Genomic DNA, 72,089 nt, shown 5'->3' on the forward strand with positions numbered 1-72,089 from the left:
GCATCCATGCATCCATGCATCCATCCATCCCCATGTCCATTTAACTTTGGCACTTGCAGGGCAAGGTTGCTCTGGTATATATTGTGAGTATTTAATCCTCTCTTCTTAGTTCATTGATGTCTGTGCATAGTTATTACATCTCCTATATCTCTTGTAAATTTCTTTTTGTTTGTCGGCCCATTTTTCTTCTTTTACCCACTGAATCCTCCAAGTATTAAGAACCATACCCTGTTTTATTTACCCTGAATGCCAATGAGTACAAAGCAGCTTCACAGGCAGTGATAACTATTTTCTTCAAGAAAGATGTCAAACAGCCCTTTCTAAAAGAGAAAGGTTAAGGGTCTGCCTAGCTCAGCTGAGCATATTAGATCTCAGTTCAGTGTAAATTTTAAATAAAGATGGGAAATACAGCTGGCAGGGTGAGAGCTGTATGTTTCCTTCTGCCCATAGATGCTGGGCCTGACCAGATGTTCTGTAGTTGTGGTAGGGCTACAGGTACAGGGAAGGCTCGGAGATCCTTTTGATCTGGGCTACAGGCAGTGATTCTGTCTGAATGATTCATCTTCACTCCATTTCTATTTTCCTCCAGGCAACACAATCAATCCTCTGAAACAGTGGTTCTCAGATTCATTACCCCAGGAGTTCATAAGACTGAAAACATAAATAGGGTCAAGAAAAGTTTAGATAAATTAATGAAAGGCAGGCTCGTGGATTTGTGTTTTTGAAGGGAAAGGGAACGTAAGGATGTGAGTTATCTCTGTCTCTGAGATTACCACCCAGCCTAGCCATCTCTTAACAAATGCCTGCTTGGCCCTATTTTCAGAGATGGCCCAACTGCATTTCTTACATGTTTCAGGAGTACAGATGTACAGTGAGGTCACTGATTCTACATATATCTGGGAAAATTGCAACTCGAGACACTCAAGTGTGACTAACTGATGCTGTCCTGCATGCCATCACAAATCCCTAATAAGAAATGAAAGCTTCAGAAAATCCTGGATGTATCTCCTATGCTAATGATCCTTAAATAATTGTTGGTGTTTTTTAAAATTTTGTTTCTGGCTTAAGACAACAGAAATGTGTTCTCAGAGTCTTGTAGGCCAGAAGTCTGAGATCAGTCTCCCGGGACTGAAATCAAGGTGTCAGCAGGCCACACTCCCTCAGAAGGCTCCAGGACAGAATCCGTGCCTTGTGCCCTCCAGCTCCTGGTAGCTGCTGGCATTCCTCAGCCACATCACTCCAGTCTCTGCTCCTGTCTCCACACTGCCTCAGCCTCTGTGTGTCTAATCTCCCTCCACCTCTCTCTTATAAACACTTTAGGATCCACCCAGGTAATTCAGAATAATATTTTCATTTCCAGACCCTTAAGTTAATCACACCTGCAGAAACTTTGTTACCCAAGGTAACAGTCCCTGGTTTTAGGAATTAGGAGACCTTAATCCAGGTATTAGGATAGAAATTTATTTCTCTCATGAAAGAAGTCTGGAGATAGGCAGATGAGGCCTGGTAAGGCAGCTGTGTAATGTCAGCAGAGTGACGGTTCTTACATAACTGGCCAAATCCTAGTACATCATAAGCAAATACTAAAACGGAGTTGTACACATGCCTAATGAACTGCTGAGCAAGGAACCTGTGGTTGATTCTATTAAGACCAATAAGAAAACCACACAGGAGAACCTAAGAGAATATTCTGAAGAAGATGCCTAAGTTTCTGTCCCTAAGACACTCATCCAAAGGAACTCTTTCTTTAAGAAGAGTGGGAACAGTTTGCTATCAAATCACTTCAATACTGCCTTTCTGGTACACTGGAGAGGAGAATTTAGAATTTCTCTTAAAAAGTGTTGACTTTAGGCCTCATTATTTTACTTTTCAGAAATGTTCCCAACATTGCAAATAACTTATGCAGAGTGAAGGATGACAGGCCAATTAGCTGCCAAATCAAGAATGAGAAGACTGGGGGACGTTTGGACTGGAAAATTCCACTTACCTGAGCAGCCAGAGGCCAGGGGAAGCTGACATTTAGGAAAGGATAAATACAAACAGTGTTTTTCTGGTGCCTTTAATAATGTGGCAACAGAAAGAACAAACTAAAGAAACTCAACCAAAACCAGATAATAACAACTTCCTGTTGCTTTAAAAATATAATAATAGCTGCAACAAACTATGGGACGAAGCTCCAGGAGTAACAGTAAACAGAAGAGAGGAAATACGCCTTTGACTCTTGGGGTTCCAAATGGCAATAATCACTTGCCAAGGATTATGGTGTGACCACTGACCACTGACCACAAACCATTTCCTTCACCATCCAACGAGAACTGAACTTAAGGGGATCAGGGACTCTTCTTGTGTGGAAGGTGGGGTTGCAACACTCAGATGCTAATGAGGCCTGAGCTCCATCATTAAGCTGAAAAGCATGGTTTTCTTTTCTTAGGAACTGAATTGTCAAATAGCTGGAGGGGCACAAGGCCTGTTTTGTTAGGAGGAAGCATTCATAACCCTGGCTTTAGTTAAGTAGAGAACAGTTCCTAATATTCTCTGAAATTAGACCAACAAAACGCTAATTCTTTAAGGAAATCACCACAAAACCAGGAATGGCAAATATCATTAGAATAATCAATTTATTGGTCATGAATGCTAATATGACTGAACAGATGTAGATAGACTACAAAATTACACATTTCCTCTAAGTTTTTATGGCCTGGTTCATTGTTTTATTTGAGTGAGTCAGGGTGCTGTATGAGTTTCATGCATCCTAAGCCCTCCTAAAGCAGGGGTGTGACCCCTAGCAGGCAAGGCCTGTGGCAGCATTAAAATGAGTTACTAAGCTGTTCTTGGGCCAAATCTGAGATGATTTTTCCATAGATGTGGGATAAGCAGTGATAAAACTGCCCAGTCTGAGCCTTTTATTGTAAATAAAAAGTGAAAACTACTTCATCATGAGGTAACACAGCATCTTAATAGTGGGTCCAGACAATTTTTATAAAATAGAGCGCCTATAGCATAATGGAAAAGTGAAAACCTGACATTTTTGCTGGTTATCATGGTCCAGGGGGAGAAGTAGTAAGTAGGCTGGAAGATGCTAAATGTAAATGTTAGGGATAATACTTACTCTTTTGGATCATGTTTACTTTTAAGGCTTTTCCCTTTGAGATTTTTTTTTTTAAGCTCATAATATCAATTTGAGTTCTAGACATTCAAGTAAAATTTTATGAAGTTCAGCTTTGATAAAACTCCCCATAGTTTTTCTTATGTGTGCTAGGAAGGGATAGGGTCAAGAAGGAAGGTTGCTTATAGATCCCATGTTCAGCAAGATATTTACTTGAAGTCAGTTAAAGTTGTACAAGTTCACATGAATTTTCTGATTCATTTTTTGTTTTGAAAACTTCTTTGAGGTTGTCATACAATAACTGCATATATTACAATTCTGTTACATTTTGACACATTCATATACCCATGAAACTATCACCATAATCAAGAGAGTGCATATAGCCATCACCCTTAAAAGTCTGGGTCCCTTTATAATCTCTTTCCTCTCTCCTCCCTACACTACCCTTCATCCCCTGACAACCACTGGTTTGTCATTATAGATTAGTTTGTATTTTCTAGAATTTTATATAAATGGAATCATACAGTATACTAGTGTATTCCACTTTGCCTGGCTTATTTCCCTCAGCATAATAGTTTTGAAATTTACCCATATTGTTATGTGTATCAACAGTTCATTTATTTCTATTCCAGGTAATATATTATACGAACATACCAAAATTTATTTATCTGTTCAACTATTGATAGACATTTGTGTTATTTCCAGTTTTGGGAAATTAATGAGTATTTTAAGGAAGTCCCTGTAAAAGTCATTGTATGGACATGGTTTTCTTTTAACAAACTTTTTTTCCTCCTCATGAGCAAATGCCTGAATGGAATGGCTGGATTGTGTGGTTGGTGTATGTTTAATTTTCAGAGTTTGGTGTTACATATTTCTTTCATTGAGTTCAGAATATTTTAAAATTTCCCATGAGACTTATTTGACTCATCAGTTATTTAGAAGTATGTTGTTTAATTTCCAAATATTTGTGAATTTTTCAGATATTCTGTCTTTGATTTTCAGTTTAATGTCGCTGTGTTAAAAGAATTATGTTGTATAATTTTTATTTTAAATTTGTTAAAGGTTTATTTTTTATTATTTTTAAAAAATATATTTTATTGATTTTTTACAGAGAGGAAGAGGGATAGAGAGCTAGAAACATCGATGAGAGAGAAACATCCACCAGCTGCCTCCTGCACACCCCCTACCAGGCATGTGCCCGCAACCAATGTACATGCCCTTGACCGGAATCAAACCCGGGACCCTTCAGTCCGCAGACCGACGCTCTATCCACTGAGCCAAACCGGTTTCGGCTAAAGGTTTATTTTATGTCACAGAATATGTTCTAGCTTGATGAATAGTCCATGTGTTCTTGAGAAGAATGCGCATTTTGCTGTTTTTGGATGGAGTGGCCTATAATGTCAGTTAGGTCAAGTTGGTTGGATGTGTTAATAGGCTCCTCTATATCCTTACTTATTTTCTGTCCACTTCTCCTATCAATTACTGAAAGGTAAGTGTTGAAACTTCAAAGGTAATTGTAGATTTGTCTATTTGTTCTTTATGTATCTTAAAATCCTATTGTTAAGTAGATAAATGGTTAGAATTGTTATGTTTTTGTGGAGAATTGGCTCCTTGCTCATTATTTATTGTCCCACTTTATCCCCTGTAATATTTCTCATTCTTAAGTCTATTTTTCCTGATATGAATATAGTTTCTTTGGCTTTCTTTTTATTAGTTTTTGCATGCCATATATATTTCATTTCGTTTACTTTTACTGGTAACCTAGCTATTACTTTATATTTAAAGTTGATTTTTTGTAGACAGCACATAGTTGGGTCTTATTTTGATTTATATCTAACTGGATAATCTTTGTTTTTTCATTAATTATGTTTAGGTAATTTAAATTTAATGTACTTATTGATATAGTTAGTTTTAAACATAATATCTTTCTAAATGTTTCCTATTGGCATCATTTATTTATTTTCTTCTTTCAGATTGACTATTTTTTATTATTCCATTTTATCTCCACTATCAATTATGTCTATCAATTAAAAACAACCTTTTTAGTTTCCCCTAAGATTTACAATATATATTTAATTGATCAGAATTCAAATAATGTTAACCATTTTTCCTGTCATATAAGAACCTTGTAATAATATATTCCCAGTTTCTCCCTCTCATTTGTTGTGTCATTGTTGTTATTTGCATTTTATAATTTCATTACTGTTTATTGCTTTTAGAGCAATTAAAAATAAAAAAATAAATTTCATATTTGCTTCCATTTATTTCATTTCCATTGCTCTTCATTTTCTTAGGAGATCCACCCTTTTTCTGGTAATTCACATCTTCAACCTGAAAAACTTCCTTTATCATTTCTTGTAGTTGAAGATCTAAAGGTAATGAATTAGCTGAGCTTTTATTCCTATAAGAAAGCCTCTATTTCTTCCTTCCTCTTCAAAAGCTCTTTTCTTTGGGTTTATAATCCTGAATTGAGGTTTTAAAAACTACTTTAAAGACATTACTGCATTGTCTTTGCGTGTATGGCTTCTGATGAAAGTGTGCTCTATTCTTATCTTTGTTTCTCTATACTTAATATGGCTTTTTCCCTCCCTCTAAGCTGCCTTCAAGATTTTCTCTTTGTCATTGTTTCTCAGTAGTTTAAATATCCTGCGTTGTGTTTTCTGAACTTCTTGGATTTGTGGCTTAGAGTATGTCATTAATTTTATTAGACCACTTGACATTATTTTATAGCTCTTGGATGCTCTTTTTTAAAAAGTGTTTTTCTTTGTATTTTTGTTTGAGTTATTTCTATTGACTTATCTTGAAGGTCACTGACTTTTTTCAGCTATGTCAGGTCTACTGATGAGCACGTGGAAGGCATTTTTTATGTCTGAGAGTGTTTTTATTTCTTGCTTTTCTACTTGCTTTTTTTTTTTTTTACAGTTTTCATCTCTTCATTAAAATTACCCATGTGACCTTGTATTGTCCCCTTTCATTATTGCCATTGACATTTTAACCAGTGTTTTATATTTTATTGCTATTTGTTTTCTGTTTGTCTCACTTGTTCTTTTTCCATTTCTCCTTCTTACTGCTTTCTTTTGAAAGTATTTTTTATGATTCTATTTCATTTTCTTTATTAGTATATTAACTACAACTCTTTGCCTTGTTATGTTAGCAGCTGCTTTAGGATTTATAGTTCACTTAAGTACTTAACTTAGTTAACTTAGCACTGTCTGCCTTCAAGTAACATTACACTGAGTGGCCAGATTATTATGATCTCTGAACGCATAATAATCTGGCCACTCAGTGTATGTGTGTGTGTATGTGTGTGTGTATGTGTGTGTGTGTGTGTGTGTGTGTGTGTGTGTATATATATATATATATATATATATATATATATATATATATTAGAGGCCCGGTGCATGAATTCGTGCATGGGTGGGGTCCGACCAGCCTGGCCAGGGGGAGAGGACATGGGCAGTTGGCTGGCCTGCCTGCTAATTGAACTCCTGGTCGTGGGGACAATTTGCATATTAGCCTTTTATTATAGAGGCTATACACTGAGTGGCCAGATTGTTATGCGTTCAGAGATCATAATAATCTGGCCACTCAGTGTATAATGCTTATAGTATACTAGAGGCCCGATGCATAAAATTTTTGCAAGAGTAGGCCTTCCTTCCCCTGGCTGCTGGCAACAGCTTCCCTCTGGCACCGGGGACCCAGGCTTCCCTTGCAGCCCCGGCTTCATCCAGAAGGTGATTCGGAAGGATGTCCCGTCTAATTATCATATTACCCTTTTATTATTATAAATGAACTTTACACTACTGTATTTCCAGATCTCACATTCTGGCCTTTATGCTTAGTTGTCATATCTTTTACTTTTATATGTATTATAAATCCCATACTACAGTATTATTATTTTTGCATTAAATCAGGGATTGGCAAACTAAGGCCTAATAGGCAAACAAGCTTTCCACCTGTTTGGGTAAATGAAGTTTTACCGTAACACAGCCATACAAGCACTTTGCATTCTTTTTAATGGCTGCCTTCACCATAGAGCAGCAGAGCTGAGTAGTTGCCACAGAGACTGTATAGCACACAATACCCAAAATAGTTACTCTCTGACCCTTTGTAGAAAAAAGTTTACCAACCATTATTCTAGATGGCCAGTTATCTTTTAAAGATGCTCTAATGATAAGAAATTGATCATAATTATTAACCCACATAGTTAACATTTCTGATGTGTTTCATTCCTTTGTGTAGATACATGTTTCTACCTGTTATCATTTTCCTGTGACTGAAAGATTTCTTTTAATATTTTTTGAAGTGCAGGTTTGATAGTGATGGATTCTTTCAGCTGCTGTATTTTCTAAAAGACCCTTCATTTTAAAAATATTTTTACTGGTTGTAGAATTCTATGTTGACAATTATTTTTTCACTACTTTAAAGATGTTGCTCCACTATCTCCTCATTTGAATTGTGTTTTTTTCATTTGTATTGTCTTGATGAGAAATACGCTTTCATCCTTATCTTCGTTCTTCTATATATATCATGACTTCTGGGGGCCTGCTTTTAAGATTTTTGTTTAATTACTGGTTTTGAGCAATTTGATTATGATGTGTCTTCATGTAGCTTTCTTTATATTTCTTGTGCACGGGGTTGGTTGAGCTTCTTAGGTCTGTGGGTTTATATTTATCAACAAGTTTTTCAGCAATTATTTCTTATGTTGTTTCTGTCTCTCCTTTCTTTCCCAGTTTTCTTTAAAATATATTTTTATTGATTTCAAAGAGGAAGGGAGAAGGAGAGAGAGATAGAAACATCAATGATGAGAGAGAATCATTGATTGGCTGCCTCCTGCACACCCCCTATTGGGGATCAAGCCCACAACCTAGGCATGTGCCCTTGACCGGAATTGTACTTGGAACCCTTCAGTCTGCAGGCTGACGCTCTATCCACTGAGCCAAACCAGCTCTGGCTTTCCCAGTTTTATTAAAAAATTATATACAACACTGTATAAATTTAATGTATACAGCATGATGGTTTGATGTACATATATTGTGAATTTATTACTACAGTAGGTTCAGGTAACATCCCTCTTCTCATATAGATACAATAAAAAGAATATAAAAAATGAAGGGGAAAAAATCCTTCTTATGATGAGAACTCTTAGGATTTATTCTCTTTGTTTTTTGTTAATTCTCACCTGAGGATATTTTTTTCCATTGATTTTTAGAGAGAGTGGAAGGAAGGGGGAGAGGCACACAGAGAGAAACATGGATGTGAGAGAGACACAGCCATTGATTGCCTCCCCCCCCCCCCCCCACCCCCCAGGACCAGGGATCAAGCCTGCAACTGAGATAGGTGCCATTGACTGGAATTAAACCTGGGGCCCTTTAGTCTGTGGGCCGACGCTCTATCCACTGAGCCAAGCTGGCTAGGGCAGGATTTAATCTCTTAACAACTATCCTATATGTCATATATGAGTGCTAGTTTCTATACCCCTTTGAAGATTTTAATTATACATATGTTAGGCACTTGAAGTTGCCCACATCTCATGAATGTTTTGTTTATTTGTTTGTTTATTTCTTCTTGTGTTTTATTTGGGATAATTTTACTGCTATGTCTTCCAGTTTACTAATATTTTCTTCTGCAATGTATAATCTGACATCAATTCCACCTGTGTATTTTTCATCTCTAAGAGACCTTTGTGTGTCTTTTTCAAATACATATCTATATATTCCATATTTCTACTTAACATGGTCAATCTTTTCTGTAGTTTGTTGACCATATAGTAGATGGATGTAATAACTCTGTTAGCAACTTTGTTCTTATCATTGCTGTGAATTCTGAGTTGGTTTTGATTGTTTGATTTGATTTATCTCTTTATTCCTACTACTTTTCATGCTTGGTAAATTTTTTATAGCTGTCAGACATTGTGATTTTTATCTTTTTGGCTGCTAGATATTTTGTGTTTCTATAAGTATTCTAGAATTTTGTTCTGAAATTTGGTTAAGTAACTTGAAAACAGTTTGATCCTTTTGGTTCTTGTTTTTAGACTTCGTTAATATGGATCAGGGAAGCATTTAGTATAGAGCTATTTTTATCCCACTATTGAGACAAGACTTTCTAAGTTCTTTTGTTTGGCAGTTGGTAACACTGGCTTATGTGATACTGGTTGAGGGAGTCAGGACTCAAGCTGATTGTCAGGTATGGAAGGATTCACTGGGGTGGGGCACTCAATGCTGTGGCCACACAAACAAGATTCTTTTTTTTTCTCTGTGGAGGCCAGAAGTCAGGGACTCTTTGAATCCATTTGGAGAGGAAGCCTTACTTGACTTTATGAAAAGTTCATAGTGGTTAAATAATTTGGTCAGGTTTTCATAGATCAGGATTCAAGATCCAGGTACCTCCCCTGTGAATGAACATATTCCAGTAGAAATAATTACAGCACCTGCAGCATAGAGATGTGAGGATTAAATGACTTAATACATGTAAAAAAACACAAAACAGTGACTGGCGCATAGAAAGGACTAATATTAGATTTTATAATACAAGTTGAAAAGTAAGAAAAGTCATAAAAGGAGGTTAGATAAAACATGGAGTACATCCCAGCCAGTTGTCAGTTACCATTTCTTTCTAATCCCACATCTGGATATGAGAGTTCTTTTTACCAATGCCAGGCAGATAGAGCAAGAAACTATTGGGCAATCCCTGCTACACAGGAAAAGCTAGAAGGGAATTTGAGAACAAAGTTTTGAAAAAGTTGTCATCTCAGTGTTTCTTTGTATTTCAAATTTTCCTTCTTTTCTTCCATACACCCAGAAGAATTTGGGTTGAACCTTGAATCTGCTTATTACCTAAAACAATGATACATTCTTAATCTGTCTTTGCTTCAGTAGCTTTATAAAGCATCCGTAGAATAGAGATAACAATGTCTGTCCGATGGTGTAATTGTGAAAATTAAAAGAAAAATTGTGGTAGGTTAAATAATGGCCCCCAAAATATATTCTGGTCATAATTCCTGGAAACTGAGAATGTTGCTGTATATGGTAAAAGAGGTCAATGTTATTAAGGATGTTGAGATAAGTTATCCTGGGTTGTCTGGGTGCACCCAGTACAATGACAAGTGTCCTTATAAGATGGAGGCAGAGCAACAGAAAAAGAGGCAGTGTGAACACTGAAGCAAGATGCCATGATGCTGGCTTTGAAGGTGAACAGAGGCCATGAGCCAAGGAATGCAAGAAATACAGCTCTAGAAAGTGGGAACATCAAAGAAACAGGTTCTCCTCCAGAGCCTCCAGGAGTGTGGCCCTGCCAACACCTTGATTTTGGCTGGTGAAACTAAGACTTCTGACTTCTGGAACTATAAATGTGCACTGCTTTAAGAATTAATAGGAAACAGAAAAAAATTATGAAAAGCATCCATGAAGTACTTCATAAATCTTAGTTTTCATCCTTTCTCTAAGTTGAGCCCTCACTAAGCATGAAAGATCTTTGAGGCCACTGTAACAATCCTAGTTTTCCATGAAGCAGCCTAAAGCCATGAAGTATTCTTTCCTTGCCCCTATGATTGAGATGTAAACGAAGCATTCTTCATGGTTCTCCAAAAGGATATTAAGAAAATTGGGGACTATACTGCTCTTATAACAAAGTCATAAGACTAGGTGACCAGAAGTCCCAGGTGAAAACGTTTCTGGTTTCCCTTTGCCCCAGCTGGGTTTTTGTCCTGTGGTCCAAATCAAGTCTTTTAGATCCTGCCAGCACCCTCAGAAGCTTCAGAACACAAGGATATAGTTATTTAAGAAGAGAGCTTCAGAAGGGAGGAAAATGGGAGGGATAACAATCTGCCAAGTGATTGAAAAGTATTGTCTATGTTTAGAATTTCATATCATTTCAAGTTTCAACTTGAGGTCTAAAACACATTTTGTTTAGCTCAGTTTCTCTAAGTTGATATTGACAAACCTTTGGTGTTTGGGTCAAGGAAGAGAAAGGATTTGTGAAAAATATAATTTTTAATATTCTTGATGTAAATTATTGATGAAAAAAACACACACAACTCATGGGCCTTTAAATCTCCAAGAAAAATGTTCAGAAAAGGTTACCTAACCCATTAATTATAAAATGAAAGGATCTTTTTCTTCCTCCCTGCACATTTCTTCTCCACCTTCCCCCTTAGTGACAGGAGTACACCCAGACCAATCTGACACTTAAAGAGAATAAACAGAGGCAGGTTAGCTTAAGACCAGCCTTTGTGTCTTCCCACACTACCTGCTCTCTTTAATCTTTCTTACTCCACTAGCTGATTTTCCTAAAGAGATTATCTGAGTTCCTAGCACAAAGGTTTGTGATTATTCATTCATTTAAGCATTTTTGAGACTCTATCATGTTGCTATGTTAATTTTAAGTGACACCTAATTAGACATTAGTTTTGCCAACAGTTAATGGAGTTTAAAGTCTCCATAAGAACATGGTATATGATAACTATTTTGTTAGCTTAGCAAGTAGCCTGGGCTCCCTTTGATACCTCTATCCTTTCATTTGGAAGGCCTAGAATTTGGTACTCAAATGACATTTATGGCAATATTTGAGAAACAATTAAGTGCTATGTAAATATTAGATAATCATCATAATAATTGCACCAACCACATTCCACGAGAAAATATTTGGAGAGCAATATGTACAGTGGAGCTTCATAAAGTCAAGGAAGGCTTCCTCTCCAAATGGATTCAGAGAGTTCCTGACTTCTGGCCTCCACATGGGAAAAAGGAATCTTGTTTGTGTGGCCACAGCACTGAGTGGCCCATCCCAATGAATCCTTCCATAGCTGACGATCAGCTTGAGTCCTGACTCCCACATCCAGTAGCCCATAAGCCAGGTGTTACCAACTGCAGGTTTTACCTCTTTTCATTCTCATTGCAAGTTTTCCTCTTGTATTCTTTTTGGCCAGTTCTTTACTTTCTCAGGCCACCAACTCCCAAATTCTAATCTCTAATTTTAAGGACCACAGCTATATTACTCTTAATATGGCCATTATGCAGGAAGGGGGAAGAAAGCCTTGAATATTATAAATAGGTGTTGTGAAGTTCTTGCATGAAGGTACATCTCATGCAGTTCAGATTAGAGAGGGAAACTGGGCCAGACTATAGAGAGAGAGAGCCATGTGTGTAAAGTGAAGGTATTTCAACTTCAGCCTGAAATTGGAGGTTGTTTCTGAATAGATTTTAAGCAGATCTATGACTAGATGTGCATTTTAGACAGATTATTCTGAGAGAAGAGCAGAGGATAGGCGAACCTTATGTGAGGCTGTAAATGGTTGGGGTGGGCAATATGGGCGGAGCAGGATTGGGGTAAATAGACTAGCAAGGAAGGTATTGCAGTAGTACAAGCAAATGTGATGACTCAGGGAACTAAATGATTACTCAGGGAATGGAGAAAAAGGAATTAGATAAATAATTAATGGCATTAAGGCATCTATAGGATACGGTGAGAGTTAAGGAATCAAATTGAAGAATAAGAAAACAGATGAGAGATTTGGGTAACACACACACACACACACACACACACATACACACACACACACACACACCCCTTCCTGATCCCTCCAGGTGGAAATAATAGATTGTTCCTAGACTAAATTGTCATCCTTTATACTTCCTCATGGCTCGTATGACTTTCTACTTCGTATTTTTAAAAAAATGAATGTGTTTTATTATGCTACTCAGTGGTAAATTCCTAGCTCACAGAGACTGTTTATATTACACTCCTGAAATGAAGGACTTTCTTGAATATAAATAACTTCATACTAGTAACATCTTTGGGAAAGGTAGGTATGACAGTTGTTATTGCATTTTATCAGATGAGAAAAACCTATGGTCAGAAATATTAATATAACAATGCTAGTAATTGGCAGAGCTGGACTTCATACATGTGGTCCAGCATCTACTACTCAACTAAACTGTTTTTCATAATAAAGGTCTCAGTGTCCTCACTCAAGACTGTTTATTTTTAGTAAATTAGGTATCAGATTCTCTAGCCATTACCATGTTAAGTGCCACAAAATAAAAGATGGAAAGGAGTAGAATGCAATTACTAAGACAAACCCACCCAGTCAGTGGTAGAGGGCTCAGCAACAGACAAAGAAGCAGGAAAACCATAAGTGCCAATAATGTCTGTTGATACTCAACGTCATTTTCTCCCCTTCCACACCCTCTCCTAGGTGCAGGCACTGGAAGTCTGGAAACCACATTCCCTTTTCCTAGGAGGGTTCAGGTTTTGATTTTACCAAGGAGAGGTGCTTGTATAAGATGTAGAATGTGGAAAAGGAGCTGTGGGCAACAGCATACAGCATACATGGGTTTTCCAAGAACGTCCAGATAACCACCTGAGAATCACCTACTCTTATACCACAGTTAGCTAAGGCCATCGGTAGCAGTCTTCTATAAAACCTCCATTTCCTGGATTATTGTGCTAGCAGTGCTATCCCTGGTTTGCACACCACTCAGCTTTCCAATGATTGCATAAGCTGCTAAATCCCTATATTAAATCACCTCATGCTTTAAATACCTAGAGTGGTTCTATTTTCCTGACTCATCCACCATACAGAGAAAATAGAAGTATCAAAAAAGTGTTATAAGCTGAGATCATGGAGTTTAGAGGCAAATAGCCTATTGGCCTCAAGCAATACAACATAGCCCTTTCTTTAAGAATACAGAGAAGTGGGTCATAGATTGACAACTATTTCTACTCCACATGGTTTAAATACAAACCTCCAGTTTGTATGATGCTAGAGGTTGACACTTAGAATATTTAGTTGCCCAACAAAGCTTGGCTCTTTAGATGGCCCCATTCCCCCCAAAATACTGGCTGAAAGCACAAGTTTTACATGGATAGAATGGAGTTTCACAATGGCTGTGTGCAGGAATGAAAGATTGCTAAATTTGAAATTTCATGTATAGTCATGTTCAGATGGGTTGCTGATAAATGGATTTAAAAAATATTTTCCAGTAACCCATGGGTTGATGGAAAGATATTCAAATGGATTGGCATTAGAGTGCCAAAAATTTCCATGCATTCCTTTGGAAGGCTTTTTTTCCCCCTTTCTTCTCCAGATAAGTAAAATGAAGTTTTTAATGCCTGGAAAAAAATTCCAAACAATATGACCTCACCTTTCATCAATACTTTTATTGTCCTTTGCTTTTCTAAATTCTGTCAATGCAGATAATAAAAACCCCCTGCCAGCCAAGCCAGTGATAATTTTTCTCTTAAATGAGCATATCCTATTCCTTTGCTGCTTTGCGCTAATTTTCTAGGCTAGACAGCATAGTTGCAAACACAGAGTACACTGGCTTTGATTCAGTTCTTAACATCCTGGTGGGGGAGGAGGAGGGCAGCTCACCTTTTTCTCAGGTCAGTGGATTGCTGCCTTTTATGGTGCTGGCCAGGCTGAGTTATTCAATAACTAATGGGCATTTCCACTGCACTCCTAAGGCACGTAGGCAATTTTGGTGTTTCAGAAACTTATTTCCCCACAAATATACTTCACACTGAATCAAAAATGATGAGCCAAATATCATTTTTCCAAACTCCTGGGATGGGTCAACCTGGCTTTGTGTTCAGTTCACTGAATATCTCAAAACTATTTTTCAAACGTCCTGGGTTTGTCCAAAACCAGATCTACTTTGCCAAACATTTTACTTAGCTTAATAATAATAAAAAAATACCCATCTGTATTTTAATGAAAATTTAATCCACATGTTCGATTCACTCTTTGCACTCAATTCATCAAAATATTTTGTAAGAGTTATCTGAAGTCCAAGTGGCCTTCTATGCCGGTTTTTTTTTTTTTTTTTAAAGCCAGTGTAAGCCTTTCTCCCCCCACATTTCTCCCCCTGCTCATAGGGGCGTTCTGTTTTCCCAATCCCTGTCTGACTCAAGCCTTATCTGTACTTTTTCTCTGACTCCCCTTCCACACCAATCCCACTCTGGTGTGATCACTAATTGAAGTGGCTCATAAAGACGTTATCTATTTGCTTTCCTGCCTGAGGAAGGAAATAAAAGAGAGGAAAGAAGGAAAACAACACAAAAACTCCTGGCTTTTCCTTTGGGGAGGAACCTAGTTACCTAAACCTACGCGATAACAACATGTCTTCTATGTCGGTGGGGTTGAATGAAGAGCCGTATTCCCACGTTTTTGTGGGTGCATTCAATGTTGAAGGGGATAATAGAGATGATTTCAAGTTCCCCCTAACTATGACCTATAGAGGTAGTGCCAATGGAGAGTCTTTGGGGGGGGGGGGGGGGCGTGGGGAGGATCAGCCATTTGAAAGCTGCTGGCTAATTTCTATTGGTTTAAAGTTTGAGATTGTTTTGAACAGGCACACACTTGGTTGATTGGAAAAAGACTGTAGGTTCAATACATTGACTTATTTACTGTGCAGACTAGCTCTGCTTCACTGGGCAGTTGGCGATTCAGTGGTGGCTGGGGAGAGGGAGGGCAGGCTCCCAGAGCGGGGAGGGTCAGAAAGGGAGGTTGGTCCCCTTGGCTGCTCTGTCCAGTGAGGTAATCCTTCCTCAATGTGCACTGCTCTCCCTGTGCCTGCTGCCGGTGCCCAAAGAGCTCCAGATGCAATTGATCTCATTATAGATCAGAACAGAATTGGCTTGGACAGCCTGTTCTTTCCTAGTGATTAGGACATAGCATATTTTTCTCCCCCTTCCCCCTCAGCCCTATCTTAGTCTCTTGGCTGAAGATTCTTTTGTTTTTTGATTAATCTAGGGTTAATCTAAGTTTACTTACTTGTTGCCAGCCTTAAACTGGCAAGGACAGACACAATTCTTCAAATGACTCTGAAAACCCTGCTCCCATCATATGCATGTGCTCTAGTTTGTTTAACCTCTGTCTGTATTGGACTCAAACTAACCCAAAGACACTGGGTACATGGTTTAGTAGGATTGAATCAAAGATTAGTTCTGCATTTTGTCTAACATGAGGTTTTCATTTTAATGTTGATTTGCTAAGAGGGTTCCCGATACCTTTATTTTTCTCATAGAAATAGTAGAACAGAAGAATCATGAAACATGAAAGGAATTTCAGGAGACTGCTATTCTGTGTCTCTGTCTCTAGGAAACTGCATTTAGAATATTCACTTATATCTTTATAAATTAATATTTTCAAATATTTCAGGTAGATACTCAGGAGATGGGTTGCTGGATCATATGCTAACTCCACTTTTAATTTTTTGAGGAATCTTAATACTATTTTTTATACCCATGAATTAAAAAATATATTTTTTTATTGATTTTTTTTTTAGAGGGAAAGAAATATCAATTGGCTGCCTCCTACATGCCCCCTACTGGAGATTGAGCTCACAGCCGGGGCATATGCCCTGATCAGGAATTGAACTGGCAACCTCTCCGTGCATGGAACAATTCTCAACCAACTGAGCCACACAAGCCAGGGCTGTACCCATAAATTTTTTATTCACGGTGGCCAAGACATGGAAACAACTGACGTATTCTTTGATAGATGATTGGATAAGGAAGCTGTAGTACACATATACAGTAGAATATCACTCAGCCATAAGAAAAGATAAAATACTGCCATTTGCAACAACATGATGCATCTTGAGAATATCATGCTAAGCAAAATAAGTCAGATGGAAAAAGTCATGAACCATATAATTTCACTCACATGTGGGACATAAAATTGAAAGCAACAAATAAACAAAAAGACAGAAAAGCAAAAACTCATAGACACAGACAATAGTATGGTGGTTGCCAAAAGGAAAGGGAGGTGGAGTGGAGGAAGTAAAGGGTGAAGGGGGGTCAAATATATGGTGAGGGAAAGAGATTTGACTTTGGGTGGTAAGCACACAATGTAATATACAGATGATGCATTAGAGAATTGTACACTTGAAACCTATATAATTTTATTAACCAGTGTCACCCCAATGAATTTTAAAAAATATTCACTTAATAGAGAGTTCCTTCTCCTTTAAACTCTCTAGAGAGAGACCCATAAATTTTTTGCTAATGTGTTCTGTTATCTCTCTAATGTGAGGCCATTCTTTAATGAAACTGATTATGAGGTTTTGGGAGTGAAGGTGGGTAGGTAGTGAGATGCCTCTGTCTTCTAAGGGAAAACTATGAAGTAAAAATGAGAGCTGAAAACAATGTTGTGGTCTGCGAGTTAGGAGAACTATGGACTTACTTGGGCTCCAAAGCAAACTCTAGTTTGATTCTGTGTGATCTCACCGGTTTTGGCCCTAGTTTCCTCATCTGTATAATGAAGATCTCTCAAGTCCTCTATAGCTCTAAGATTCTTCTAGTTTGTAATTTAATTCACTTGGGAAATAAGTTGCCAGGCTCAGAAGAAAATGTAATCAGTGCCCACCCGTTATTTCACATCTGTCTCAGACCCTTCCTTACTCACACACCCAGCAATATACTCACCAAGTCAGGAAATAGACTTTCTTTTTTTTTGGGAACATACCAAAATTTCATGCTTTGAGTTACCAAAAGAGTTTCCTAAGCTTGCTGCCAATACCAAAGACAGATATTGGCCGTTGGGAAACCAGGGTATGGAGCCTGAGAATCTGTGTGTCCTTGTGAGAGGCAGCTGTTATGACAGGTGAGCACTGAAGGCAAGTTAGGTCCACAAACTTCTGGGTTTCTTATAATGGACCTTCATTATCGAGGTGGGTAGGCACTCTCTGTTCTTTCTAACTGCATTCCCCATCCTAAGTTTTTGTTTCTTTATAGACAAGGAACTTCTAATAGACTCTGGATTCCACAGGAAAAGATAATAACAAAACAAAACAAAAAAAGACCCGCTTTTTTAAGTCAAGAAAATCCCCGATGTTTCAGGATTATTGATTTTAATGTTCTAGTGATATGATTGCTTGGCAGTGTTTACTCAGGGAAACACAGAGTTCCCACTTGGGCCTGGGTAATGCTGAGCAAGCCACTCACAGAGCAATTTTGAAGTTAAGAACGGAAAGTATAGGCCTGGTGTAATTCAAAGCAGAGAAATAAGCCTTAGTAAGACAGCATTCTATAAAACACAGTTTTTAAAAAGTTTGATGGGCTGAAACCACTTAAAGAAGAGATTACTGATGTCAAAAGATAAAAAAATTCATCATGATGTTTTAAAAATAAAACCTATCTTAAAATTATTAAGAATAAGAATAACCTTATCTCAATATCAGGTTGTTTGAGCTTTAGGCCAGATTCCATATCCAGGTGGCTTATGTTTCACCTTTTTTATGTATGCAAAATCATAATTCAAAATTATAGATCCCTGGAAATGACAGCAAGTTCTTGGCATTTAGATTAAAAAATTCTGACCCTATCCGGGTTGGCTCAGTGGATAGAGCGTCAGCCTGTGGACTGTAGGGTCCCGGCTCGATTCTGGTCAGGGGCCCATGCCTGGTTGCGGCCTCAATCCCCAGTAAGGGTGGTGCAGGAGGCAGTCTATCAGTGATTCCTCTCATCATTGATGTTTCTATCTCCCTCTCCCTTCCTCTCTGAAATAAATAAAAAATACATTTAAAATTTATGGAAGAATTTATCACTGAAGACTACTTTGAGTTTTCCATCACATTGAGTCCATTAGTCTATTACACTCAAAAGTGGGACATTTGAATGATGAGTGACTCAACTTGGAAGATGGGGGTGAATGGTTCCAAATTCACTGTTTGGTAGTATTGACCTCTGTATTTTTCCATGTTCTATGTTAGAATTTGGGTGTGATTTTTGAAAAATATACTAAATTATATACTTACAGATTTCTTCTTTTGCTGGGTGAAGAAAATCATGAAATGCTGAAAAGAGTCAAGCCTAGAGATTGAACCCTTTAAGTCATAGTTTGTTCTTAAGAAATTCTAGTATTTTATACCGAGCATTAGAAACTGCAAAAGTCTTACCCCAAAGTAACAGGTTCAACCAATTTAACATGCTGCGTTTGTCACTATTATACACCACTCAAGATCAGTGCTGTGAAGAAATATTTTCAGTTTATCTTTCATCTCAAAAATTACTGCAAGCACCCTTATCATTCATGGAAAGAACACTTCAGGTGCAAAGACAAAATCTTGACCTTCTTAAGTCATGACTTGGTTCTATTAACAATTTTCACTAGTTCACTCCTCAACACTGACTCAAGAGCCAGAGGCATATAACTGACCGCTAGCTGCTCTCTGTAAATGAGCTAATGTATGGACTTACATTAAAGTGCAGTGTCTTTTATTCATGGAACAAAACCATCCCTTGCTGTCTAACTGCACTCTTAACCCAACCACACTTTTGTCTACCCTATTTAACTCCCCAAATAATCAGTAATGAAAACCCAAGCAAACAAATATCTTCTCCTGTAGCATGTGTTTTCAAGGATAAACAAATTTATCAAGTATTTCTAGCTCACAAATATACTGCATATATGCCAAGAAGTGATTTGTTTTAGGTTAATCCACAGTTTTATTTCACAAAATATCTTAAGTATATATGAAAGAATCACAAGTTCACATTTAAAAAAATCTTCACCTAAGGACATATAATATTGATTTGAGAGAGAGAGAGAGAGACAGAGAGAGAGAGAGAGAGAGAGAGAGAGAGAGAGAGAGAGAGAGGGGGAGGAAGCGGAGGTGAGGAGAGAGAGACAGAGAGAGAAAGATCAATGTGAGAAACATTGATTAGTTGCCTCCCATACGCACCCCTACCGGGGATCAAACCCTCAACCTAGGTATGTGCCCTTGGAAATATTGTGATTTTAAACCTCTTTTTGTTCAGAGGAGCACAACCTTTGAATAATATGCCTGTAATTTTGATCTTTTCTCTGCCTTTGGCAATAAAATTAATCCATTTTGTTTGAAAACATAATTTTTAACTCATCATAGAAGAGCTCAATTGGTTACTGTGTTTGGTTATTTGTCTATAAATGATACAGTTCTGATAGGGGTCTTCCACTCTTCTTCAACAAGGACTTAAAAAATAGACCTGGAACTTCTATCTGTAATGTAAGACACTTGATAAGTCAGTTGGGCCCAAATGGTGCAGCAATTTGATTCACATAGTAAAGAATGGGAAATGATTCATTGATATACTTAACTGGGCGAGTAACTGCTTTTGAAGTATTTATTTAGCATTCATGTGTAAGATATAAGGATAAAATAATAGAGGCAGGGAGATTAGTTAGAAACAATTATGATTTATGATTTATCAAGAGCTTTAAAAATATTTGTACTTTTATGGAGTACATAAGTATAAGGGAAAGTTTCTAATCTGGAAAATGGTTCATACACAAAGGTGGTCAGTGTTCCCCACACATATCTTGTTATTCCACTTCCTTGTCTTAATTCTATTTTTTGCAGCCGGAGAGTTATTTCCTCCATTTCTATTTTAAGTTGTTTAATGTAGAGTTATGTGTATAGTTTCTGGAGCTACACAACCTGGCATTACATTTCAGCTTCATCACTTACTTGGGGAAGTCCTTAAGTCTCAGATTCTTGATTTCTAGAAATAAGGATAAGATAGTTTAATGAGTTTTTTTGAGATGCATCCTATATAATAAAGAGCTAATATGCTAATTAGACCAGCAGAATGACCGTCCTGATGACCTTCTGGACAAAGCCGGGGCTGCGAGGGCCAAGCCCCTTGCACGAATTTCGTGCATCGAGCCTCTAGTATACTTATAAATCATTCAGCACAGAGTCTGGAACATTAAAGGATTCAATACATGCTGGCCATTGTTGTTATTATAATCTTAACCAGCCTTCAGGACAAAACTTAAAAGCCATCTCTCAAGGGAACCTATCTGAATCCCCAAATCAGATTTTTCTTCCCCGCGCCCCCCTCAAAGTATTTCCTATAGTACCTTGTGAAAATAATCCATATAATACATACATATGTATACATTGAAAAAATGGTCAAACAATTTACATGTAGAGTAAAAAATAAACACTGCCCAGTTAATGGTTTGATATCTATATTTCTGGACCTTTATCTATGACACATAAATATAGAATTACATTTCTTTTACATCCTAACACTCTACCACCTCATGGCAAACCTCACATTTTATTTTTGAGTGTCATTATTTTGGTGTACATTTTCCCATATAGCTAGATGCTAAGTTCCCTTCAGGTTAGGGAAGGTGCTTTTTCATTTTTGCATCAAGATCATCCTGGCAAAAAATGAGCACATAATAACAGGTGTTGAATGAGTAGATGACTATTCCCCCATTGCAAACAGGAAATTCCATTTAAACCTCCTCAAATCACACTTTTCCCACGATATCCTCCCAGGCCATTTATCAGATCAATCTTCTGCTGATATCCTAGGTCGCTTACTTGTTTCTGAGATTTTGGTACTGAACCATAAACTGCCTGGTAAAATGACTTACCTATTTCACATGAGTTTCAAATCTTATCTGTCCCATTAGTTAGTTTTGAGGTGATGTGAACAACACTCAAAGGACAGGGCCACACACATAATTGACACCCCATAAATACTTCTAGAATTAAAGTAGAATTGAAGGGTTGAACTCTGTGCCACTAGTGGCAAGTTGAAAAGTAGGCAAAGGAAACTCTATCCATGTTCTGTGCCATAGTAACAAGTTAGATTCTCCATTTAAAAACTGTAATGACATGAACATGAGTAATACAGACACATGAACCTTCTAAGAAAATCCCCTTTCCCTTCTTCTCAAGGCTCAGAGAGAGACAAACAACACATGGAGGAGATAAAATTAGAGAGAATTAAAAAGCGCAAGTGCACAGGTGCTTGTTTGTATTATTTCCATTTGCACATGTCATCTTCGTGTTTGTCAACTTCCATTACATTGAACCAGGCATGACTCTGAAAACAGTGACTGATGGTGAAGCCACACATTTCCATGAAGCTTCCTCTGAAGGAGGCTGATTTGTTTCTTTCAAAGGAGTCCCATTGTGAAGATCGTGATTATTAAGTATGCTGCCATTATTAAGCATATTTTTAGATGCCTTAAAAATTTCTAGTTCACAGACTACAAGAATAAAATATATTTCTTGCTTTGTAGTCTCTTCTTGCTGCTGACATAAAAGTGTTACCCTATTGTATCACCCATCTGATTTAAGAATTAGTATTTTCAAAATCCTTTCAGCACTCCAAAAAAATCACACACACTCCAGGAACTGTGACAATTATAATTATACTAAAATGATAATAACATTTACTGAAGACTCACTGGTGCCAAGCACTGTGCTAAGTTCTATCTGTAGTTTTTCTCACTTAAGCCTCACAAAAGCTCAGTGAGGTAGAAACTGTTAAATCCTCATTTTACTGTGAGGAAGCTTAGGCTAAATACATGAAATAACTTTTCCAGTGACTTATCACCTTTGAGGTTGTTCAGAAGAAAATGTTTCAGACTCTGAAGAAAATTCCAAAAGTATTCTTGGTCAGCGTTGGACAATGGCATCATTATGCGAATGGTTATAGCTTTGTGGATATCATCTCTAAAGGAAGCAATCATTGTTTGGTTGTATAACTATTGGAACTTTTGTTAAAAAATCAAGCTCATGAGTTTATAGTCTCATTTCTTGAATTTCTTCTCTTTTGGTGTTTCTACACAGAGACTAGTGCATTATTTTAAAGAGAGTGGAGACACAGTTGATGTTTCTTTCTGGTAATATGCAAGCAAAATCTTTAAGGATTGAGTTTTAATGAAAATTCTGGTAGCATGAAAAGTTATGTTTCTCTTGAATTAGAATTAATAATAATAATAATAATAATAATACCTCAGAGAAAACATCTCTTGGTCCAGTGAGTAGAGAGAAAGTGTGAGTGGTGTAGGTCAGTAGCAGAAAGGAGAAGAGCTGGCTAGTCAGGCCTGCCTCCTGTTCAATGGTTATACTAGTAGTTCCTACCAGTCCTTTTCAGACTTCTTGCTCTGCTGTTGGGCTGGGTTTCCTCTGCCTAGTGCAGTGTCTTGCACACATATGCACCAGGTAAATATATATTTTTAAAAATTTTATTGAATTTATTGGGGTGACATTGGGTAATAAAATTATATAGGTTTCAAGTGTATCTATATATATAAAAGTCTAAGCAACTGTTATGACCAAATGACCGAAACGACCAGTCGACCAGTTACTATGACACGCACTGACCACCAAGGGGCAGATGCTTAATGCAGGAGCTGCCCCCTGGTGGTCAGTGCACTCCCACAGCCAACCTCCTGTAGCCCCTCCTCCTGGCTGGCCAGCCCCCCAATAGGCCTTGATCACTGGCCAGGCCAAGGGACCCCACCCGTGCACGAATTTGTGCACTGGGCCTCTAGTAATTCTATAATATTTCACCTGTATATTATATTGTGTATGCACAGTAAAATCAACTCTCCTTCCATCTATATGTCCTCTTTGGAGAAATATCTACTTAGGTCTTTTTGGCCATTTTTATGTGTTGAGTTTTATAAGTTCTTTATAAATTTTGGATATTAACCCCTTATCAAATGTATCATTGGTGAGTACGTTCTCTTATTTTGTTAATGGTGTCCTTTGTTGTGCAAAACTTTTTAGTTTATTGTAGTCCCATTTGTTTATTTTTTCTTTTGTTTCCCTTGCTGTTTCAATTTCTTCGGTAGTTATTGGCCTATTCAGGTTTTTTGATTCTTCTTGGTTGAGTTTTGGGAGCTTGTATTTTTCTAGGAATATGTCCATTTCATCTAGGTTGTCCATTTTATTGGAATAGAGTTGTTCATAGTATTTTTTCATAATCATTTGTATTTCTGTGGGATCGGTTATTATTTCACCTCTTTCATTTCTGATTTTATTTGGGTCCTCTCTGCTTCTTGGTGAGCCTGGCTAGAGGTTCATCAATCTTTTTATCCTTTCAAAGAACCAGCTCTTGGTTTTGTTGAACTTATGTATTGTTTTTTTGGTCTCTATTTCATAACATATTGTTTTTTTATTTAAATATTTTTTTTTGTGCCTTTCGGGAATGTTAGATTTCTTCCCCCCACCCCTGGATATTTGAACATTCTTATCTCATTTTTCCCCCAGATATTTTGTTATGGTGATCATTGCTATTGTAAATGGGGTTTTTGTATATATGAAAACAATTTATATATTTTAATTTATTGAAAATTCTCTAATTAAAGTCATTTTTAAATTTAGTTGATTTTCTTGGGGCTTTCAGGTATGCAATTTTACCTGAAATTTTTATTCCATTCTTACTCTCAGATAATTGCATTAGCCTAGTGGTGATAATGGGCATGATTTTATTATTCCTGATCTGAATGGAAATGCATCTAGTGTTTCTCTTTTAAGCATGGCATGGCTTTGAAGCTGAAATACACATATTTTATAATATTTAGGCAGTCTTGACCATTTATTATTTTGGGAGAATTTTGTTTGAAATCATATACCCAGAAACTCATGAGAATTACTGAATAAGAGACTTCAATTAGGTAGTAGGGTTCAAAATTAGTATAGAGATATCAACAGGTGTACCAAATGATTTGAAAATCAGTCAATTTTTACACATTTTCTATGATACAAAAGAGTGAGTTTACCTTCAATTTTCATGATATGGAGATTACTGTTAACAAATTTCAAAAGAAAAAGAAACGATAAGATTTTACTCCATATATAACAAAAAGTCTCCTTACAATATAAAGAGCTCTTATACATAGAATAGTTAAAAATGAATACCTCAATAGGAAAATAGGCAAATGACATAAAGTGGGTATTCATCCAAGAAAAACGGTAAATGGTTAATAAACCTATGAAATTCAAGATAGTAAATCTTGCTGATAAGGAAACCTGTCTATTCTTAGATCCATGTGTTATTTAGAAATGTGTTGTTTGATCTCATGTATTTTGCGATTTTCCTGTTACCTTTCTGTTAGTAGTTTCTAGTTTAATTCCATAGTTGTATAACAGTAGACATTGTATGATTTCTATTTTTAAAAAATTTGTTAAGGTGTGTTTTATGGTCCAAAATATGGTCTGTCATCTTGGATGTTGTATTTTTTTGTGTGTGTCTTTTTAAATTAAAAGGGGATATGGTCTTTATCCTGCTTGATATTTTTCATGCTTTTTGAATTGGTAGGTTTATAATTTTTAAAAATTAATTTTGGAATATGTTCAACCATTGTTTCTTTAAATATTTTTTCTGCTTCTCCAATTACATGTATGTGACACGGCTTGATATTGCCGTACATATTACTGAAGTCCCATGATTTTATTTTCAGCCTTTGTTTTCTATGCTTGATATTGGCTAGTTTCTATTACTGATCAAGTTCATTGATCTTTTCTTCTGCAATATCTAATCAGATGTTAAGTCCATTAAGTGAATTCTTTCATTTCAGTTATTGTGTTTTGGGGCTCTAGAATATTTATGTGGCTTCTTTTTATATTTTTAACTTTCTTCTTCTTTATGTCCTTGTTTTCTCTTAAATTGTTGATTATTTATGGCAGCTCTTTTAAAGTCCTTGTCTGCTAGTTTCCCATCTCTATCACTTCTAGGTTTGTTTCCACAGACTGGTATTTCTGTTAATTAGAGGTCATATTTTGTTACTTCCTGACATATCTAGTAATTTTTAATTGATTATTGGATATTAGGAATTTTACATTATCAAGTGTTATTTTGTTGTCTTTCTTTAAAGAGTGACATTTATTTTGACAGTTACATTACTTGCAATCAATTTGATCCTTTTGAGGCTTGTTATTAAGCTTTGTTAGGGCAGGCTTCAGGTAGTCATATTGTAGGACTAGTTTATTCCTTCTAATAAGACTTGACTTTTCTGTAGTCTTTACTGACTGCTTAGGTATTCAATGAGGTCTTTCCACTCTGAATGATAATACTCTTAGTCCCATGTGAGCTCAGAGAATTGTTCAGTGACAGAGCCTTTGCCGTAGTTCTCTGCCTGGTTTTGTGGTGTTCACCGGCACATGTGCAGTTTGGGATTCAGCCTGAGACTCAGTGAGACTCCTATGTAGATTTCTGGAGTACTTGCTTTGTGTGGTTCCTCCCTCTCCGAAATGCCTCCCTACCACTTCCAGCTGCCCGGGCCTTTCCAAGTTCCTCTCGCTCCTTAACTCAGAGAAGCTGCTGCAGAGCTCTGCTTTGGGCTCCCCCTCCATACCCCGAGATTCAGAAACTGGGTCCAGGCTTCAAGTCATGCTCTCAGGAAACAGATCTCTACTGCCTGTTAGCTAATACCTGAAAACAGGTGTTTATGTATTTTGTCTAATTCTGTAGATATCAGTTGTGGGGGAGGAGTACAAATACCTACAGTTTCTACTCCTTCATGGGTGGAAGCAAAAGTCCTTCCCCTTCTAATTTAAAAAGAAAGTAAATGGAAAGAACTATTAAAAGGAAAAGAAAACAACTCCAGGTAATAAAAATAGTAACAGTTAATACTGAATATTAGCTAGACCATATGGAAGCAGGCCACATTATAAACTACTGGTTGAAAAAAAACAAACTACTGGTTAGTGTTTAAATTTGAACAATCTTTCATAAAGGCATTTTAGAAAAAAAAGTATATATATAAATTGCTTTTAAGGATTAACCCAGTGGAAATAATCAGACATATATAAAAGCATTTCTTACTGAATTGATTATATGAAGGAAAAAATTAAACCTATAATATGTAAAATATTGATCTAAATGTCCAATAGTATAAACTTAGTTAAATAAATTTATTGGTTCATTCAAATAATGACAGAATGTTTAACTACAAAAAAATGATTTTGTGTAAATAACTTCAAGTGGGAAAATGTTTTAACAATTTTATTAAGTTGAAAAAAAATTACAAAAAAGTTTACTCAGCTTAATCACAACAATATTAATATATTATAAGCATGATGCTAAGAATGTAAAAATATTAACAATAGCTATACCTGGGTGGTGTGAATATAGAAACACTTCCTACTTTGTGCTTTTCTTTGTTTTCTATAATAAACACAAACTTATTTTAAAAATTTAAAATATTAAATAAGTGCTTCATTAGATTAATCTACAGTTACATGATAATTGGAATCTGGATAAAGATGGCTTTAAAGGAGTAAATATGGTGTAATGGATAAGAAGACAGGTTATAACATTTGGGTTTGAACTCTATTCACAAAATTTGTTAGGTGAATGATCTTGACAAGGTTTATAACTTCTTGGAAGTTGCCTTACCTGCAAAATAGGGATAAAGAAGCTACCCATCTCTTAGGGTTCTTAAAGGAATTAAATGAGATAATATGTATAAACCTTTAGCATGGTAAAATTCTATTAATGGCCGTTAATGCCTTGTATTATTATTAAGATTTCTACTACTACTAACTACTACTACTACTAACTACTAGTACTACTACTACTACTATTACCATACAATTATTAGGTTAAAGGATCTTATCCTATACTAGAGGCGCGGTGCATGAAATTCGTGCACAGAGGGAGGGCGTCCCCTCAGTCCAGCCTGCACCCTCTCCAATCCGAGACCCCTTGGGGTATGTCCAACTGCTGGTTTTGGCCTGAACCCAGGGATCGGGCCAAAACCAGCAGTTGGACATCTCTTTCACAATCCGGGACTGCTGGCTCCTAACTGCTTACCTGCCTGCCTGCCTGATCGCCCCTAATTGCACCCCCCTGCCAGCCTGATCGCCCCTAACTGCCCCCCCCCGCCGGCCTGGTTGCCCCCAACTGCCCCCCCCTGCTGGTCTGGTTGCCCCCAACTGTCCCCCTCTGCCGGCCTGGTTGCCCCCAACTGCCCCCCCTGCTGGCCTGGTTGCCCCTCACTGCTCTCTCTGCTGGCCTGGTCACCCCTCACTGGCCCCCCTGCTGGCCTGGTTGCCCCAAGCAGCCTGCTGGTCAGTTATTTGGTCATCCCTCACTAACCCCCCTGCTGGCCTGATCACCCTATGCAGACTGCGGGTCAGTCGTTTGGTCGTCCCTCGCTAACCCCCCTGCAGGCCTGGTCGCCCCACGCAGCCTGCTGTTCGGTTGTTACTGTGAGGGCATTGTGACCAATTTGTATATTACCCTTTTATTAGTATAGATAATAAAAGCCTAATATGCTAATTGACTGAACAGCAGAACAACTGGTTGCTATGACATGCACTGACCGCCAGGGGGCAGATGCTCAAAACAGGAGCTTCCCCCAACCCATAGGCCCCAGGCCAGCCAAGGTGGGTGCCAGCAGGGGCAGTCTTATTGCTCTGCTGAGAGAGGTGACCAGGGGAGAGGGGCTGGCTGGCGAGTGGGCAGTGGTGGCGGTGGGGCTGGTGAGCAGGCGGTGCCAGGCTGGCCAAGGCAGGTGCTAGTGGGGACCTCCTGATCACCCCACAGATTGGCCCTGATCACTGGCCAGGCCTAGGGACCTTACCTGTGCATGAATTTCATGCATCGGGCCTCTAGTGAAGATATAAGCATATTATAAGTATAAGAGAAGAATGCTGAAAAGTAAGGACACAAGCTAGAGAGAAACTACTAATTTCATGGTTCTTCTTATGACCAGCATTGAAAAAAATCCAACCCTCAAATGGGAAATTATTTTTAAGATAATTAAAATAAACACTTATTTTTGAAGACCCTTAAGAAAGATTAAAACTTTACCCCTACTCAGTTTACAATAAGTATCAGGTTTCTTTTGACAGAGAATAACACTTTATTTATGTGGGAAAAAAAAAAGAGGATATGGAACGTTTTTTTCTGGTACAATTCTACAAAATACTTGATTACTTTTTCACCTGTTGTCCATTTAAAAAATTTGGATAGGCTTTTAAATGAAATATATAAAACGGGTACCCTAAAAACATAAAAAATACATGAGAGTCTGAGCACTGTCCTCTTTCACTGCTACCACCGTGGGTCAGCCACCTCAGCTCTGGTCTTCCTGCTTCTACTCTTTCCCCCTAAAATCTATTCTCTGTAGACAACCACGATTAATACATTTAAAACATGAATGAAGTCAAATCAGTAGGGAGCAATTCCAGGCCAAGAGAGCCACATGTGCAAAAGCAGGGAAGTTCAGAGCTTCAAGTTGGGAAACCATGAGAATTTGGCATTACTAAAGCATCCTGTGAAATTTTGGAACCAAGAAAAAGAGACAGAGGAATTGAAGAGGTAGAGAGGGAACATATCCTGAAGTTTCACACCTGGTCTACCACGATGTATGTTTTAGGTGATAAAAATATATTGAACAAATTTAAGCAGAGGTGTCACAATGTCAAGTAAATATTTTAGAAAGATAATTCTGAGACTACCGAGGAGAACAGACTTGGGAGGGGGAATAGAGAGGGAAAAGGGCTGAGATGAGAGTTATTACATTTAAGAACTTATTGTCTGGGATAGGGATGCATAAGTGTTTCTGACCTTAGCTCACTGAAGTGGGACAAAAGATGCCTCAACACACCTACTCTAGGAATTTCACTCTCTAGTAATGAAGGGACTTAGAGAAACAAAGATTCTGAATAGAAACATATTATTATTTAATAAGAAAAGAATATATGTTTAGGTATATATGATGATTTTTATCCAACCAACCCCTTTACATTTATTTGATCATTATACAGCTTATTGGGAAGCCTTTTGTGGCCAAATAGGTGGCTGAAGATCCTATGTTGAAAATCATTGTAGTGCAAAAGAAATATTATGTGAAGATAGAGGGAAAAGTTGGCTACAGAAGTATTCAAGAGGTAGAACTGAAAAGACTTGCTGACTAATTGATGTGGGATTTGAAGAAGAGAGAGGAGGAAAGGTTTATATAAGGGTTTCTGACTTTGATAACTATCATGTAAGGTCAACAGAGATAGGAATTCAGGAGGAAAATCAGATTTAGGGAAGTGGGAAATGATGGGTTCTGCTTTAGATAGAAGGTTGAAATTTTGAAATTCTTTTGCATCACTCAAGTGAAAATATCTAGTCACCAGTGAACTAAAGCCTACTGGAGATATTTGGGCTGGGTATATCACCAACTGTGTGAGTGGTGTTGTCTCTCCAAGGGTCATTTTGAAATATGCAAGATATGCAAGGATGTTTTTAGTTGGCACAATGACTGGAGGTCATTAGGGCACCAGGGATGCTATCTGTCCTACAATATAAAGGACAGTTGCACACAATATATTGTCCCAATCAAGTTACCAATGGTACCCTCATTGGGAAACACTGAAACACTGGAAGGAAGAGGAATATAGTGAGCAGAAAAGAGGCCAGAGTTAGGATAGAGAAGGAGGACCCAGCAACAGAAAGCGAGAAGATGAGGGAGAGTAGGTGGAGTGATGTCATGTAAGCCAGTAAAAAGAGTGTTAAGAAGATTTGCCAGGATCAAAGCCAGAAGGGGTGTTAAGAGGCCAAGCAAAGTGAGCCATGAAATAGGAAATAAATTGTCCCAGGATCAGTTCTTTCCAAAGGGAACTGAACAGGACAAAAGTGAGGGAAGTTGATGGGGTGCTTTGAGTTGTGTATTCACTCCCATAATTTTCAAAAATTGTTTTTCAATCTAAAGAGGACACTTGCTAAACTGGAATTAGCATTTATGATTCTATAGATAATAGTAACAAATGACTCTTTTATTCCAGCAATAAATGTACTGCTCGAAATCAAGTTTTTAATGTACCCTAATAATGCTACTTAGTATTTGTAAGGCCAATATTTTGTAAGTGATTGCCTTTTCTTAGTTATTGTGATCTAGTTCAATAATTCCGATCTCATGTTATAGATAGAGAATCAGAAAGTTTAACTCATCTCTGAAGATGTGCACAGAAAATAAGAAATCTGAGTTATTCCATTCTTACCTTCGAGATTTCAAATGCTTCCTGCCCCTTGGTTGCCCTTTGCTTCACTTATATGGAAAAGTTAAATTTGCTTAGGCATTCTGAGCTTATTTGCTATGAACAGAGTTTTGTCTGGAATACGTTTATTTTGTTTGCATCTTTTTTATTGCTTGCTTTCTTCCCTCTTTCCTCCTTCCTTCCCTCTCTCCCTCCCTTCCTCCCTCCCTCCCTTCCTTTCTTCTTTACCTAAAAATTTCTCCCACCATTTGTAACCAGAAAGGATTGAAACCAGTTTGTGAAGAAATGAAACATACAAAACAGCATATATAAGAACAGGGATGAAAGAAGAAAATAAAGCAAGGGAGGGGTTATTAAATAGAAGACATTTGTGGCTTTGGAGCAGTGAAATAAAGCGTTAGGGGGGTAAAGTTGACATTGTAGGTACTCTTAGAAATGAAGGTAGGGCCAGGGATTGCTATGGTCTACAGGATTGTTGAAAACCAGTGCTTCTGAACACTGCTGGCACCTGGGATCTTAGCGCAAAAACCAGGACTGAAAATCACAGCCTTCTGATGGTTAAATCCTAACATCCTCCCTTAAACCACATAAAGTTGATAACACAGTCAAACCAAATAATCCCTTGCCTAAGGGAAAAGAGAAGCTTGCCAGCTTGAGTGGCACCACCTGATGAGGCAATAAAAAAGGCCAGGGTGGGTGGGATGAGTGGGATGGAATGTGCCTAGGGAAGGTGGGGCTCCCCCAAGTGCCAGGGAAGGAGGGGAGGAGCAATCAAAGGAATTCCAAGTTGTTCTTGGCAGCACTAAGTGTCAGACGATCCCATGACAAGCATGGTTAAGGAGACAAAGAATTGAAGAGAAGGCAGTCCTCTGCAGGACAGGACGAAATGTTTGGCAAGTTATGCAAGCTGGGATGTGTGTACAGAATGGAGGTGTGGCTTAAAGTGGGGTGGGGGATTTTAACCCATTAGTCAAATAGCATCCAGGCTTGCGGGCTGAGGTCCTTTATCAAGAAGTATTGACTGTCAGCAAGCGGTCGCATCAGACGGCACAACAGCACAAGTTGTAGAATTTGGGGGCATGTGGAATGCCAGAGTGAATGGCATGTGACAACTATGCATTGGGGGCTGTGGCATGCCACAGGGCCATGAGCAGGTGGATGAGAGCCACACTCTCCCCTGAAGCTTGCTGCATAGCATATCCTCTTAAACATTTTTGTATGGGCAGCAGTTTTTTAGTTGTTTTCCTTTATTGTGGAATTTGTAAATTGCCAGAAGATGTTGGTCAGTGTGGATAAGGCATTGCTACTTGACTCTTAAGAACCAAAAGTTGATTAACAAGTGGCACAGCTGTTGCCTGTGAATGCTCCCCACCCCATGTGGGCCCTCCTTTCCTTCATGCAAATGACTTGGGTCTGGATTAGTAAGAGTAGGGCACAGGATTCTCTTAAGGCTTGTAGACCCTGGAGCTGCAGAGTTCCACTCATTGGAGAGGGAATAAAATAATGTGGTTAAAGGTGTGAGCTCTGAAGCTGGCTGTGTGGATTTCAATCCCTGTGTCATCTCGGGCCTTTACTTACTCAGTTGGAGAATAAAGAGAATAGAACTGACTATGAGGATTTAGGAAACGAATGCTGGAAAGAGTATTTTAAATACCCCCGGCCTACGTCAAACACTCCACAAAGAATAACTGGCATTGTTACACTTAGGATCTTACAATCATGATGCTCAGAACAGAGGAAAGGCCTGGCCCTAGTGGTAAAGCTCCTAGTGCTGAGGCTGTGTCCACCCCCTGCCAGAACTTCCCCATGAGCAGCTCCTGCCTGGCCTGTTCAGTTCAGGCCTGCACTCTCTGCCCTCCTCACACTTGGCAAAATAGGGATGGAGACTGAGTTGTTCCCTGGGCCTGGAAAGAGTGAGTGGCTAGCACTGGCTTGGGTCCCTGGAGCCAGAGGCCCCACTCTTCTGTCCGAGGTGCTGAGTCAGGAGCTGTGGTTGCAGGCCCAGCTCCACTGCTGGGCATGGCATGGCATCTGGGGAGGATTAGGAGATTATGATCGGAACAAGACACAAAGGAATTGCAGCTGATGTTGATAAGCGAGTTGGAAGGTGCTCAGAGGAGGGAAAACATGAAGACAGTCTGCAGAATCAAAGCGAGCGTGGGCAGAGAGAGCCTGGCAACAGAGGGGGGCACAAAGCTCGCAACGCAAAGAGGGTGAGGGCTTACCTTTCTGTTATTGCTTCTTGGGGTGCTTAAAGAAAACTGGTGAAAGGACTGGGATTTTGACATTTAGTCCAATTAAAACATTTAAAATGTAGAGCAAAGAAATCACTCATACATTGCCGGTGGGAATGTGAGATACAGCCGCTCTGGAAAAGTGTATGGAAGTTTCTTACAAAATGAAACATGCAACTCCTGTATTACCCCACCGTGGCACACTTGGGCATTTGTCCCAGAATAAGAAAAACTTATGTCCACATAAAACCTGTACATACATGTTCATAGCAGTTTTATTTGTGCTACCCATAAACTGGAAACAACTCAAAAGGTAAACTGAATAGTTAAAGTGTGGTCTAGCCATATGATGGAATACTACTTAGCAATATCAAGAAATGCACCACAGATTTGACACAACAGCCTGGATAAATCTCCAGAGAATTATGGTGACTGGAAAATGCCAATAGTGAAAGGTTACACACTGTATGATTCCATATACAGTATATAACATTTTTTAATTAAAAATTATAGAGATGAAGAACAAATCAGTGGTTGCCAAGTGGTTGTGGGAGTGGGGCAGAGGAACAAGGAAATGGCTATGGCTATACAAGGGTGTCACAAGGGATCCTTGGGATGAGACTATTCTGTAACTGGGCTGCAGCAGTGGTCACAGGACCCACACATATAAAAAAGTTGCATCGAACAAAAGACACAGACACATAAAAGTAGTGCATGAAAACTGGTGAAATCTGAAGACAGTTGGTGTATTGCATCAATGTCGGTATACTGGCTGTGATATTGAACTATAGTTTTGCAAGATGTTACCATGGGGGGAAACTCTGTACTATTTCGTACAACTGCATGTGAATCTACAATTTCCTCAGAATAAAACATTTTTTAGAATGTAGAGCAAGCCCTTGAGATGACCCTTCTTTCTAGCACATTGACTTGCTAAAGGGATTGTGTAAAGAATATTCCATATTGGTTTTCAAAAGTGAAGTTTCCATAAGCTGGTAAAAATCCTTAGTCTGGGGGAGCCTGGGCTGAGGGGAGTTACCCCCCACCCACTAATAAGTCAGAGGGGCTGTCACCATTCAAGCTTTCCTTGTGCCCAGGTATATAAATAAAACCTTCTCCCCTTATTATTGCTGGAATAGAGGTTGACTAGACAAGATAGATGTGTGGTTTCAATGGAACTTGGCAATGTCTTTCTAAAAGTACCCCCAACAGCAAGATAAAGGCAACCTTCCACAAGCTGGGGGGTGAGTGACTGTGAATCCCTGAGAGAAACCATCTGATGACCTGAGGCAGAGAGCACTGCCAGGTCAGGCCGCTGAGACCAGAATTCCCAGGAACAGTGGTTTCAAGGTGGAGGGAATAATGGAAGAATATTCTTGAATGGGGTCTGGGAAGAGGGGCCTACATCTGGACTTCTAAAATTTTCACTTGTATGTAAGTCACCTATTCAAATGCATCTTCTGATTCAACAGGTCTCCCATGCAGCCTAAGAGCCTACATTTTTAAAAAAAACTCCAGGTCATACCAGTGCTGCTGGGCCAGACATTGAGTCGCGAGGGCCTAACCTAGCCACACTTTTAAGACCGAGGCCTGTCAAAGAAGAGAAAACGAGATGAAAAAAGAGGATAGGACAAAGGAATTGAGGGCATAAGGGAGAGATGATGAAGTGCTCTGTTGAGCTGTTGGAGGCGGGAGCTCTCCCCAGAGAAATCCAACCAGAATCAAGTTCCTTTGGAAGTGTCCTGTGAGAAATGGCTTACTGTTTCACTCTTTTATGATTGCATTTCCACAGATGCTTTCAGTGTATTAACACAAAGAAATATCTTATCAGGAGCTTTCAGAGACTATGAAGGTGGTATTGGATGGAGAAGGCTCTTCCAGAGTTCTTCCAATCACATTCCCTCCATCAAAATTCGTGTTTTTTTCTGGCCAGGACTCAGGCTTTCTAGGACTTGAGAGGTCAGACCAAAACCCATTGTCCCTTCAGCCTGAGTGAAGGACAGAGATGGAGATTAGCTCCACTAATGTCCATACCCTCTTATCAGAAAACAGCCCATGGGTGATTATTCTTGGCTGTCCTGTTGGTGGTGGTTCTGCTGGAAATGAGGAAAGGGGCTAGATCCACATTAAAAAAGGAGAAAAGTCATTATCTGGCCCATTGATTTGTTATCTCAGGCTCACATTTGCCAGAAATTCACTCTTTCCTAATAACAGCTATCACTTATCCATTTCCCCATTCAAGCTTTCCTGTTTGGGACCAACTGAGATTGACCTTGGTCTATGAAGGGGCAAGTGACTCCAAGAGCTGCTCTTGCAAAGCAGGAGCACTCAGAAAGGTCAGCTGTGAAACTATGATTAAAAGGCAGGCTGGGGCCGCATGTAGGGTGGGTCTGGAGTCCCAGAATTTAGAGAACTTTGCCTTATTTTTACCATTTGTAAGAAACATTCTCATATTTCTTACTGACTCAAGTTGTATTTGAAATGGTTGATTGGCCCCAAAGCCTGTCTGCCTTGACAACTGCAGAAGATCCAGAGATACACAGCCATCCATCAAATCTGACAGGGCTGCCTCCTACAGCAGCTGTATTGTTTATGAAATGAGTCACTTTCATAGCAAGTCCAACAGAAGACTTGTGCTGGATGTGATGGGCACATCCCACTTCATTCTTCTCATTCTCTCCCTTCACATGCTTGCCCAGCTCCTGAGTAGAAGCTTTATTTTGCTAAGGTGGAACTGAGAAACTCAAAGTAAGGTTACTTTCCGCAAGCAAAATCACTGTATTTGGTTTCTCAGGTTTGGAATAGTTCAGCAAGTATGTATCTTCTCTTTTCTCAACAGTGGTAAGTGAGGGAGGAAAAACTGAGTGGGTGAGAACAGTGGTTGCCACATGTGTAGCCTTAGAAAAGGATCTCATTATTCTATTACTAGTGGCCCAGTGCATGAAATTTGTGCACGGAGGGGGGATTCCCTCAGCCCAGCCTGCACCCTCTCCAATCTGGGACCCTTTGGGGGATGTCCGACTGCTGGTTTAGGTCGGACATCCCTCTTGCAATCTGGGACCACTGGCTCCTAACCGCTCACCTGCCTGCCTGCCTGATCTCCCCTAACTGCCTCTGCCTGCTTGCCTGATTGCCCCTAACCCCTCTTCCTGCCTGCCTGATTGCCCCTAACCTCCCTGCCTGCCTGCCTGATAGCCCCTAACTGCCTCTGCCTGCCTGCCTGCCTGATCACCCCTAACTGCCCTCCCCTGCCAGCCTGATCTTGCACCCAACTGCCCTCACCTGCTGGCCAGATCTTGCCCCAACGACCCTCCCCTTCCAGCCAATTTGGTTCTGATTGGTCAGTTTCTATGCCAGTCAGCATCAAAAGCTCTGCCTCCTAGGCAGCCATTGGCTCCTCACAGTTCACCCAGATTTGGTTCTAATTGGTCGGTTTCTATGCCAGTCAGCATCTCTGGGCCTATCTCTGGGCCTGACCAGAGAAGCGGGGCTGATCAGCAGCCCCTGCTGAGGCCTGGAGAGAAACAGAGGTGCAGCTGCTGATGAAGCCCAGAGAGAAAGAGAGAGGCAACGGCTGATCGACAGCTGCCACGGAGGCTGCGGATCAGACCCTGCTTCTCTCTCCAGGCCTCTCTCCAGTCCTGATCCGCAGCCCCTTCAGCAGTCAGTGCTGGGTCACTGCACCTGCACTGGCGGCAGTCAGTGCCATGGCGACCCAGTACTGACCGCAGGACTGACTTCCGGTATTTGGTGGAGCCTTCGGTTGGTCATTACAGACCCTAGGTTTTTATATATTAGGATTCTCTTTAATGGCCACATGAAAAATATCTAAAATTCTATTTACAGCATTCATTTCTCAATAGAGGTTGAGCTTTGTCCCTTCATGAACAGTAACATCAAAATGAAAGCCACTAAAGATGGGGCTTTTTGTGATTGTGTGACTCTGAGAAGGAACAAATAACAAAGGTCAATGTAAGAAATAGCCTAAGAGTTGGGTGAAAAATCCCTTAATCTGGTTCAGTCTCGAACATAGACAAGCAAGCCTAGACCTAGAACTTGAGTGACTGACTCCAAAGGTTTCAGTCCTTAGCTTCTTTTGCTAATGAAAGTATTTTTAGAGTAGGGTCACATGACCATCTTAATACCATGTGACCAACAAGCTGATGACATTTCAGTTGCTGAATAATCTAAGGGAATTTAGCATGGGCATTTAAAGGATAAGGGGCACCCACATGAGAGGAGAGGCCCTCATGATGGCATCAAGAGAACATTTATTGAAAATCTATTGATCTATTGTTTGCAAGTCATGTGATAGGCTGCAGAGTTACAGCAGTGAAAAAGACAGAGCCCCTGCCTTCAGTAGAGGCCAAACTGGTGGGACACATGAACATTTATCTACCTAGATAACTATATCAAATATGATAAAACTATAAATAAAGTGCCATTTAAGGTTATTAAATGTGTCTTATCCAGGATATTGCAAAGCCACCCTGAGAAGGTAAAACCTGTCACACGAGGAACCTGTGTCGTTCCTAAGACTCCCAAAGAAGTCAGACCCAAACAACTCCTGGTGTAGGAGGTGGAGGCAGAAGATGCCATTAGGGAATCAGTGAGCCTCCTGAGAGGAGAACACATATGAAATGTAAACGATGAAAAGGAAAAGACTTATTACTTGGCTACATAAGCATTTACAATTTTGGCAGGGAAAATGTCATGACTAAAACTGAAACTTGGAAACTTGGAGGTGGGGAGGGAGGAAGAGTCACATTAAGAGCTACCTTTCTTCATATATATAAAGAGGGCTTACAAAGGAGGAAGTATGCCTGGCTTATAAACAGAGAGAAAGATGCACAACATCAGTCACAATTCAACAAATGCAAGTTGAAACTGAAGGAGGCAGGAGCGAGGCTGCTTTAGAGATCTGCCTGGCTCTGGCTTTGCTGGGAGGGAAAGGGACTCAGAGAGAAACAGTGAATCAGCAAGCAAAGCCATATTTCAGCTGGAAGTGACCTTCGCTGCTTACTCACCAGGTTTATGGCTCAAATTCCAATTTCACAGTTATTCTTGGAATAATAGTGCGAGTTTAGAGCAAGAAATGAAAACCCCGTAACTCCCTTGGGAAACTCAGTTTCCCTTTGCCTCCCATCAGGATCACAGGAATGATTGTGAGAGGACAAAGGTGAAGTTCTTTGACTGTGACAGGTGATCCAGGGGTTCCTTTAGCCAAGGGCTTCAAACACTCTGGTGGAGGGTCTTAAAAATGCGCAGGCTCCCAGTTTGGAGACGATTATATCCTCAGAATATGCTCCCCAGCCTGGCTTTCCAGGCCCTTCAAGAAGTGACCACATCCAGCCCGCAGAGAAAGTTGAGAGACTTTTTACTTGGTTGTGATTTTAGGCTTTCCAGTGGCCAATTAGAGTGGCAGTGACTTCCACTGTCCCTGTTATGGTTGAAATGTGTCCCCCCAAATTGATTTGTTGAAGTCCTAACTCCCAGTACCTCAGAATGTGACCTTATTTGGAATCAAAATCTTTATAGAGGTCATCAAGTTAAAATGAAGTCAGTAGGGAAGGCCCTAATTCAATATGACTGGTGTCCCTACAAAAAGGGGAAATTTGGAGACAAACAAGCATACAGAGAGAGTGCCATGTGAACATGAAGACAGCCATCTACAAGCCAAGGAGAGAGGCCTAGAGCAGATCCTTCCCTCATAGTCCTCAGAAGGAACCAATCCTGTTGATACCTTGATGTTTGCCCTCTAGCCTCCAGAACAGTGAGACAACAAATTTCTGCTGTTTAAGACACCAAGTCATTGGTACTTTATTACAGCAGCCCTAGAAAACTAATCTAATCCCTACATTCAGTATTTTTCATTTGTATCCCTGCACCTACAGCAAAATATTTTTATTTTATTTTAATGGGGAAACATATTCTATGAAATTGTTTGCAGATATGGAAAGCACTGAGGAGATTGTGTGGAAGAAGGAGGAACATTTGGCTGTTTAAGAAGGTTAGTGTTTCATCAGCATCGCTCTATATGCCAGGAACCATGATGGATGCCAGAGATACAATGGTCAATAAGGTAACATGGTCCCTACCCTCATGGAACCTACAGTCTAGTGGAAAAAAACAACTAGAACCTAGACAATCATAAGAGTATGATAAGTGATTTCTATATATACTAGTATATACCCTCTTGTAGGAGCAGATGAGCGAGCCCTGCATCTACTCTTAGGATCTCTTACTTGAAAGTGACATCTGAACAGAAACTTGAATAATAGATAGGAATTAGCTGATGAAAGGGGTGGAAGGTCAATGAAAAACTGTGTGAGTGATGTTTCCTGATAGAGGCAATAGCCAGGGTCTGTGCTTCACATATAAAGAGGGAAGAGAACTTTTGGAGTTGAGGAAAAGGTCCTAGAGTCATAAGGAAACCAAGCAAAACAGGTAGAACTATGCCAGTGGTGGGGAAATAGTTCTCTGCTACAGTCTCCATGTGAGCAGCCTGTAGGTGTGGAAGTGACCTTGACCTTGGGGGTTACCTCAAGAGCTAACTGCAGGAGGAATAATATGAGCTTCTCCAGGTGGCCCATCAGGCATGTTGTCCAATCTTCCTGACCCATTGGCCCATTGTCCGCACATCACTTTCACAGCCTGATTTGGGAGCTTCTAAAAATGTTTTGTACAGAGCCAGACTTTGCGAGGGGGCCAACCAACAAAGAACATCCCACTGAGCTGATGGAGAAATTGTTGGGGCTTGTCCCCTGATGTGAAAAGCCACTCCCTCCTCTTCCAATCCCTTCCAAGAACCTTAAAAACTAAAAGGGCCTTTATGTTTCTGATAAATGGTTTGGCAAACATTTATAGTTTTGGAATCACATGCTACCTGACTTGCCTTCCACTAATCCCCTTTACCCCCATCAAAATATGTTGTGTCTCCTGGCAACACAGCCTGAGGAATGAATGGTGTCTCAGAAAGGTTAATGTTCTAGAGGTTGCGTCTGGGTTCTTGTCCTAGTTTTGTTGTTAACTAGTCCTGTGACCAAAACCAAAATCGCCTCTCATCCCTGAATCTCAATATCTAAATGTGTAAACCAACTGGGATAAGTAAGGCTGCTAAGATGCCTCCCAAACTGATTGTTAGCAATCTATTTTTCCTTATGTACCTAAAGCCATTTTAATTTATCCCCACTCAGGCCCTGGCTGGGTAGCTCAGTTGATTAGAGAGTCATCCTTACATGCCAAGGTTCTGGGTTCAATCCCCAGTCAGGTCACATACCAGAAGCAACCAATGAATGCATAAATAAGTGGAACAACAAATTGATATTTCTCTCTCTCTCTCTCTCTCTCTCTCTCTCTCAAATCAATCAATAAAAATTTTTAAAATTTATCCCACCTCAAGCTAAGTGTGGCCCAGTCATTGTCAGAGGTCAGAATAGGAGGCCTTGGGCAGTGTTGGGCAATCATACGGCTGCTGTGTCATCATAACTGTAGTGAAGTGTAAACATGAACCAGCAGAAACTCAGTTTTCCCCTCTGCTCTCTCACCTGCCATTCTCTACCATGTCAACCTTCTCTTCCTCCCTCCCACCCTCTTCCACCCACAAATCTATCCAAAACCTTTTGCCCAGAGGGAAATTCAAGACTTGTTTCTTTAATGGTCAGAATTGTGCTGGGTCAAGACTTTTAACTGTGTATTTAATTAGTCATCTGTATGCATGTAACTTAAAGGCGTTCAGCTGTGCCTTTTTATAGGATTAATAAAGCGGGTTGTAAATCACCTATGCAGCCTATAAAAGTATTTATAGCAGCTTTTCTCTCCCGTTGCCATTACAGAAGCTTTGTTTGAACTAGCTGAGGTTTGCATGGGGATAGTTCTACCCAGTTCTAGGAGGAAAGCGTTAACAGTCCCTCCTGGCAAACCACAACTCCATCATTAGGCAATGCAAAATGTGCTGAAATGTTAAGCTCCAGCAAGGACGTTCCAAGACATTATTGCCAACAGCAAGCCTTCTGTGTTAATGAAAATCAAAATACAAAAAAGCCAGTCAAGTGCAAGCGCAAAATTTAAGCCGAACTTGAGAAATATGACCAGAGCTGGAATGCCATGGCTTCTTGACTTCTATAAACCTTAACAGGATTTGGCAAGCCCTTCTCCAAGCTCATACATTTGCACTGGCCAAACACCTTTTGGAACCACCTCAGCCAATTCCACAGTATCACTGAGTCTGCAAAGGAACAAGCTACCTTTTGTCTGATAGACATTCAGAGTTTTTCTGGGTAAAATAAACAGTTACCAGAACCCCTTCTTTGTGTCAGCAGGAGGTTCATTTCTCACACCCTACTCTCCAGTCAACCAAAGAAAAGATCCCAGTTCTTAAAAAAGAACCAGACTCTGTCGTCTCCCCAATACCATTCCTGCCTGGCTTGAAATCTTCCAGCAGAATGAAATAGGAAATAGCATTGATTAGGATCCGTCATAGAAGTTGACCAAAAGTTCAGCACAGACACACCTTAGTTATTATTCCAGGGCTAACCCTGGAGAGAAACAGCCATAGGTCTTGGTTTTGCAGACACATGTTCTGAAATCTCAGAATTCATATTTATTCTTTAGAAGAATCTTGACTGTGTAATGATCAGCTAGCTATCGCTTAGCTGAGAGGAAAAAAGGGAACAGGAGTGTTAAAAGATCGCAGGACCTTGTGGAGAATGCTCTGACTTGGGGTTTGGGAACTGGAGGCAAAAGAAAGTCTGTATGATCCTCAGCATTGGGGACTTCGATAATAGGCAGTGGTTTGCATAATTCCCTGGCGGTCAGAGGGTAAGGCACTTGGTCACTTTGGTGGGCTTCCTGAGTTAATCAACTTTAGGAGGCAGCTGGGGTTTTGCTTGGAGTCTGTGGTATAACTTGTATGCTTGTAATTATTTGGGAATAGAGTGTGAGGGAGCACGCATACTAAGGGAGTGGAGTAGCAATGGGCTCTTTTTCCTGAAAATTGGCCCTAAGAGTTGGCAGCTATAGAAACTTGGTTCACCAACTTTGTGAAATTTTTCCAACTTTGGAGATTGGGTTGAGTTTCTTCAAATCTCAAATGCTTTGTCTCCTCTTCTAGCTTGCTTGCTTTTCTTTTTCCTTCCCCACCTTTCTTGCTTTCCCCCACTTTTTTCCTTCTGTTTGGAAAGATCTTTGGGGAAAATGTCAATGACAACTGCCCCAATATCTGACTTCAGGATATGAGGTTCAGGACTAATTCTTATTGAAATAGGGTGCGTTTTCATTGAGATGTCTGCTATAAAGAAAACTTGTAGAAGAAAACCAGCTTTCCCCCTGATCATGGCTAGATTAATTTGAACTTATTTATTTTCTACTAATCGATCATTTTAATATTCCAGAAAAGACATTCTCCAATAATATAATAGTAATATATATATTTTTGCAGTTAGAAAACTATTCTCCTCTTTTTCTTTTAGGCTTAATAAAAAATAGAAAACATTTGAAGCTGAGTTTGAGAGTTTAACTTTACAAACTTCTATCATTGCATTTCCTTTGTTTGCTACTGACTTAAAAAAAAACAAAACATTTTATTAATTTTTACAGAGAGGAAAGGAGAGGGATAGAGAGTTAGAAACATGGATGAGAGAGAAACATCCATCAGCTGCCTTCTGCATGCCCCCTCCTGGGGATCGAGCCCGCAACCAAGGTACATGCCCTTGACCAGAATCGAACCCAGGACCCTTCAGTCTGCAGGCCGACACTCTATCCACTGAGCCAAACCGGTCAAGGCTGCTACTGACTTTTAGCAACTTTATTAAGGTACTAGAGGCCCGGTGCATGAAATTCATGTACGGGTAGGGTCCCTAGGCCTGGCTGGCGATCAGGGCCAATCTGTGGAGTGACTGGCAGGGCAATGGGGGGGTGGGACCCGCTCACACCTGCCTTGGCCTGGTGCCGCCTGCTCACCTGCTCCACTATCCCGCTGCAGTCCTGCTCTCGTCAGGGCCCAGCAGCGTCTCCACTGCCACCCACTGCCAGCGCTGCATCGCCGATGCCCACCATGTTCCACGCTGCCCCCTGGTGGTCAGCGCACATCTAACTCCCAGTTGGTTGAACTCCAGCCCATGGGAAAAATTTGCATATTAGCCTTTTATTATATAGGATGGCCTACATATTATGGAATGCATCCATTTTCAATGTACAACTCAATTTTTTTAGTAGATTTACTAACTTGTGTAACATTACAGTAATCACTTTGGAACATTTTCATCACTCAAGTACGATCTCTCATACCCATTTACACTTAATCCCTGTTCTACCCTTCAGCCTCAGGCAACTAATTTACTTTCTTTTTCTGTAGATTTGCCTTTTCAGGACATTTCATTTAAATGTAGTTTTTTTGTGTGTCTGGCTTCTTTCACTTTTTTGAGGTTTATTAGTGTTGTACCATGTCTACTTTTAGGCTATAATGAATAATGTAACTATGAACACTTGTGTGCAAATGTTAGAGTGGACATATTTGTCATTTATCTTGGTTAGATGCATAGGTCTGGACACGTTGGGTCATATAGGAAATTTATGTTTAACTTTTAAGAACTGTCAAACTTTTTTTCTAAAGCATCTGCACCATTTTACATCCCCACCAGCACCATGTGAGGTTTACTGTTTCTCCACATCCTGAACAACATTTGTGATTTTCTGTCTTCTTGGCTATAGCCATTCTAGTCTGTATGATATGATGCCACATTGTAGTTTTAATATGCAGTTCCTGAATGATTAAGGATACGGATGATTTTTTGGTGAGCTTATTAGCCACTCATATATATATATATTCATTGATGAAATGTTTCTTTATACCTTTAGTCCACTTTTAAATTAGTTGTTTACCTTCTTGTTATTGAATTGTAAGAGTTTTTTTATATAAAATTTTATATATTTATATATTCAGTCCTTTATCAAATATGTAATTTGCAAAAATATTTTCTCCCAATCTGTGGCTTATCTTGTCTTTTTTTTTTTTAATCGTTACCCAAGGATACTAGTATTTTTCCATTGATTTTTAGAGAGAGTGGAAGAGAGAGGGAAAGACAGAGAGAAATAACGATGTGAGAGAAACACAGGGACCAGGGCCCAGGCCTGGGAGGAGCCTGCAACCGAGGTATGTTCCCTTGACTGGAATCGAACCTGGGACCCTTCAGTTTGCCACAGGCTGACACTCTATCCACTGAGCCAAACTGGCTAGGGCTCTTTTTCTTTTCTTTTCTTTTAATTTAATTTAATAAATCTTTATTGTTCAGATTATTACAATTGTTTCTCCTTTTATCCCCCATAGCTCCCCTCCACCCGGTTCCCACCCCACCCTCTGCCCTTACCTCGCCCCCACTGTCCTCATCCATAGGTGTACGATTTTTGCCAGTCTCTTCCCATACCCCCGATATCCCTTTCCCCCTGAGAATTATCAATCCACTCCCATTCTATGCCCCTGATTCTATTATATTCACCAGTTTATTCTGTTCCTCATATTTTTAATTCACTTGATTTTTAGATTCACTTGTTGATAGATATGTATTTGTTGTTCATAATTTTTATCTTTACCTCCTCCTCCTCCTCCTCCTCCTCCTCCTCCTCCTCCTCCTCCTCCTCCTCCTCCTCCTTCTCCTCCTTCTTCTTCTCCTTCTTCTTAAAGAATACCTTTCAGCATTTCATATAATCCTGGTTTGGTGGTGATGAACTCCTTTAGCTTTTTCTTATCTGTGAAGCTCTTTATCTGACCTTCAATTCTGAATGATAACTTTGCTGGGTAGAGTAATCTTGGTTGTAGGTTCTTGCTATTCAACATTTTGAATATTTCTTGCCACTCCCATTTGGCCTGCATAGTTTCTGTTGAGAAATCAGCTGACAATCATATGGGTGCTCCCTTATAGGTAACTAACTGTTTTTCTCTTGCTGCTTTTAATATTCTCTCTTTGTCTTTTGCCCTTGGCATTTTAATTATGATGTGTCTTGGCGTGGTCCTCTTTGGATTCCTTTTGTTTGGGGTTCTGTGTGCTTCCTGGACTTGTAAGTCTATTTCTTTCACCAGGTGGGGGAAGTTTTCAGTCATTTCTTCAAATAGGTTTTCAATATCTTGCTCTCTCTCTTCTGGCACCCCCATAATTCTGATGTTGGTATGCTTGAAGTTGTCCCAGAGGCTTCTTACACTATCTTCAACTTTTTGGATTCTTTTTTCTTTTTGCTTTCCCAGTTGAGTGTTTTTTGCTTCTTTGTATTTCAAATCTTTGACTTGATTCTTGCGTTCCTCTAGTCTGCTGTTGGGTCTCTGTATAATATTTTTTATTTCAGTCAGTGTATGTTTAATTTCTAGTTGGTCCTTTTTCATATCCTTGAGGGGATCATTAAATTTATCAGCCTTTTCTAGGAAATTCTTGAAAAACCTTATAACCGTGGTTTTGAACTCTATCTCCAGTCGTTTGTTTTCCTCCATTTCTTTTGTTTGTGATCTGTTTCTTTGTCTCCGCATTTTCGCTGTTTCCCTGAGTTGGTAGGGTGGCTTTGTGTGCTAGGTGTCCTACATGGGCCAGTGGGTCAGCCTCCCAGTTACCTGAGGTGGACACTCTTGGTGCACCCCTTTGTGGACTGTGTGTACAGCCTTGTTGTAGTTAAGTCTTGATTGTTGTTGGTATCACTGGGAGGAATTGACCTCCAGGCCAATTGGCTGTGAGGACCTGCTGTGTCTATAATGGAAGAACTGCTGTGCTGGAGACACACTTATGGGGCAGGACTTGTTTCAGTGGGGCTTTGGTGCTCACTGAGTCTGCCTCTTGAATGTGTCACTTATGGATGTGGAGTAGTTGAAATCTGGTGTCGTCTCACACTGACCACTAAATACACTAGCTTCTGGATCTCCAATGGGGTGCAGGTCAGCTATTGTCTGAGGCCACCCAGCAGGAGCTACACCGAGAACTATAGTTTTCTCCTCTTTGCTTGGGGTTTGGAGGTTTTGGAGCTGTCTGACCAGAGCTACAGTTTGTTAGGTTAAGCTGCGATAGGGCAGGCCATTTATATGCAAATGCCACTGTGTGGAGCTTGGGTGGGTTTGTAGATTGTGTGGGGCGGGGTCTCAGGGAGTCACTAGTCTAGGGTGTGGCAAACAGTGATGGCTGCCAGTCAGTTGTTTCTGTGTTCCCGTGTTTCCAAGTCTCTGCGTCCCACGCCCCAGCGAAGTAAACAATGATTTCTGGGCGCACCTCTGCAAGAAAGTCACCCTCACTTTCTGACCCGATGGCAGACAGTCCAGCTTCTCCCCGTAGGAGTTTGGGTCCCCAGCATCTCCCCAGAAACTGTAGTTCAGAGTAATTGGGAGCTTGTCTCCCTTTGGGTTGAAAAAAGCTGTGTGCCCAGTCGCCCACCGCCAGCCCAATTCACGTGCCTCTGTACCTCAGCTTTTCAGCGCTTGTGCACGTCTCAATGTTCTTTTCTCTTTCCTTCTAGTTGTAGAACTTCCACCCAGCCAGCTTTCCTGTGGTTTTGGGTGATAGACCTTTTGTCTTTTAGTTGTAGTTTTGAAATTGTTGTGCGAGGCACCAGTTTAGGTGTTTACCTATGCCGCCATCTTGGTTTCTCCCTCTTCTTATTTTCTTAATGATGTCTTTCAAAGTACAAAAGTTTTGAATTTTGATGAAGTCCAAATTATCATTTTTTTTTATGGATCATGCTTTTTGTGTAGTATCTAGGAAGTCTTTGCCTAAATTAAGTTTTTCCTGTCTTCTGCTAAATGTTTTATATTTTCGGTTTTATATTTAGATCTCTACTATATCTTAAGTTAAATTTTGAGAATAGTATAAGGTCAGAGTTTACCTTTTTTGCATGTGGCTATACAATTTTCCCAGCATCATTTGTAAAAAAGCCTATTGTTTCTTCATTGAATTTTCTTGACACCATTGTCAAAAGTCAATTGACCATAAATATAAGGATTTATTTCTCTCAATTCAGTTGCATTTTTATATCTATTCTTATGACAATGTTTACTACTGACTTTGATTATAATGACATTCTGATTATCTAAAGAGAATCAGTACAATTAAATATAAGACATCGAACTGGAATTTTTTAAAGAAACAACTCTGGACAAACAAAAATGGGAGAAATGAGGTGATTTAACAAATAATTTGCATGATAGGAGAATCCAGAACCAGAGCTGTTTGTGGGATCAGAATGATTCTCATGCAGAGAAGACCCATGATATCCAGTGAAAACCTAAAGCAAATACCAAAGAGGAATTCAGTAAGGGAGCTCTCAGGAGAGGGGGACAGGGAATGGAGAGCTGAGCCAGGTGGCCAGTAAGGGAAAATATTTATCACTCCTGCTTGCCCAAACTCACCAAAGAATGTAAACTTGGAGCAATTTACTAGGAACCTCTGTTTATTTTTTAGTGGAGAAGACTCCAAAAGACTATGATTTGTTTTCAAAGAAAAATAAGGAAAAGCAAAGCCATCTTGATAAAAGAGTGCAATGGGAGGAAACTTTGGCTTCTAGCTTTCCTTTCTTCTCACTCTTTCTATTCCTTATTGAAGTTATAATATGTTAGGGATCCATTATTATTCTAGACACAATCAGAACAGCCTGAATGATTTAAAAAAATAGATATATAATCAACATAAATATTGCTTAAAGTGACAACAATATAGCCAGCCTGGTTTATGACTTATAATTTATAGCAACATGCAAGGGACAAGGAAGATATTTGGACATTACTGAAGTTCACTGATATGTTTCCTAAGCTTTCTAAGATGTTCACTTAAGAATTATGCACTGCAAAACATGAATATTGAATTTACCTTCCCAAAGGGAATGCTTTTTCTTAAGTTTCTCATAGACCAAGAGAAGTTCATTGAAGCAACAAAAGTTACTGTGCAGAATAAAAGGACTTTTCCTATAACCATGTTAAGATGCTGTGGCCTTGGCTCCTCATGTAGCTTGCCTGGAGCAGCCTGGGATCCCTGAGACTTCTTAGAGGATAAGCTTGACCTATAATTAATTTGGGGGCCTTTTATATCTGTGGGTGAAGTGAGTTCCACATTACTAAACACTATGGTCCAAGTCCCTTCCTCAACCCACTAGGTCAGTGGTTGGCAAACTCATTAGTCAACAGAGCCAAATATCAACAGTACAACGATTGAAATTTCTTTTGAGAGCCAAATTTTTTAAACTTAAACTTCTTCTTAACGCCACTTCTTCGAAATAGACTTGCCCAGGCCGTGGGATTTTGTGGAAGAGCCACACTCAAGGGGCCAAAGAGCTGCATGTGGCTCGTGAGCCGCAGTTTGCCGACCACGGCACTAGGTGAAGTGAAAATACTATAATCTCTAGAATCAGGAACATATTACAATGAGTGCGGGCCAATACATTGCTGGAACTTAGTGATGTTCAATAAACTTGGCTTCTCTCTCATGCCAACCACTTTTTATCCTCCACTCCCTAAAGAAGGAGGCTCCCAGCAGAGCTAGGACATTGGACAAGTAAGTTTTGATGAATGGCAAAGGAGACAGAAATTATACAGGTTTTGAATGTTTGCCACTTGAGCAAAAGCTTTGGATCTAAACACGTGAAATGAATTGGCCTTTCAGAATATTAAAACTATATGGATTTTATTTATTTATTTTTATTTTTTTAAAATATATTTTATTGATTTTTCACAGAGAGAGGAAGAGAGAGGGACAGAGAGGTCGGCTGTTCCCACCGGCTCGCCAGCCCCACCCCCACCGCGGGTCACCCTCTGTGTGTGGGGCAACCGGTGGGGTGGGGGCCTTGGCCTGGTGCCGCCCACATCCCCCAGCCACCCACCCCTGTTCCTCATTCGCCATCTGCGATCAGAGCCTGGGGGTCAGGGGGAGGGACCGAGAGGTGGTCAGTGCACCTCATAGTGACTGGTTGAGCGATCCTTCTGGTTGTTCTGTCATTATGGTTGCTGGGCTTGTATTGTATAGGATTTCCTTTCAAATAACCAAGTTTTACCAACTATTACGCTCAGTGCTGAGTACTACTATCCTAAGTCCTGCTCACATGTAAATCAAACAAGAAGCCACTTTCTCCCTATACACAACACCACAAGGCAACACTGAAGACAGGCAGAAACCCCAAACCCAGGGCTGGCCCAGGACAAAGAGGGAGGGAAACTATCTCTGAACCTCTTCACGCTGCTTTAGACACTTCCTCTTTTTGTGTTTCTCTCTTCCTTGAATGTATTTGCTTACTAATGTGATTTGGTACTTATTTATTGATGAAATCTACACATACATAGCCCTTCAGTGGCCTCTTCATCACTCTAGTCTCTTGCTAGATCTGTTCACTTAGGAAACACCATCATTGTGACCCCTTCTCAGAATGCACCTACCCACCATTCTGTTCCTAATGTATCCTCCAGGGAAAAGGCTGCGAATCCATTCATATGGACCACTATGAACTATTGTGTTAAGGGTTCTAGGATTTATTTTAGTTGACAGAAGCTAGTTGACAAGGGACATAAGGCTAGCAGAAGCTTTCAAAACTGCACCACTATGTGGACTGGAACCCACTCTCCACACAGTCCATGTCCTGTTTCTCTTTCTTTGCAGAAGTCTGGAGAAGCCAGGCCTGTCCAGGCCATGTGCAAGGGGGAAGAGTGGTGATGTCTTCTTAGCCTTGTTCTGCACAATTAACCTCAATTATTGCAGTAAGACTCATGTCTGGTTGTGAAAAACTTATCCCAGGCTGCCATCAGATGCTCTACTTAGTCTCTGCTATTCTATGGGGCCCTGTTGTCAGCCTGGGCACATGAATAGTGACAACAATTGCCACAGTCTGCCCTCTACTCTGCGGCTTGGACAGTTGGTCTGCTGGTCTCTCAGCCTTTCTTTCCATGGGAGCTGTGACATTCCATTGTGCTGAGCTGGCTGGAGCTCAGAAGAGGCATGAAGGGATGAGAGTGTGCTGGAGGGTATGTTGTCCACAGGGGTCTAGGGCAGAAGATCGGAGCTGCTATGGAACCTCAAGTTTCCATGGGGCTCCCCAGCCTTTGCCTTATTCCAGGAACCCTGGAAAGGGCTAAAAGGAGGAGCTATTATGTACAAAGTGTACAGAGGAGTACTCTGGGGGACCAGGGCATGAAAAGAGAGATGGATGAGAGGGACAGAGGAGGAGAAGAAGCCTGCCTGAGTGTATCTGGCTTTGACTTGTGAGCCAAGCTCATTTACCAGACATTTTCTTTTTTTATTTTTGTGGGGGTGTGTGGGGGGGTTGGTGAGTTTAGTAACTTTCACTAAAGGACTTGAATCATGTTTTAAAATAGCAGATTTTCTTTTCCTGATGATAAAAACATCTATGATCACTATAGAAAATATAAAAAACAAAAATATTGCCAATAGAAAAGCAAAAATCATTCAAACAGGGGTCACTTTTGTTAATGTGTTAACATTTGCATAAATTCCTCTGGCTTACTTTCATATATATATATATATATATATATATATATATATTGCAATTCTATATCATTTGTGTGTATATATTTTAACTAAAGGAAGAATCATATTGGATTATATTCTTTTTCACTCAACATTATATATTTTTCAGCAAAATGATTTTAATAGCTGAATATTATTCCATTTTGTTCAGGTACCATAATTTAGTCAATCAAACCACTATTGTTGGACATTTAGGTTGTCCCTAATTTTAACATGTCTTTGCTGACCTTCATAATTATATCTTTAGAATTCACTTCTAGAAGTGGAATATGCATGTTAAACTTTTTATACATGCTGACATATTTCTTCCCAGTTAAGATTGTTCTAAATTGTCTTTGTACCAGTAGTAGATAAAATGTATTTTTTTCCCTTGCAGGCTAACATTGGGTAGCAGTGTATCTTTGTTCATCCTTTTTAAGCTGAGAAGCATACAACTCTATTTAATTATTTTAATTTGAATGTATTTGCTTACTAATGTGATTTGGTACTTATTTATTGATGAAATCTACACATACATATCACAAATAAATGGGGTCACCCTATTTTTAAATGCTTATAAGAGCTCCTTATGCATGGAGATAAATTCTCTTGGTTTTATCTAATGCAAATATTTTTCTAATTTTTAATTTTCTTTTAATTTTAGTTTATAATTATGTAAATGTCATATATGAAATGTATTCATTTTTTAATTTTAGAGTGTCTATACTTGTTGCTATTCTGAGAGATTGTTTCCACTATGATATAATACTCACTTCTTTTTCTAAAATAATTTTTTCATGATTCACCTTGCACCATGTACCTCTTTAATCACTTGTAATTTGAGGTACATGGTGCAAGGTGAAAAATCTGACTTCCTTCCCCAACTTCTTTAGGTTAACCTATTTTCCCAGTACTGTCCTTCATTGATATAAAATGCCACCTTGTAGGTATATGAAATATTTATACATTAATTCTATTTCTGAGCACTTTATATAATTTCACTGTTCTTTCTGTACAACTCTGAAGCAATATTACACTAAATCATAGATTTATCCTGCCCTGATATTTATTTATCATTTTTTTCTTTTGTTCCAATTTCAGTTTATTATTTCTTATTTAATGAGTAATTTCCCTTTTTATTTTGTTGTTTTGGACATCTTTATAATATCTTCAGTTAATTTTGCATAACTTTATAAAATTCTTGATTTAATGTTATAAATATGATTATATTATCCCATACTACAGATTTTAAAATATAATGTCCTCATTGTTATTATTTTCTAAGTATTTTTAATCATAGTTTTGATTTTTTTCTTTGTCCCATGACTTATTTCTAAAAGCATCCTTGAATAATCCAGTAGTAATTTAAATTTTTAATATTTTTATTATTAAAATCAGACATAAATTACCTTGTTTGGGAAACTTATTGCTGTTTTCTTTGTAACCCAAGCATGTCAATTATAGGGAAAATATTTACCTGTTTATAGGGTCCAAAAGTCAATATATCAAAAATGAGCAACCATATAAATTATATTTCTCAAATTCTTTTTCCTTATTTGCTCTTTTGCTCCCTGATCTATCAGAAGCAGAGAATTTTGTTAAAGTCTTTCCCTATTATTTTGCTTCTGAAAGCCTTTCATAAGTTTTAGGTTTTTACTTTATGTGTTTTGATTTTATGTTATTCTGTTAACAAGAGATTAACGTAAATGGGACAAATTGATATACCACCTCAGATATAATGAGAGCATCAATTCTGTGACATTTCTGCCAAAAATACATCATCTGCTCTAATCATGAGGAGATATAAACAAACCCAAATTGAGAAGTTTTCTACAAAATAATTGACTTATAATCTTTTCAAAAGTGTTAATGTCACAAAACTTAGGAAGAAACTGAAGAATTTTTCCAGAATTATGGGGATTAAAAGACATGACACCTAAATCTAATAAATCATCCTGGATTGGATGGTTTTGCCCTAAATACTTTATTGGCAAAACTTGAATGGGATCTGTGAATACCAGTGATGTATCAGTGTGAGTGTCTGGATTTTGATGTCTGTTTTGGTTGTGTAGGAAAATATCCTTTTTAATAGGAATTATACACTAAAGAATTTTGGGGTCATGGTACATCATGCCAGCAATTTACTCTCAAAAGGTTCAGGAAGAAAACTTCTTTCTACTCTTGAAGCTTTTCTGTAAGTTTTATGTTGTTAAAACAAAGAAGATTAATTAACACAAGTATATTCTGAGTCATCTGGACCTCCTCCTTATAACCAAGTCCTGGTCATGTTGGTGCCAATTGACATCACTCTACAGAGATAGTTTTTAAACTTTGAGTGTGATAGTAAACACATCTGAATGCTCTGTGTCCAGAAAGGGCCCAGCTAGTAACCTGAGCAGGGAAGCAAAATTGGGGAAAAGGGGGGAAAAGTGGACATCAAGGGCTTGTGACGGAACTTTCTGGAGATGTTCCCAGTATTGAGTGCCATCAGAATGTCATTGGAGGTAGGAGTCTGGCTCACAGTGGAATGAAATGAATTCTGCTGAAAGCAGTGGCTCGCTTGCTTTTCAGGGGGACTAAATGAGCAATGAATGATGCCCTTGGTGATCCATAGGCATCTCTGTCTCTGGCAATCATCTTTGGGGGAGGTGGGAAGGCAGGTCATTGTCAGGAAATGAGAATTCTTGTCTTACCCTCTACAACCCAGCTGTGTGATACAGGAAAAGTCCTTAAACTCACAGTGAAGCTCACAGCTCAATGTTCTAGTCTATAAATGGAGATGGTTGGAGCCTAAGGTTCCTTCCAAGTCTAAAATTATAATTTTGAACATCAACAAATATGAACATTTGAGCATCCAAAGAAAAGAGAGACCTATCTGGGACCCAGCAGAGAGAAAAGCCTTCAAGGGGTTGCTGGAGTGGCATTGGGCCTTAAATGTGGAGCAGGATATAAATCTTTGGGCAAGAGGAGAGAGCAATGGATTAAACATGTGCCTTGGGGCCACCTTGAGAAAAGGCACAGAGGTGGGGTGAGGGAGACAGTGATAATGGAAAGGATGGTGTCAGGCCTGGCTTGGGATTTGGTTACTCATCTTTCACCCCCATGAATTCTGGCCCAAGAAAATCCTGCCACAAATTTTTAAAGTTGTTCTGTGGATGAAACTCATGAATAGTTTTCAGTACCACTAGGAAATAATCAGCTGTCAAAAGTAGACCCAATCTACCTTCTTACACTAGAATTATTAATGTAGTGCTTTAAGGGGATCCTATGCTTGTTTTTCCTTAAGCTGGTGGGTAGAGTTGAGGAGAAGCAAGGCAACTGGAAAGAAAGAAGAACTATAAGAATTAATGCGGCCTTAGGAAATTGAATATGCTGTGGGTGGGTCTTGTGGGTGTTTTATTATTTTTCTCCTCTCTCTAAGAAAAGATCTGGATAGGGTCCATGTGAAAGAACAGAAGGTAAAAGAAATGGGGCTTCCAGACTGTGGAATGCCCTATAGGAGCTCTCATTTCAGTGGCCCTGACACCAAAAAGCCACAGTCTGCCATGCCACCTCCTCTCTGGAAAGACAACCAGTTGGCAGTAGTGGGTGGGGAATTGCCAAGGGGTAACCAGATCTGGCTGGATGGCAAGGACGCTTGTTGGGACAGTGGGCCCTGCATGCTGTGGTGCACACTGGCTCTGTCTCTTGGTGACAAAGGGGTGCAGTACCTCTTGGCTCACTGTCCTTGAGTGGTCAAGCAGGGAGGCATCTGTCCCACGGAGCAGATGTCAGGCTTAGTTGGGCCCCGTGGCTAGGAAATTCTTCATTTATCTAAAGGAAATAAAAATGTGGGCAGACTGTCTATTTTGTGAAAGGCAGACAAACGCAGCCCTGAGGAGAGAAGAGCCTGTACCCAATGGCTAAGTGGAGCGTGGAGCCCTGGCAAGGAGGAGAAGAAAAGCAGGCCTGGGCTGAGGGCCATGGGCGGCCACTTGGTGGGAGTACCATTATTCGGCCCCTCCTGCTCTCTGTGGTTGGGAACACAAAGCGAAAGAGGGTGGGGTGGGTGGGCTTGGCCCCTCTCCCTGCAGAGGTCGGCCTGCTGGCCTCAAATGATTATTGCGTTTAATGAATTGCAGCTTGTAAAAGGCTTTGAAGCTAGAAGGCAGAGCCTGAGCACTGAGGATTCTTTTTCTTAAATCATTTTATTCCGGTGACTTGGAAAATGAATCTCTCTTGAGCAGAGAGCAGCAGTCAAGGCTGCCAACCTCCAGTTGTGGGAACTTTTCTTTCTCTTTCAAACTGCAAGTTAAAGGATGAAGACTACAAAGTGTGGAAAAACCAAAGCACCAGAAGACAATGGGCTTGGCATTTAGGCGGGAGGTAGGGGGAATGTTAAAGGGACTTCCACTGAAGGAAGCAATAACAATTAGCCCCATTAGCTTGTGCATAACCCATAGATGGAAGGAGCACATAAACCAGGAGAGCAAATCGCCACAGCGCCCCTGGGAAAATATCTCGATGCTGGAACCATCTCACTAAACGGATGTAAAAAGATCATATGGTGTGTGTCTTTCAATGGCAGTTAACCTCAATTACTGTTCTATAGCCCATAAATACAGCTGCATGGGATAGGGTCTGTGAGGGATCGTATCTGAGTCTGGGCTGCCCACACTAGTTACCTCACAGACAGGGACTGGTTTGGGGGCATTTTCAGACATGGTACAAATCCTAACTAGCATCCTGTGCTCCCACCTATAAAAGAAAGAGTAACAGGTGTGTCTGCCCAGCCAACCCTTTATTGCCTGGGCATTGTCACAGCATCTTGCTGGTTTGCACCTCAGTAATGAGCCAGAGAAAAGCAAGGAAAGGAAGGCCATTGAATTCACCAGGGTTCTTTTGGGTACCTTGAAGAAAAAGTTGAGCCTAGCTTTTCAATTCGTATAGCTCCTTTCTCTAAAGAACCTCTTGCCAGTATTATCACTTTAACCTGTCTCCGTAGTTTTATTTTGACATTATTAAAGGTATTTTGTATTTGTATTTTCCCTCATTAATAGAAAAACCAATGTTTCTACAAACATCAGAGTAATTGCATGTTTGCTCCTTGGAAACATTTTAAAAAGTCTATCTCTCCTGTGTCTCGTTCCTCCCCCTCCCCAGCCCTCACCTCTCCTCCTTCTTTGTGTCCTTGTCATCTTTATCTTCCTCCTCCTCTTCTCTCTCTGTTTTTGGCAATTTATTTTTCTCATTCCTTTACTCACTTCTAGGGTTTATCATTTCTATAACCTGACCCTTATTTGTACTTCCTTTCCACTTCCTATTTAACAAGACTAAAGAAATACTTTATTTTAGTTGGATTTGTTCACATTTCTATTCTCCATAATCTTGGTCATGGTTTCTCAACATTTTTGTTATGGTTTACTCACAAAAAAGGGGTGGGCAAAAGCAGGTTTACAGTTGTGAGTATGTGAAACAGTTTGTTCTTGTATTATTATTTGTTGACTAAAGGCCCAGTGCACAAAATTTGTGCACTGGGCGGGGGAGGGGGAGTTCCCTCAGTCCAGCCTGCACCCTTTCTAATCAGGGACCTATTGGAGGATGTCTGACAACCGGCAGTCGGACATCTTTCTCGAAATCTGGGACCACTGGCTCCTAACTGCTCACCTGCCTGCCTGCCTGATCGCCCCTAACTGCCTCTGCCTGCCTGCCTGATTGCCCCTAACCCCTCTGCCTGCCTGCTTGATCGCCCCTAACTGCCCTCCCCTGCCGGCCTGATCTCACCCCTAACTGCCCTCCCCTGCAGGCCTGATCTTGCCCCCAACTGCCCTGCCCTGCTGGCCTGATCTTGCCCCAAAGGGCCCTCCCCTGCTGGCCTGATCTTGCCCCCAACTGCCCTCCCCTGCCTTAGGTTCTGCCTTTGTAGTTCACCCAGATTAGGTTCTGATTGGTTGGTTTCTATGCTAGTCAGAGTCAAAAGCTCCACCTTCTAGGCAGCCATTGGCTCCTCGCAGTTCACCCAGATTTGGTTCTGATTGGTTGCTTTCTATGCCAGTAAGTGTCAAAAAGCTCTGCCTCCTAGGAAGCCATTGGCTCCTCACAGTTCATCCAGATTTGGTTCTTATTGGTTGGTTTCTATGCCAGTCAGCATCTCTGGGCCTATCTCCGGGCCTGATCAGAGAGGCAAGGGTTGATCAACATCTGCCACGAAGGCTGCGGATCAGACCCTGCTTCTCTCTCTGGGTCTCCCTTTGGGCCTGATCCGCAGCCTCCTCAGCAGTCAGTGCTAGATCAGCAGGGGAGGGCAGTCTATATATAGATTATTGTATTACTTTCTATATGAACAACTGTAAATCTAATTTTTCCCACCCCTGTAATTATGGGCAAGTATTTGTTGTTCATTATCCTTTTGTGCCCTTAGGTTGTATTCTAATCTACCCTGAAACTTCCTATTAGTGTCTCTCATTACTTCTCAAATCTGTTTTCATTTTTAAATTTTTATTTGTTGTTAATGGCCTTTACAGGTTGTGATATTGTAATTTATAATAAGAAATATATGTTTGGCCGAAACCGGTTTGGCTCAGTGGATAGAGCGTCGGCCTGCGGACTCAAGGGTCCCAGGTTCGATTCTGGTCAAGGGCATGTACCTTGGTTGCGGGCACATCCCCAGTAGGGGGTGTGCAAGAGGCAGCTGATGGATGTTTCCCTCTCATCGATGTTTCTGACTCTCTATCCCTCTCTCTTCCTCTCTGTAAAAAATCAATAAAATATATTAAAAAAAAAAAAAAAAGAAATATATGTTTGGTCTTCCTCTCTATTCATGGCCCAGGCTTCCTTTTTAAAAACCTTGGAATTTCCTAAGTAAGGCTGTCAATTGATCAAGGTGTCTTTTATGTTAATGAGTCAATATTTTGGAAATCCCCTAGGTGACTAAGGATGGAGGCTGTTTGCCAGAGGAACCAACCTAGATCAGAGGGTTGAAACTTTCGACCCCACCCTCTGACCTGCAAGGTGGGTGAGGGGCTGGAGATTTTTATTTACCAAAGGCTAGTGATTTAATCAGTTTTGCCTCCATAAAAACTCAAAAGCATGGGCTTTTAGAGAGCTTCCAGTTGGTGAATCAGAACACCAGGCCTCAAACTCCATAGGAACAAAAGCTCCTGCCTCTGTCCTATGTATCTTCATCTGGCTATAGATTTATATCCTTTGATATCCTTTGTAATAAACTGTCAGTCTAGTGAGTAAACTGACTTCCTGAGCAAGGGTAACAACCTTGATTTGCAATTGGCATCTTCAGTGAGGAGAGGGTGAAGTCTTATGGGATGGAGACCTTAACCTCTGGAATCCGATGCTATCTCTAGGGAAATAGTATTGGAATTGAGTTAAATTTGTGGGACATCCAGTCAGTGTCCATGGAGAATTGAGTTAATTGCTTGGTACTATGTTGAAGAAAAAACACACACATTCGAATCAGTGTCTGAATTGGAAATGTCCTGGTTCTATAATCCATGTAAATGCCTTTGATATTTATCATTGCATGCTCTCTTTTGATTTTCCTTGCTAGTTGGCTTATCTTTGGCCTCCACTTTGCCATCTCTGTTTTTTTAAATCCTCACCCAAGGATATTTTTCCTATTGATTTTTAGAGAAAGGGGAAGGGAGGGAAAGGAGAGGGAGGGAGGGAGAGAGAGAAACATCGGCGTTTTGGGTTGATGTTTGATTGCCTCCCGCATGCCCTGACAGGGGCCAGAGACAAACCTGCAACCGAGGTATGAGGTACGAACCCTTGGACAGGAATTGAACCCTCGACTCTTTGGTCTGCAGTCCAACAACACTCTCTAACCGCTGAGCCAAGCGGGCCAGGGCTGCCAACTTTATTTACTATATCCTTTTCCAAGAAAGCCATATAATATAGAGGAAAGACAAGTCTGGGTTCCAGCCTTGGCTCAATTTGATCTTGGTCAAATTGTATAACCTCTCAGCCACAGCTTTCTTGTCTATGAAATGTAATAAAGCCAAGCTTCTCAGTTGTTATGAAGACTAAATTGAAAGCATAGTTGGAACCTCTATATTCTAGGTACATTGTAGGTGTACACAAATGTTAGGTATTCTTTGCAAAGCTTGCCTGTTTTACAAATATAAATATTTTTTAGTAAGGAAATAACTTCCCCAGTCTTTCAATACAGACAGATGGAACATGAAGCTTTATCTTCTATTATTGTTATCTTATGACTTTTTGGTATTAAAACGGAAAAAAGCAAAACGTAGTTTGTAAGTAAAATAGGCTTTGATCATGCCAAGCTTCCTCCTTGAGGAGCACACCTCCTCACTATAGCTCCATGAGGTTCAGGAAGTTACAGAAGGCGGCCTCATCATTGGGAGGAATTGTATAATTGTTCTGCATTCTGAAAGCGCCACTGTCCCAAGTGAATGGGAGAGAGGGGAAGGGTAGCTGTCTCAGGTCCAGGATATGGATGTTGTTGGGAGTAGAGAAGTGGGGGAGAAGAGTTGTGTTAGATTCTTGCCCGGTGTAATCAAAGTACTCGGCTGTCTGTATTTGAGGGGTTTAATGTTGTTGTGCTACATCGATTTCACTATTGAATCACCAACAGTTAGCTAATCTGTGAGAAAATTGTGAGCAATAATGTAAGACAGGGAGAGAGAGAATATGAGATAGAGAGGGACGTACCCTCAAAGAGAAAGAAAACCTCAGACTCATAGAGAGCATGTTGCTTAAAAGTCATTAAGTTGTTTGGGTGCATCAGTGACTAAGTTCACTGTGGGTCTAAATGGTAGGGCCAGCTCAAGAGACAGAAAATGCAAAGTATTCTAAATTATGAGAACTAATCCAAGAGCTAGGATGGTGGATACAATAGTCATTTCCATAGGCTCAACTCCTGCCAACATGAAAGAGGCATTTGCTTTAAAGAGAGAGCCACAATCTTAAGGATGTGTGTCATGGATGTGTGTCCTAGGCCACTATTGAGAGTTTCGTTTGAAAGGAGTTGTTAAGAGAGAAATAGGCATCTCTAACTCTACTTCAGTGATGGGCAACCTTTTGAGCTTGATGTGTCAAACTTCGCCAAAAAACTGAGCATAACTCGGGTAGTGTGTCACTTTGAGGAAAAAACATTATTTCGCAAATGTTTCATCCTCGGGAGCAGCAAATGTTTCATCCTCGGCATGCAGCCGCCTCAGCGGCCACGTGTCATCAGAAATGGCTACGCGTGTCAGTGCTGACATGCGTGTCATAGGTTCGCCATCACTGCTCTACTTTTTCCTATTTCTCTTCTTGGCCTTTGGTACACCAGCTATTGTTCTTAGATTCTCTTTTAGGAAGTGGAGAGGGGAACAAAAGTCATAGAAGGGTGTTTTGAAGTTTTTCCTTTATAGAACACGATTGTTGATGATCAGAGAGAGGCATTAGATTAGTGGTTCTCAAAGTGTGAATGCTTGACCCACTGAATTGGAAAATTTGTGGTGAGGCTCAACATTACAGTTTGACAAGTGCTCCAGGTGATTCCGATGTCTGCTTTAATTAGAGAACCACTAGATTAGAACACAGGATTTGAGAATGCAGACTTTGTTACCTGGGTTCTAATCTCAATTCCCTAATTTGGCAATTGTGTGATATCAGAGGTCTGTTATAAGGATTAAATGAGAAGATGCTTGTACACAGGTTTTTAGCAATATCAGACTCATAGCTGGCACTCAATAGATCCTACCTATGGGGTGGTGGGGTTGTGAGTCTGCTTGTTGGAAGGCTTGCTAAGAAAACTTCTTGTTTTTGCATGTCAAGCCTCTTTCTACCTTGTTGAATGTCCTGGTTTCTGAACAACATTGTCTTCCTTATGTTCCACTACTGTCTAAGAAGGATGGAAAATGTTGCTTTGTGGCCATCCTGCTGGTAAGTGGAATGGCTCCACCAAAAACAGTGACAACACAGGCTGGCTGAGGCCAGAGCTGCATCTTATTATGTTTTTTGGAAGCTGGGTGGAGGGAGCAGGAGTTACCCAGCTTTTTCCCCCTTTGGCGACACTATTCTTCCTGAGCCCCGAGGAGTAATGAAGAGAGAAAAATGAACATTTTCGTGGTTCAGCTGACATTAAAATGGGAAAAGCACATCACTAGAATTAGAATGTCCTGTTCATTAGTCACTTTTTCTTCTAAAGTTAAACTGTCTCTGTAAGCAGGAAAAAGAACAAGGCCTCCATGACCTCATAACTCATTATTTTTAAGGATTATACTTTTTTTAAGGAATATACTTACTTCCCCGCGGAGATAAATCTGAAATCGATTTTCCGTTTCTGTCAGCCATTGACTGGAGGCCTCACGGGTCCTTGAGGAAGAAAATATGTACTTTTGTGTGGTTGTCAGGGGCAGATGGGGAGAGAGGGTTGCTGTTGTTGGTAACCTTGAAGGTGGCTGTTGAAGACCCATGTTCCTTTGCAAGCCATCTGAGCCTTTTAGAAAGCGAGGAGGAGGGACTCAGGTAGGCTTTTTCATTATAAGGGGCTTTGGTAACAACTGTACACATGGCTCCTCTTACAACTGAGATTCCCTTCCCTGGCCATTAGAAAAGAATGTGCCAGGCTCCACATGCTAACACAGATGAGAGGGGAGAGCAAGGGAGTCTCATTGACATGAGGATGGTTGTTAGAAAGAAGGTTGGATCTGATGCTTTCCATAACATATTTTGCTTCCCTCCACCCTCCCCGCCCCCGACTTCTGTGCTTGAAGTTAACCAGAGCTATAGCTGAACTCTGAACTCTCAGAGGGCCCCTCCCAATGCCCCCCACCCCCACCCCTCGCCCTCAGCAAGTGGGATGGTTGGCTCAGTGCTCCTCTCTGTGGTTATACCAGAAAAAAAATTCTGAATATAGTTAAGTGTCCTGTGCTATGACAAGCTGGGCCAACATCGGACCCCTATGTGAGTGACACCATAGCCATTACCTCCCCGCAAAGTCAACAGACTGAGAATATAGATCACCACAGAATTCAGTGACAAATTCACCCCTAAGCCCAGTGCAATCTCTGCTGATTTTCAAACACTGTTTTCATGTTGAATTTATAGTTACCAGCTGTGCAAGCACAAGATGACAGGAACAGAAGTCATGAATGAGCCACACCTCAGAAAATGTATACTAAATTTAACATTTTCTAACTTAATTCCACATTAATATGCTCACATTCATTTTTACAGCATTAATTAAATTGAAATTATGCTCCAGGCAAAAAACAAATAATCCTGACTACGTGATGCAAAGTAGCTGAATGATGAGCAATCTATATTTCCTTAAATAAATAAGCAACCTTAACATATTGCATTTAAATAGCAGATTTACATGTAACAGTGTAATATGAGCCATTGTTTAGTATTACTCCCTCTCTCTAAAATGATAACATAAATTTCTAGAGACCTAGACATGGGCCCCTTGGTCAGGCTATTGTCCTTGTAATAGGCTAAATAATGGTCTCCAAAGAGACCTTATCACTGAAACCTGAGAATATAAAAGTGTATGGTGCCCTAGCCAGAGTAGCTCTTGGTTGAGCATCATCCCAAGCACCAAAAAAAAAAAAAAAAAAAAAAAGGTCGACAGTTTGATTCCCACTCAGGACACATATCTGGGTTATGGGTTTGGTCCCCATCCATTTGGGGTGTGTGTATAGGAAGCCCATTGATGTTTCTCTCCCTCCCTTCCTCTCTCTCTCAAATCAATAAACATATCCTCAAGGTGAGGATTAAAAAGAAGAGGAGTTAATAAGTTCAACTTTATTAAAATAAAAAATGATGACAGGTTAATGCATCCCTCAGGGAGCATCCATGCTTGGTGGCTATGGAGAACTGACTAAACCAAACTTAGAAATAGCATGCTCTTGCTCTAGAAGAGTGTCCCCCCCTTGCCTGCCATATCTTGAAGAATTGGCTTTACAAAGTCTAAATATCTCTGGAGTTCTAGAGCCCATCCTTTAGGAGATGTGCCCCCTGGGGCAAAATTCTGGAGAATCCCTCTACTTCTTGCACAGCCAACCACACTGCCTTGGGACTCACAGAGGCAGGCAGGTCAAACAACAGCGGCAGTTTGGCCCATGGTAGAGAGTGGATCGTGTTTGAATACAGGATGTTAGGAATGCTGGCTCCCAAGTGTGTAATGCCTCTTCCACCACCCACCCCCTGCTCCAACATCTCTCTCACCTGCCCCTCTGGGCCACTTCCTGCTGAAGTAATAAGCTTTTTCTGCTCCTAGTCAAGTGTATTAAAGAATAGCTTTTAAAGGAATTATAAAATATCACAAATGAAGATTAGAGTTTTAGACTTTAGATCTCCCTCCTCTGCTTATTAAATATTCATGAAGTGTTGGCAGTATATACACGATGAAGAAAGAGTTCCTGGTCAGTGAATTTATATTCTTATCGATAATGAAAGCAAGCAAAGCTATAACACAGAGACATTTCAGGTAAAGAGTTAGATGAGCCTTCCCGGTGAGCCACTGAGAGCATTTCATTTCATTTTCCCTTTGCCCTGGGGTCTGTTCTTCTGAACCTTCAGCCTTACATCATTAAGAATGGGGAGCAAGTAAAAAGTAAGTAGCAGGGTCTTGCTTATATGCTTTCTCAACTTGCAAACTATAATGAGGGCTTTGAAAGAGCAGAGAGATAGGAGTTTGACAGACCAGATTATAGAACATATGCAGGTAAAGGTAGCACCAACTAAGAATAATAATGAAATGGAGAAAATTTTCAAGCTTAAGTTGTGTTGACTTTATTGGCAATACAAGGGAACTGAGTACTCAATACTTGACTTGAAGATTTTTGGCTTTTGTCGGGGGGAAGGGAAGTCTATTAAGATACCCAGGTAAGAAACACAGAGAAGGAGATATCTTTTTATTTTTTAAGGGGCCAAATTCTTGTCTCTATGATGAACCCATATCAGTTAGGATTAGCATTGGCTGCAAGTAACAAAGACCCAAATTATAGTAGCTTAAACAAGATAGACATTGATTTCTATCTTCTATACAGGTGGGATGTGAGCAGTCGAGGACTGAATGGCCACTCTGCTTCACAAAGTCCTCAGAGACTTGGACTCTTCAACTCACTTGTCTGTTATCTCTAGATTGACGCCTTTGTCCTCAGGGTCCAAGACAGTCGTTAGTGTGCAAGCCATCTAATTCAAGTTCCAAGCAGCAGAAAGAAAGAAGGGATGGAGAAGCAGTGGGCAAAGGGCATGCTTCAAATTTCTCTGAGAAAGTTTTCTGAAACTGTGTCACAGTTCCATCTATTTCCCATTGGTTGACAATTAGACACATGGCCACTTCTAGCTAGAAAGGATACCAAGACACATGGCCATAATACTGGCTAAAAACCAGGGGTTCTATTCTTATGGAGAGAAAATTTCCATGGTAATTTCGTAAATCCCAGCTCTCAGTGAGTCATGTTAACAATGCATGCTGGTCTAGCCTTCTTAATATCAAAATAAGATATGCAATATAAAACATGTGCCACTTACAATATAAAGCTGGTAATAAAAGAATCTAGCTCCTTTCCTTGATTAGAATAAATCTGAAAAGTTTTTCTAAAAGGTTTGAGTTTCTCACTATAAATCAAAATTAGGAGTCAGACATAACTAGGTTCAGATCCTGGCTCTTCTACTTACTAGTTGTGTGACTTTGAGCAGATTACTTAAGCTCTCTGAACTTCAATTTAATTATCCTTACAATGGGTATGACACCCATGCCTAAAGATGTTTTTAGGATTAGATAACAATACAGCTGTGAAATAAATTGATTCAATAAATAAGAAATTCTGTTCCCTCCTCTTTTAATATATACTATCCTTTATCTGGAAGATGCACTTCTGTTCTTTGACCATATCTATATTTCCAACATCCCAGGAGTCTTTTTCTGATCCTGGTTCAGATCTTTTCTAAGTGATTCACATAAAGGGATAGCCCCAGCATATCCCAGGTACACTATCAACTGCAGCTATTGCCATGCTGATGTTGAAAGCAGGACATACACTATTGGCCCTGAACGCATTCTGTGGGCTAGTGCTCACCCAGAAACATGCAGAAGACACACAATTATACCTAAGACTTACATTAATATATTGCAAATGTGCATAGAGATAAGCACTTATCTTTTTATGAGCAACTGATCATGTCTGCATCTTAAATGGCCTAAAAGAACTGGAATGGTCTCTAAAGTAGTTGCATAAAATGTTAGAGCTTTGTTGTTTTTAAAGCAGTTACTTAATGCTGACCAGTGCTATAGACTAAATATTTGTGTCCCCCCCAAATTTATGTTAAATCCAAATGTATTTGGAGGTGAACCTTTGGGAGGGGCTTAGGACATGACAGCGGAGCCCTCACAAACTTGAAAGACCTCAGGGAATTCTCTTCCCCATTCTGCTATGTGAGTTTATAGATCCATCTATGACCTAGGAAGTGGGTCTGCACCAGAGGCTGAATCTGCTGGTGCCTTGCTCTTGGACTTCCCAGCCTCCAGAACTATAAGAAACAAATTTCCGTTGTTTATAAGCCACACGGTCTATGAGATTCTGTTGTAGCAGCCCAAGCAGACTTGGACAATCAGGCTTCAGGCTCCCACCTCGCCTGCCTCTCAAGTTCTCTCCTCTTGCTGTCCTGGCTAACAATGCCAGTTTGTCTTCTCCGTCATGAGGTCCACTAGGAGTAATTTATTGAATACCTACGGTATTAGTTTTCCATACAAAGTACCACAAACTGGGTGGCTTAAAACAATAGAAAATTTATTCTCTCCAAGTTCTGGAGTCTAGAAGTCTCAAGTCAAGGTGTCAGGAGAACCATGTTTCCTCTGGCACTGGAGAGTCCTTCCTTGCTGCTGCCCAGCTCCTGGGGGTGGCCGATCACACTTGCTCCTTGCCTTGCAGCTGCATCCCTCCAATCTCTGTTGTTACATGGTGTTCTCCCTGTGTGTCTCTGTACCTCTTCTCTTCCTTTACAGACATCAGTCATGTTGGATTAGACTCCACTCTACCAATCTCACCTTAACTTGATTGCAACTGCAAAAGCTTTATTGGCAAAGGTCACATTTACTGGGGGTTATGACTTCAATATGTCTTTTGGGGGTCACAATTCAATCCATAGCACTCATGTTATAGAATTTTGTGAAAATAAAACTAAAACATCTTCAGGGTTAACCCTATGCAAATTTTACTCTTTCTGAGAATCTTGATTACCAGAAAAGAATGGGGGTAGAATTATGTACTGCTGGCACTGGAGTTCAGGACCCTGGGTGACCTTGGGGAGTGAGTCTTTAATGTGAATGTTACTATTGTCATGTAGATCCCAAAAGGTTAGGTATCGTCCATCATGATGTAAGGTTTTCCTCCTGGTCAGGGAGGAAGCTAGGATGTTCAAGGGAGGGAAGAGTTGAGCAAGTGGTTAAATATGTGGTCAAAGTTAGAAGGTGGGTTGTACTAATAAGCTGGTGTGTGTGCACGCATGCTCATGTTTGGGAGTGACTATGTATGGGTGACTATGTGCATATGAATACATGTATGTGTGAATATATCTGTGTACTTATGAATTTGTGTGTATCAATGAATATGTACATATATGGTGAATGATTGTGTATGTGTGTGTGTGTGAAATTTTTAGGAGAAGGAAATAATGGGAACCCTGAGATGTTAACAGCAGCTAGGAGGTATGTGGGGAAAAGGGACCATCACAGGGGCAGACCATTTCACCATAAGAAGTTAGAATGTAATTTTCTGGGGGAAGGGACCACAGAAGGTTGTGCAAAATTAGGAACCTAAAAGTCTGTGCCAAGTCTATATCCAGTTGCTTTATGCCTCTCTTCCTCCATTATTTAGGATAAATGACTGTAGGTCAGATCCAATAGTAGTTTTGCCTTTGATTTTTTAAATGAGAAACAAATACTAGTATTTTCTATTTTGTTATATGAAGAAAACGATCTCTTCCTCTCCCTTTCTTGATTTTACTCTAATATAAGAATCACCATATTGAGATCAATCTTGCCCAGAAAGTTTTATTATGAAAATGAAAATACACTGAGAAAAGTTTTAGTCTGAAAATACAAGGTGGTTGGATAGCTACAAAAGAATGGAAATCAAAATTTTAATTCATGGGAACATTTTACTATAACTATTTTATTTGCCTTTAGCAATGAAACTCAAGCTGTACAGCAACCAAAAAACTATTTGGGAAATTAGTACCAGTGAATGAGCTATTACCTTTGCCTATTCCACTTATTCTCACTTTATTTTAAAAGTTCTTTGATGGCACATTCAAGGAGTTTGACTATAATGAAATAATGCAAAAGAACAAGACAGAATGGAAAGTGAAACTAGCTGTGAGGCTCTTCCTGGAAAAAAAAATTATGAAATAATTCCCAAAAACAAGGTGACTAAAGGGAAATGAACATCTTATAACTCTTGATATAAATAAATATGAATTAGAATATGGCTCTCTCTACAAGGAAGACATTAAATAAGAACTTGTTTATGATGATGATAGTGGGCATGATGATTTGAGATATGGAATAACTTGAACCAAAAAGAATATTCATGTGGCAGATTTGGTTTTCCAAAGATGGCCATAATAAGATGACCTTAATTATATGGCCATCACAAAAATATCTCTTCCCACAAGGTGTGCTTACAATGTGACCTTGACATACCTCTATTATGTCAAGTATGACCGTGACACACCTTGGGTCTATGCTTCCTCCCACTCAACCTTTGTAACTGTCTTGACCAACAGAATGTGGCAGCAGTGATGCAGCATGACTTCCAAAGCTAGTTCATAAAATGCTCTATGGCTTCTATGGATCGCTCTCTCCCTCTCCTCCCCGCCCCCCACCACTCCCCTTTCTTCCATCCTTGGCTCCCTCATCCCTCTCTGATTGTCCTTGGAGCCCAGCTACTATATTCTGAGGAAGAGAGCCCACACGGAGAGGCCATGGGTGGTGTTTCAGCTGACAATGCTTACTAGGCCCCCACTGACTGCCCGCATCACTGCCAGACATGTGGTTGAAGGAGCCTTCAGATGATTCCAGTCCCCTTCCTGCAAGTCTTCCAGCTGAGGCCCCAGATCTCAGGTGCCGTGTCTGAATTCTGGCCCATAGGAACTGTGAGAGAGAATGATTAGAGTTGTGTTGTTGTTTTTTTAATTTCTGTAAGTAATTTATTATGCAGCCAATGACTTACCAGATGTCACCAGATCACTCACCTAGAGAACTGGGAGATTCGGCTGCTTGCAGAGTTATCTTGCTAAGATGGTGCAAGGGCCCTGTGTCCTGACTGCTTCTTCTTGACCCCACGTCTCATGGTTGCTGGGCTCAACTACTAGGTTCTCACAGACTCTTCAAACAGGCAGCTCAATTACGTTTAGGGTTCCCTAGTGCGTTATCCACATTCTTTTTGTGCATCACATAGTTTGCATATTTTGAATTTTTGCCTGACATGTTGAATAGATCAGTGCTTCCCAACTTTTAATGTGTGGACAAATCACCTGGTGATCTTGTTAAAATGTGAATTCTAACTCAGTAGCTCTGGGGTGAGGCCTGACAGTCTGTATGCTAATGATTTCCAGGGTGATGCCGATTATGCAGGTCTGTGAACCACACTTTGAATGTCAACTGTATAGAGGGTCATATGGATATAACAAAATTTTGTGTGACTCATCCCCAAGGAAGGAAACAGGTAATACTTACTGTTATTGATCATCTGCAGTTTGATAAGACCCTTACTAGGTCTTCCATATACATCAATTCTAGTCCTTGTAACACCCTTGCTAGGTGTTATCTCCATTTTGACTGTGAAGAAACTAAGGTTCGTAGAGGTTAGGGAAGTAGTAGAACCAGGAATTGCCACAAAACTGTGTCCTTGCCACTGTGCCATCCATCTTTCATGCTTCCTATGCCTCTGGTTATCACTTCAGTTTGACCAGGATACACCTCTATAGAATTGCTGTCCTGTAGAACTTTTGGAATAATAGAAATGTTCTCTATCTGTCCTGTCCAATATGGTTGCCACCTGCAACTACTGAGAATTGAAGTGTGGGTAATGTGGCTGAATTTTTAACTTAATTTAATTTTAATTAAAAATTTAAATAGTTATATGTGTCTAGTGGCTGGGACAAATAGCTAGTTGCTATTGGCTACTGTATAGGTTCCTAGATGTCAGTAGGTTTGAAAGGTGACATGGATTTGTACTGTAGGTAAGTGTGCCATGACCACGCCTGCATGTAAAACATTTCAAGTATTTTCTACAATGTTCATCATTTTCATCCATAACCTTTACTTCCCTCTTCTTCCCTTTCCTATATCACGTTGCCTCAAACAAATTCTTCTGTTTCATTCACATCAATTAAATAGAAGTCCTAAACACAGTGCTTGTACTAGAGGCTACAAGGAGGAAGAAACACCAATTCAGGAAGGGGGAGGCCATGCTGGGGGAAGTCCCAAAGAGACTGGAATAGCACACGGAAACCACCCTTCCATTCTTTGGGAGTTTGGGAAAAGAATAAAAAAAGATCTGTTCAGATGCTTCCCTTTCCTTTTGGAACTTTTAACAATTAGAACGCTTTCAGTTACAAGCGAGAGAAACCCTGACTCAGATCGCTTTAAACAATGAAGAAGTCTATTATTCATGTAACTGGAAGTTCAGGACTTTGGAGTCAGTTGACTCAGTTGCTCAGTGATGTCTTAGAAGACCGTGTCCTCACCATTGCTCCTCTCCCTCACCTTTGATATTGGCTTCCTCCTCCTGCTGGCACCAAGATGGCCACAGCAGTCTGGGGCAGAATACCCATACATGGCAATCTGCAGAGGCCGGGGCAGACTCTCTCTTCCTGCAGCTCTGTCTTTGAAGACTGAAAGTTTCCCAAGAAGTGCTCAGATTTCCTCTCATGTTTCTTTGGCAGGAATGAGGTCCTGTAACCACTTCTGAACAAATGAGACAAGAAAAAATGAGATTTTTGTTATATCGGTCAGGCCTATTCCTGGGTCTGAGAGTGAGGTCATCTTTTTCTGAGTACATGGACACCTGACAGAATTGGGGTTTCATTAGAAGGAAAGAAGGGGGAGGCAACTCCAGTTTCTGCTACAGGACAAAACCTCAAATGGAGATTGGGATGGGAGAGCTATTGAAGCATCCAGTTTGGAAAAAGCAAACTAGAGAATATCAGGCTTAGTGGCCTATTTCTCCAAGCATGGGCATGGGTGGTTCCACGTCTCTAGAGGAAGCCCCACACGTGGCTCCGTGTCACATCCAGTGCATTTTAGGACTGAGAGCATTGGTAGAGTCTAGGCTGATGGTCTGTTATGGTGCTTCTGATTCCCCCTGGTCTGGGCAAGGCACACATGCCCTGGTGAGAGCCACAGAGTAACCAACAAGGTGCTGAGAGGTCCAGTGGGCCAGCAGAGGCCTGAGGAGTATCAACGGCATGGATAATGTACGAGCTCGGAGTTCAGAGTAGGATCTGATCCTCACACTTAAGACTCTTCCTCGTTAATAATACTGCCAACTCATGTGTGTCTCTCCTGCCATCCGGGGCTGGTCTTTGCCTGTGTCAGGGCAGTGCTTTGCCTGCACCTGGGTTCTTGATTCTTATTCCATTAGAGAACACTCATCTGGTTGAACGTGTGCCTTCAGGGACTCCCAGCCCTCTGCCCAGAAGCAAAGGCCTGGGAACAGCCTGATTTTGATATATTTCTCTTCACTTAAAGACATCTAGTGAAAAAGTAGCAAATATCATCAGTATCAATTTTTAAAAATTTACATAGATAATTTCCTTGAATGACATTCTTCGATTTTGCTCTTCTTCAGTTTACTTGGACTATTCTGGAGCTCTTAGGGTGAGACATCCACCCTGGCTGGCACTGGCCCTGTGCCACCTCCCTTCTTCTCTATCTCCTGGGTGGCATCCACAACTTTCCTTGTTGAAACAAGAGAGGAGCTCAGCCTTGACACCCCACCGCTTCACCACGCATTCAGGCTGGAACCACTTATCACCCTGGCTGTGAAATCTCTCCTGTCCTGCGTGTTGGAAATCCCCAGGGCTGAACCTCTGTGCAGCCTTTCCTGAATTGCTGCGTGGCTTCCTCAGGCTTCCTTCCTGTCTGCCTGCCTTACTGTCCTTGTCCCTCAAAGCCCTGTTTCTGGAGTTTCCCTCCTCTTCATTATTCAGGTCATACCCCACATTCCTCCCTGTTATCCAAATTCAACATTAAGTTTTGCTTTCTATGCCATCCCACCCCATGCACCTCTGCTTAACATATACCTCCACTGATAGATCCCATTGGCTAAGATGCTGCCATACCACTCTCTTTCTACATCCCTTGTAACAATGGGCCCATGGGTTTAGAAAAGGCTTAATTGAGTCCTGATGGATTACTCAAGTCAAAGATGAGTCCACTCACTGGAACCCGATGGCTGTATCAGAACTGCATTGGTAGTTTCTAAAAATGCATATTGCCAGGCCCATGTCTGGCAATACCATGTGTGACCTGCCCAGACCACAGGGAATCGGTTTTAACTCACCCTCCTATTTTTAATAAACACAACAATCTAATTTCCTGACTATTGAATAAAAGGCCTGGGGTGGGGTGAGGTAGGGGTCTGGATTTAGAAAGGGTCTGGATTTAGAGTCAGTGTTCAGCAGTTTTTTTTTAGCAGTTCCCAAAAATGCTTGGGGAGAGAAAACCTGTTAAACAAACAAATAAACATAACACAACTAAACTGCCTTTAAACTGACTAGGGGAGAAACAGGGTGGTCAAGCCAGTGAGAAGTTTGAATTTGTGTTAAATGCCCAGACTTTTATTCCCAGTATGGTCGAGCGCTTTGGGCTACCTGCAGATGAGGAACCTGAAAGTTATTGCTCAAGGTCATGGAGCTGGGACCCAGCAGAGCCAGGATTCAGACCCAGATTTTTCTGACTTCAAATGTATTCCTCTTGTGAGGTGACATTTGAATAGAGGCTTTGTACATGGAAGGGGTATAAATGTTGGTCATTCCACAGATAGTAGCAGCCAACTTTGCAAAGACAGAAGGATTGAAAGAGCAGGGTGTTTGGGGGACTAGGCCATGTAATGTGTAATGATGGACTTCATAGAGGAAGTTACAGCAGGTGAGCCTGGAAAGGCACACTGGGTAGATTGTGAAAGCCGTGCAGGGAGTAGGAACAGGTTCCAGAGCCATTTCAGAGAAAGAGCTGATGAGAGCTCTGCGGAGAGGACTAGCGGATTTCTAAGCTGCCTTGATTAGTGAGAACTTTTGTTTTGAACGGGAAGCTGCAGTATTCCAACTCTACATAGACATTAGAATCTGATTCTGTGTTCAGGAATCACTAAAAGAAGTGAATTTTAGTCCTGAGAAATACTCTGCTATCAATATGAGTAGGTGTTTTGTGTCAAAATGAGAGAATCTATGACTTTAATGATTTTTTACCCCAAAGCAACTGGACACTTTGCCAGATGCATATTGATTATTATAATAACTGCAAATGGTTTTTGGACTCTCACTGTATGCCAGGCACTGTAGGAAGAGCTCTCCATGTAGC

The sequence above is a fragment of the Cnephaeus nilssonii genome, assembly GCF_951640355.1.
Source record: "Cnephaeus nilssonii genome assembly, chromosome: 2".
NCBI classification, from domain to species: Eukaryota; Metazoa; Chordata; class Mammalia; order Chiroptera; family Vespertilionidae; genus Cnephaeus; species Cnephaeus nilssonii.